This window comes from Leuciscus leuciscus (genome assembly GCF_965113295.1).
Source record: "Leuciscus leuciscus genome assembly, chromosome: 2".
Lineage (NCBI taxonomy): Eukaryota > Metazoa > Chordata > Actinopteri > Cypriniformes > Leuciscidae > Leuciscus > Leuciscus leuciscus.
Window position 1 is genome coordinate 14,595,721 of NC_138726.1, and position 61,529 is coordinate 14,657,249.

At 37.5% G+C, this 61,529-nt stretch overlaps 1 protein-coding gene across 1 annotated transcript; it reads left to right on the forward strand.

Annotated features, from left to right (window-relative positions):
• Window positions 1-7,014: 7,014 nt before the first annotated feature.
• Window positions 7,015-54,042, forward strand: arhgef40 (Rho guanine nucleotide exchange factor (GEF) 40; the record flags this gene model as incomplete). The annotated part of the gene is given in 30 exon segments (XM_082161942.1): window positions 7,015-7,053; window positions 9,786-9,845; window positions 10,712-10,792; window positions 11,332-11,439; window positions 14,844-15,129; window positions 15,333-15,400; window positions 15,402-15,830; window positions 15,833-16,060; window positions 16,062-16,603; window positions 16,777-17,003; window positions 18,389-18,538; window positions 18,608-18,722; window positions 18,980-19,073; window positions 19,171-19,257; window positions 19,879-19,995; window positions 20,695-20,793; window positions 20,949-21,100; window positions 21,254-21,392; window positions 23,551-23,670; window positions 23,827-24,018; window positions 26,223-26,720; window positions 27,864-28,228; window positions 31,363-31,612; window positions 34,500-34,589; window positions 37,148-37,351; window positions 44,488-44,667; window positions 48,231-48,411; window positions 52,814-52,924; window positions 53,782-53,891; window positions 53,985-54,042. Coding segments are annotated over 30 exon segments (5,349 nt in total). The 3' UTR covers window positions 54,012-54,042.
• Window positions 54,043-61,529: the final 7,487 nt, after the last annotated feature.

The window sequence follows — 61,529 nt, forward strand, 5'->3', positions numbered from 1 at the left end:
AATTCCGGCTCTCACAGACCTGTTCGTTTTTCTTTAAGAAGCCCTCCTGTTCTCCACTCATCACCTGTATTAACTGCATCTGTTTGAACTTGTTACCTGTATAAAAGACACCTGTCCACACACTCAATCAAACAGACTCCAACCTCTCCACAATGGCCAAGACCAGAGAGCTGTGTAAGGACATCAGGGATAAAATTGTAGACCTGCACAAGGCTGGATGGGCTACAGGACAATAGGCAAGCAGCTTGGTGAGAAGGCAACAACTGTTGGAGCAATTATTAGAAAATGGAAGAAGTTCAAGATGACGGTCAATCTCCCTCGGTCTGGGGCACCATGCAAGATCTCACCTCGTGGGGCATCAATGATCATGAGGAAGGTTAGGGATCAGCCCAGAACTACACGGCAGGACCTGGTCAATGACCTGAAGAGAGCTGGGACCACAATCTCAAAGAAAACTATTAGTAACACATTACGCCGTCATGGATTAAAATCCTGCAGCACACGCAAGGTCCCCCTGCTCAAGCCAGCGCATGTGGAAGGATGAGTTCAACCCCAAGAACACCATTCCATCCGTGAAGCATGGAGGTGGAAGCATCATTCTTTGGGGATGCTTTTCTGCAAAGGGGACAGGACGACTGCACCGTATTGAGGGGAGGATGGATGGGGCCATGTATCGCGAGATCTTGGCCAACAACCTCCTTCCCTCAGTAAGAGCATTGAAGATGGGTCGTGGCTGGGTCTTCCAGCATGACAACGACCCGAAACACACAGCCAGGGCAACTAAGGAGTGGGTCCGTAAGAAGCATCTCATGGTCCTGGAGTGGCCTAGCCAGTCTCCAGACCTGAACCCAATAGAAAATCTTTGGAGGCAGCTGAAAGTCCGTATTGCCCAGTGACAGCCCCGAAACCTGAAGGATCTGGAGAAGGTCTGTATGGAGGAGTGGGCCAAAATCCCTGCTGCAGTGTGTGCAAACCTGGTCAAGAACTACCGGAAACGTATGATCTCTGTAATTGCAAACAAAGGTTTCTGTACCAAATATTAAGTTCTGCTTTTCTGATGTATCAAATACTTATGTCATGCAATAAAATGCTAATTAATTACTTAAAAATCATACAATATGATTTTCTGGATTTTTGTTTTAGATTCCATCACTCACAGTTGAAGTAAACTGTGATATGAAGTAAACATATCAGTCTGTGATACAAATTACAGACCTCTACATGCTTTGTAAGTGGGAAAACCTGCAAAATCGGCAGTGTATCAAATACTTGTTCTCCCCACTGTACATTGCCATTTAGCCCAATAATACAGTTTTTTTGGGCTATAGCCTATTGCCCAACCCTATACCTTATGGCATGCTTTAAATGCAGAATTTTCCATTTTTAGCTCAGTGGTAATAATACATTATTATCACTGTTAAATGATTATATAACAATTAAACAATTAGCCTACATTCAGTCCTGCATTAATAATTCAGTTTGTTTGTGCTTTTTTTGCACCAGTCACCACTTAGGCCTATACTATAACTAAAGGTAAAAAAGTTAAATCATAATCAAGGACCCCTTTAGGTTACTTCTCTTCTCCATAATGTAATTTTTACTGTTGACCACCAGATGGAGACATTTGTAATGTTTTTATTAAATAACGGTATGTGTTTGTGCCATACAGAATTTATTTTAATTGATCTAAATCAGTGAATTTACAAGGAGATTCCACCGTGTCAAAATTTCACAAAATTATTAGTGGGCGCAAATTATCTGACACGAAATGACTTAAATGTGGCAGTTTTAAAATAGGCTAATAAATAATCATAACTAACGTTACATTTACTAAATGCATATTGATCAACTACAAAACTCGAGTAAGTCAGAATGGTCAGTGTTTCTTCAAGCAGATGATGGCAGTGGAGGACAGTGGAAAGAATGACTGCGACTCACTGTAGTTCTTGTTCAGCAGATGGGAGGGACTGACATGCCTCTCTCCCTCCCTCCACCATCAGACTCCCGCATTTCACAAAACTTCAGACTGAGAAACACCGAAGCGACGGTTTAATTCGAGCAAAGGGATCGTTTGTCTGATGTGGATGTTCAGAAACAGAATTAAGAGAGATGTAGTCAGTCCGGACGGTCGCGTGAAGTGATGGTGAGTCCAGCTGTCTTTCAGTAATGTTTACATTTTTAATTTATTAGCAATGTTTTTTATCCAAAACGAATTTAAAATAATAATAAAAAACACGATTAATCTTAACGAGGCTGTTACAAAAATGGTGTGATAGTTGATACAAAGTTACAAAATTGACCTGAATGTGGACTTTTTAGAGGAACTTTTACTTCGGTATGCTGGAATCGATTATTCGTCCATAATTTCGTTCAATATGCAATAACATCTTAATTCATAACTTACCTGTAACAGTTATTTAAAAGGAATCTGTCTCTTTTTGTTTGAAACGACAGTTGGAATACGTAATCCTCACAGAAATGTACCACATTGCTGGTCAAAATGTCTCTGCTAGCCTACTAACTTACAGTTTAATGTATGGGGTGGTCAAAATAAAATGACAGAAAAGGTCCTGAAAGCTTCTCACACTGAAGAGACCCCATATTATCGTACTACGGGTTTACAGTGCTGATAATATTGCAGTTAGGCTAGGTGGAAAGAAACCATGGATACTATGGTAAATAAGAATACAGTAGGAAAAACTGAAGTTGGGAATTCCCCCTCATCTCATCTGAACTTGTGAGGAAAAAACTGCAGGACACACCGATGTTTATCCGTGTCTTCTTGGTTTGTGGACTTTCTTTATGACCGTGTTTCATGTGAATAGAATAGAATCGAATATGAGTGTTAAAGTAAAACTAATATAGAGTAATTTAAACGAAATACTGGTTTAGTTAAACCAATAAAATATAACTATTTAAAAAATGAATTAGAAAAGTGAAGTTAAATGAATTCGAAAGGTAAAGTTTAATGAATAGAATAGAGTATCTGAATATAATTGAATAAGTCTGACTTGAAGCAAACATAGTATAAGTGCATTGACGAATAAGAGAATGTGGAACTAATAGAATAGAACAGCTGGATAAAATACAATTAATGAATGTAATCAAATTGCATAGTGAAATAAAACAAAATAGGAAATCTTTTATTGTTCAAAACAACATTAGTTTCCATGACTTTCACATAGTTTCATAGGAATAGACAAGATTATTAGTGAAATAAAACATAAAGAGTAGTACAAATAAAATAGTTAAATATAATAGAATTAAGGGAAGTTGAACTACTAGAATAGAGTAATTTGATAGCAGAATAGTTGAGAAAACGTATTAAGAGTAAAGTTCAACGAATGGAAGAAGTCTGTAGTGAAACAAAAATAATAATTGCTTAGCCGATTTGCGTTTTTTTTCTTTTAGAAAAGCCGTTAAAATGTGAGTTTCAAATATGATTCATCAGGCTTTTGAGGATTGTTTATTTGTACGTCTCTCAATCATCATTGCATTATATGAACATAATTGCATACTTAAAAAAAAGGATAGGAATAAACAGAACAAACAGAATGGTATGTTTTAAATATTGTAATTGGTTTCCATGACTTTCACACAGTGTGACTGAATGGCTCTGTGAGCTCATTACACACAGATAATACGTGATAATAGTGTTAATCAGCTGTAATGAGGTTGTGGTGTTCTGGACGTCCTGCATCAGTCCCAAACACTCACAGACGCTTGTTACTGTCCATCTGTTGGCATGTTTACAAATACAAACTGAGGCAGATGAGGGCCGAATGCTGATGTGACTTCAGCTGCTGCCAGTGTTTGGTGTGTGTGGGACAGGGTGGAGCAGTCTGGCTGGGATATATAGAGACAGAGAGAGGGAGACTGTTTTACTTTGAGAGAAATGAAAAGACGTGACGGTGGTTTGGGTGAAGTTGCATTTTCCACATAAGAGCTCAAATAGAGGCAGATGATTCATTTTCAGTTGGGAGAGGTGCGAGTACACGGAAAAATACATCAATACACACTTACAAACTCACACACTAATATAGCAGATGGTTTTATCCAAATTGATTTACAAATGAAGAACGTCACAAGCAATTCATAGTGCACAATGTCTAAGTTTAAAATATATAAATATAAATAATATTAGTACACAAGCTAGGGTAGAAGTGAAATGCACAACAAATAGGAGGACACACATGCACACACATTTTATCTTGTGCTTAAGCCATTATAATAAAATGTCATTGCATTAGATACTGTAACAAAACTTCAAACCAAAGGGTCCTTTACTTAAATGACGGCACAGGCAAAACCTTTCACAAAAAGAGAGTTTGTTGGCAATGGCAATGGTAAAACTATTGTGCCTCTTTGTGGTGATTAGTGGAACACGTTGATAGTTAAAGTGATGAACTACACTTGCAAGGACACCTGTATGAACTTGAGGACAACTGACTTAATACATCTTCTAAAAATAATAAAACACCAGCTGATTCAAAGACATTGAAGAAAAAATTATGAAAAAAAGCAAAGTCAGTGTCAAGAGGAGCTCTAGCATTGTTTGTTTGCAGTTGAACCCTTACTTTGTTTTTATTATGCAATGACATTCAGACATTTTAGTGTCCAAGGCAGGATTGAGTTTCAAAACTCGGGGCCACTGTAGATACACGCATACACAATTTTTATTGGACAGGACAGTTGTGCACCACAAACACAATGTAAAGGCCAGTAATGGTTGAAATATATTCAGCTCAAGTATGTGAAGCAGTTGTTTCTTAATTTACACATTGTTTTCAGACGGTAATATTGCAACTGTAATATTGCATATTGCAACAAAAGTAGCCGTACTCATTGCATTGCAAATACTGTGACTTTAGTCATCAGAGACTTGAACCATGATTTGTCATTTGCTAATTGGTTGCTCATTGGACAGAAATTGGTATGGTGCAGGATGAGTCATCAATATTTTGGTCTGTTTTTGTCGGATAGACGTGATTTTAAATGCATGTATATCTGTGTGGCAGTCCGATTTTTTTAATTAATTAAATTAATACTTTTATTCAGCAAGGACATTAAAATGATCAAAATTGACTGTAAAGACATTTATAATCTAACAAAATATTTCTATTTCAAATAAATGTTTGTATTTCAAACTTTATCTGTTCATCAGATAATCCTGATAAACGTGTCACAACAAAAATATGAAGCAGCACAACTGTTTTCAATATTGATTATCAAAAATGTTCAGTGGATTTCTAAAGGATCATGTGACATTGAAGACTGGTATAATGATGCTGAAAACACAACTTGTATATAACATTTGACAATATATTCACATAGAAAAAAGTTATTTTAAATTGTAACAGTATTTCACAATATTCCTGTTTTTACTGTATTTTTTTGATCAAATAAATGCAGCGTTGGTGAGCATTAGAGATAAAAAAATTATAATAATTTGTACCAATCCGAAACTTTTGAATATTAGTGTATTTGAATGCAACTTTTTGCACAGATGTCTATATAATATAACACACGAACATGGCCTAGATTAGAACTTCTTTCTGTATGAGATACGACTGCTAGTCACGTTTAAGTTCCTAATGTCTTCAAATAGAAACCGGTTGCAGACATCACTTACTTCATGATTTAAGATGAAAGAAACTGTTGGATCAGATGTGTCTGAGGGTGAAGTTCCTCTTAGAAAGAGGAAAGAGTTCTTACTGAATATTTTTTTCTATTTCTTCCTCAATTCACCCTCTCTTTTGTTCCCTCATTTGCCTGCATCTGGATTTTATCATTCTGTTCTTCAGCAGTGTCTGTCTTTCACTATCTCTCTCTTTCTGTATCTCTCGCTCTCGACTGACTCTTCCAGTAGGATCTGCTGAGAAAGAGAGGAAATTGAGTATGACACACACATGCACGCATGCTTTCAGATTTTTGATAAAACAGATCACAAACTTTTCAGTTGTATTAATACTTCATTAAACACCTCACAATCAATGAGAGATTCACACAACAATTTTCAGAAACACTTGAACTAAGGATGTTTAAAATAACAGATTTCCCAATATTGACTTGTGGGTTTGTCCCTTTGTCTTAAGGATGTCCTGAATTATCAGACACATTTCTTAGGGGGTGTCGACCCAGGATGTGTTTGAAAACAGCTAGCAGAGCTTAAATGATGGATTTTTAGTAGCGGTCGACCGATATTGTTTTTTTGATGGCCGATGCCGATATCTTAGAGAGCAGGATGGCCGATGGCCGATATAAAGCCGATATTTATATATATATATATATTTTAAATCAATATTTAATAAATTATAAATAAATTAGAAAACAAATCTTTAAAATAAACATGCTTTTATATTTTAGATGGCAACTTCTTGAATCTGCAATCCTATTACAGTATTTTTCACAAAGTAATTGTTTAGAAATATATGAATATGTGAATAAAAAGAAGGTAAACACTGTAACAGGGCACTCAGTAATCTGGTAATTTCGTGCTGGTAATCATATTTTTTCAAATAAAGACAAGGAAGGTAACGCTAATTTTACATACAGCACAGTGTAAACGATATGAATATGACACAGTTGGCAACTGGATATATCACAGATATGAATATGACACAGTTGGCAACTGGTTATCAGCATATTTTAAAATGAAGGATTTAAAGTTTTTCGATCGCGTCTCCTGTGAACCTGATCTTCTGTTCGCATTCACTCACTTCGCATGGACCGACCGTCACTTGCTGACAGTAATGCACACTTCACAAGATATCACAGCTGGATTCGATTAAATCTGCAAGGTTTGTGAAATTAAATGTTTATTAGATATTCAGAGATTTGTTTAAATGACGTAGATGCGCATTTGCTGAATGTTGACAGCAAATGAGAAAGTATTTTAGCCTGATTGTTTGCCTTTTCTGTTACAAATAATATAAAAGCAAACGCTTTGCTTTACTTACTTCGCATACCATTTACTTTCTTTGTTTATCAGTTCTGTCAAACTAAGTATTAGATATGACTGACAGAGATCGTAAATTAATGAAGACGGAGAATGTGAGTGAGCGCTGTATAATCTGAGGAGCCATAGACATAATAAATACATATAATAAATACATAATAAATACAAATACATAATAAATACATAAATACAGGGAATTATCACCCTACGTCACACGGCGTCACGCAGGTTCTACTGCGCATGTCGGGACCAAAAGTGGTCAAAAAAATACGTGGAGAACATTCCGAAAATTAAATATAAACTCAAATATATATAAAAAATGTTTTAAATCGAGCTATTAGCATTATTCTTATCCGTATCCGTGTAATGATCAGCTGTTAAACGGGTCTTTCTGCAACCACGATGCGCACGCATCCCGGATGTTTACAAACCTATAATTGGTCTATTGGCCGCTGGATCGTACGTCAACGGCGCCGCCATACTGCGGAGGGCAACTTTCCCATACCTCTCATAACGAGCCTATTATGGCTAAAATGCCTATTTCGTGTGCTGCTTGGGGCTTTACAAAACGCCACATAATTGAAAACAGGTCTCAGGGAATTACCTTTCACAAGCAAAACTGAAAATTTGTTTCTGGTTGTATTTCATTTACTATTTTTATAATTGAAATTGAAAAATTGAAAAATACTAACGTTACTGTTATTGTGTCACGAAATGTAGTTTTAAGAGTTTTTCAGTCGACAATGTAGTTGTTTAAAGCTCAAATCTGTGGTTTATTTATAAAGATAGCGCCTATTTAAAAATGTTATCTGACGGTTTCGGAGTTGTGAGATCCAGCGATCACCGGGCGCTCAGCGCTCATGTAACGTTACCCCGCCGAGAACAGCCTTACCTCGGCTAGTGCTTTTGACGTTCGCAGCTGGACCTGATGTCTGTAGTCTAACGTTAGTGGTTAAACATGAGAATAATTCGTCTTGTGTATCGGGCGATCTTTGGTCTCATTATCCTATAATTTGTTTCTTGGCAAATCGTTTTGGCTGAGGGCAAAGTGAAGTTTCATAACTTTATATATTTAGGCTATTTAACTTTAACGTTGTAACCTGCTGTATGTTTGACTGAATCGTTTACTTTATTTCTTGACTTGTATAGCTTCTTATACCTTTTAAAAACTGAAATTTAACAAAAAGAGACAGGGTTGCGTCATTTTATTTTATATAGCCTATGTAAGAATATTTTAAAATATATAGCCTAAATTTACATTATTTATTATTGTTATTGTAATAATATACCACTTGCAATTATCAATCTATTATAGTTATGCTGTTAAATTATTGTACTATTCATAGTAACTATTTAACTTATTATTTTTTATTGTCTATATTCTGTAATTGATATTTCATATTCTATTGCTATTATTATAGTATTATACATAAACCATATGCTATTATCAATATATTATTATTATTATATTATAGTACTTATGATATTATATAATTATACTTTTCATTACTATTTTATTTGCTGTATACTATTAGCCTACTTCTCACTTTATCTTATTTTTACTATTTGCATTGCACTGTAGTTGTACCATATCATATGTATTACCATAAAGGATCCATCAGTTATCTTTGTTATTGCTAAAATCGGGTCAATGACAGAATATGCTTTTTCCACAATAAGAAAACTTTATTTAATTTAATGTGAAAATTAAATTATATCTCAGTATGGGGGTGTTCACAATTCTTATCCAAGAATAAAAAGCAAAATACATGACAAGCCTTAGCTTTGGCCATTCCTTATTAAAAAATATTTTATAAGTCTATCGAGATTTTAAATAACTAGAGATGGAACTTTTTGTACACCACATACAAACCACTGAAATCGGTTGATAAATGTATTTTGTTTTTTGTTTTTATCCAGAAAAACCGCAGCTCACCTGTTTACTTGCATTTGATTACAGCACAGTCTTGCCCTCCGCAAAATGGCGGACGCGTTGCCGATATTTCAAAAATGCCAAATATCGGCCATGGCGATATATCAGCCTTGGCGATATATCGGTCGACCACTAATTTTTAGACCAAACATGTTGTTGTCTGGTCCCCCCCCATATCTAGTTTTTAGATATTTGGACTGGAAACAAGACAAAAATACTGAGTAAGAATTAAGAAAAGCATTTTTTGCAGTGAAGTACCATAAAAAAACATATATTCATATCTATGAATTAATTAATTATATTATGATTGGCATTAGATGACCGAAGCTAACCGAAAGAGAATACTATTGTTTTTTCTTACACTGGACAAGATGATTAGCTAGATTTCGAACATTTATACTGCCTGACTTAAGTATGTGCATTCATTTGTTGTTATCCTCATGTGACATGTTCACCTTCCCCCATTTTCATCCCAAAAAAATCATAGTTTCCCACCGTTTTGTCTTTAATTATGTTTCTCTTGCATTCTTTTTCATTTTACTTTCCTGCCATTTTCCTTCTCGGTTTGTTTTTCTTTCCTCACCCTCCCCACCACCCCTAACATGCTGGCCTTCCTGGCTGACTTTCCCGCTCTCTTTTCCCTCATCTTTTGTTTATTTCACTCACTGCTCACTGAGTGGGAGACTTTTGAGAGTGTTTGAGTGTTTGTGAAGACGCTTCGGCATAATTGTTGTCAGATGATACTTATAAGTAGTTCCTTAGAGAAGGAGAGAGTGAAGAAATAAATGAGAGGAAAGTGTACAGGGTTGCTATGACGACAGAACAGTAGTAAAATAAACATCAATGTTCATGTGCGTGTACTTGTGTGCTTATTGGTCATCCTGTGTTTCTCAGGGTGGCTTCGTGCTTGTGTCAGTGCACCTCATTCATAAAACACAAGCAGAACACATTTCTGTAAGAACGGAATTATGGACGGTTCAAACCAAATTTTTTCATGAATGAGACCCAAATCTTTTTCGTGCGTACAGGCCACACAAATTGTAACATAAAATGTCTGTTACCATCTCTGAAAACAACCACAAGTAAAAAATACTATAAAATATAAAACAGAGTATTTAAGACAAAATATAATATAATAATAATAATTATAAAACCTATGACATTCCAGGCAATCCCTACATCCAGAGATCGCTGTGATTTCTTAATCGCACTAAGCCAAATCGCAATTTCGGTTTAATTTCGGTTTAACTTTGGTTAATTGTGCAGCCAAAGATTAACCACACAACAAACTCTCACTTCACACAAGCAAAACTGTATAGCATGCGTGCTACTGTGGTACATTTATTCACCAAACAGATCGATTTTTTTTCATAGCACATGCATTATGTCGCACTGTACAGCCCTGACGTATGTGTCAGTGTTGGGGAAGCTGCTGTAGTATGCCCAATTTCAAATACTTCTGCACTATTTTATGCTATTTTGTTGTACGAGTAGACTATAAGACCTTAAGTCTTTCACCTGAGATGACACTATCTTTATAAAGTCCTATACTTTATGGCAGAGTACATAGTGTAAGTTCACAGTTTACAGTTGGCCAGCCTATATTATTTGGGATACAAGACATACAGTTTCTGAATTCATTTCTCTTGTTGAAAAAAAGGTCATGATGACCATTTGGTCCACAGGAACTTTTAGATGCTCTCTGGAACACAAAACAGGAAGTTGTGTTTTTGAGGAGGAAGAGCAGAACAAGCTGTCAGTTGTGATGACTAACATGTGAATCGCTTTGTCAGCTTCTGTTTATATAATCTCTGTTTCAGGGTTCAGAGGCCTGTGTGCAGGGGGCGCTATCCTCTCTCTATCCTCCTTTTGAAATCACAGCTCCTCCTCTCCTCTCTCAGGTAAAACCATCAATCTCTACTTTCTCACTTTATTGGGCTGTTGGTTTTCCTGGAGCTGACAAACAAAAATCCCCAATATCATATCTTTCATTGACAATTTCTGACAATTTCTTTTCAAGCAATGTCGACCAAACTCAGCACTGTCTTTTTCTTATGGTTTACCATGTAGTGAACACCCCCCCCCCCCCCCCCCCCCCCCCCCCCTCCTCCCCCCTCCCCTCCCCCCCTCCCCAAAAAAGTAGACTTTTACTTTATTGATATCCATTCGACATCATTAACAACTAGCAACTGCCTAGCAACCACATTTACCAGTGCAACCAAACCTAAAATCTCCTCAAACTCCCCAGGTTTGCAAACTACCCAAGACTCGTAACCAAGTTCAAACTCTTAATTTGTTCTCATTGCTTAATTGTTAAAACTACATAAAAGTCTTCATAAAGCCAACATTCATTCTGTCTTGACATTTTTTTTTACTAGTTTTAGTTTCCAGTCATACAATTGTTCTAAAATGACAGCGTATATTTGTTTGTGTCATGTAGGTGTTCTCCGTACTTGAGTCCACCTATCAGCATGACAGCTTGAGATATCTGCTGGATTTCTTCATTCCTGCCAAGCATCTTCTGCATAGATTACAACAGCATGCATGTGTAAGTGTTCTGCTAAAGGCAAGCTTCACTATTACTCATATTGATCATACTTAGACAGTATTAAACTTCAGTTTATTAAGGAAAGGCGTGCTATTTTATTTGTAAGGGATCAAACCAAAATCTTTTTGCCTAGTGGATATTAAAAATCCCATAGACTTAGTTCAGTTCAGTTCAGACTGCAGGTAAATGTGGCCAAAATCAGATTTTTTTGCTCACATGTGAATCTGTTTTTTTAATTACAGTGTGAACGGCACAAACCACATGGAATCAGATCTTTTCAATTATGATTTGGGCCACTTCCATATGTGGTCCTAAATCCGAAACAGGTCAGATGTTTTGCAATGCAGTCTGAACAGTCAAATCGGAATTCATGTTGTGACTTTTATGTCACTCTAAAGCAACATTCGTCACATTTCTGCGCTCATGAGAGTCACTTCAAAGATTTTACATACCTGAAGTAATCAAGATATTTGCAAAAGGTAATCTGTGGAAGGATAGTGATGTTTCAGAACTTATAAGTATTACAGTGATAGCTCTATAGACAAGCAAAACATGAGGGCTCGTATCATAAATGTAACTCGCATCCTCGTCTTTGTTTTTTATATTGCCTGCGGGTAAATTGGTAAATTCACATTCAAAACAACAATTTGAACAGCTATACAAATTTTTTTATTGGAACAATAAATCGGAACTGAGCACTCACGGTGTGAACGTAGCCTAAGATTGAATGAGGGACCTGAATCATATCAAGAGACCAGAATATCAGATGTGCTTTTTTTGGCTTGAGACAGTAAGCAAATTCCTACAAATCCCCCCACAAAACTCAAAAAATTACAACATCTACTGATCAATTGCAATTCCACACTTACTAATATCACTTAGTACTTTTTCCCCTACGCACACATGATAATTATTTATATGCAGCCAAACAGAAACAAGCTAAATGTTCACTATGAAACTCTCACAGTTGCATAAATACAAGACACACATGCATTCTCAGCCGACTCTGTTTTCATTGTCGCTATGAGAAGCTGCCAGGGACAAGAGCCTCAGTCTGAGTCATGACGGTAATTCTTACCATATGTGTATGTGAGAAAGAGAGAGAGACTAGAGCCTGAGAAAGGCTGGAGGAGTGTTTGGTTGAGAAATGGGGGAGGGATAAAACAGACCGAACACTGGGGCACATTGAGAAAAAGGGTAGGAAGGGAATATCAGAGTGAGAAAATTGTGGGCTGTTCACTGAAAGAAAAAGGAATACAACTTCACAATCATTCTTTAGATGGGATGAAGATATGACTATACAATGACTGTACATGTCTGACCATAAAGCAGAGGGGTGGGGTTTAATAGGAAAGGGAGGATGATATAGGAGGTGAGGGGCATGGATTCCTCAACATAATTTAATCATGATCCTGTGAGTGATCATGGATCAGGAGGGATTCATGTCACGGGATAATCGGCTCTATAGCCTGAAGAGAAAGCATTTGAATCTGTGTTTAGATTTTCAGTTGTGTGGTAATATATAACAGAATTTAATATTTAAAGATGCAGACAAAATTGAGGTAATGAGCAATGTTGCATTAGCCAAGCAGCAGCAGCCTCTTGGCAATTAAGGGTTAGATGCCCTAGATAGCAATGCCTATAATAAAATTTCATTGGTCTAAAATCCTGCTCCACATGACTATACATTAAACATCAAGGGCCAGATTTACTAACAGCTTGCACCAGTGCAAACTCTCATTTGGCGTTAAAAAAACTACTTTCAGGATTTACTAAAGACACGCAGTGAAAGATTTGTGCTGAAAAGGCCAGGTCAAGTCAAGTCACATTTATTTATATAGCGCTTTACAGCTTTACAGTGATAACAGGAAAATAATGCAACAAAGTTAGTGTCTGCTGTACAGCAGATCTAGAAGAAAATAGCGTCATTGTCCAGCTTAAGTAAGTTCAGTGCAGTTCTCCTCTGGCCAACGAACGAACACTGTATGATTATGATTCAGGCAGCATTACAGGTCAGAAGTCAGATTGGATCGGAACATTCAGAATATTCTAGGCACAGTTATTTTTGTGGCTGACCTGATTGCAAATGCTTTTGTAGGAGTTTCCCTTTCAGATGCAAAATTTATGGGAGGAGAGTATTTAAATGAATGACACAAGGTGATTTACTATGGTTCACGCTCGTCAATTTACTGGTATTTGCGCCATTATTTACCACCCAAAATAAGCATGTCTTAAAGGGATACTCCACTTTTTTTGTAAATAGGCTCATTTTACAACTCCCCCAGAGTTAAACAGTTGAGTTTTACCGTTTTCGAATCCATTCAGCCGATCTCCGGGTCTGGCGGTACCACTTTTAGCATAGCTTAGCATAGATCATTGAATCTGACAGGACCATTAGCATCTCTCTCCAAAAAATGACCAAAGAGTTTAGATATTTTTCCTATTTAAAACTTGACTCTTCTGTAGTTATACCGTGTACTAAGACCGACGGAAAATGTAAAGTTGCGATTTTCTATGCTGATATGGCTAGGCACTATACTCTCACTCCTGCGTAATAATCAAGAAACTTTGCTGCCTTACCATGGGTGCAGCAGGCGTAATGATATGACGCAGCGCCTGAAAATAGGCTAGGAGCTGGGGACTATTTTCAGGCGCTGCGTCATATCATTACGCCTGCTGCACCCATGCAAAGTTTCTTGATTATTACACTGGAATGAGAGTACTGTTTAACTCTGGGGGAGTTGCAAAATGAGCCTATTTCCAAAAAAAAGTGGAGTATCCCTTTAAAACAGACTCTAATTTGCGCTGCTCTAAGTTGATTGCGTTGGCCATTATGGAAATGACCCGGCTGTGTCTGTGTTCCTTAATGTGTGCATCGTCAGTAGATCACTCGCAGAACTTTCCACTCCCATCTGCGTTTTTTTGGAATTGCGCTCTCATGCTAATTTGCTCTGTTTAGTAAATCTGGCCCCAAATGTGTACTGATTGGCTGTGATTGTGTGGCATCATTTTGCTGGAAATAAGGTTGTTACGATGCTACAATATAAGTTGGCTCTAGAATTTCACAATTTTTGATAACTATTTTGAAACCGCTACGAAAACTAATACTAGCCTAACTAATTTAAATACTACCCTTGTAAGCTTATTGAAGACAAGTAACAGTCAGTAATGAAGTAAAATTCTGTGTGCACAGAAGATTGTCTCTCAGAATGCCTGTACCAAATTGAGACCTTTTTTGCATCTTATTGTGTTTGAATGGTTTAAAGATGTGTGAAAAAAGGTGTGTGTTTTAAGGTTTTGAAAAAAAAAAAAAAAAAAAAAAAAGGATACATTTTAATGCAACTGTTTTAGTCTATTATGACATTAAACAGGCTTAGTAATAAATATTTCTCTCTTCCTTTCAGTCTCAGTATCTAGGCTGTCTCTTCTTGCACTCTGGTTGGCCACTATGTTTGGGAGAGAAGGTAGTAGTACAACTCTCTACTTTGGACTGGAGACTCCTGCGTAGTACTGACTTCTACCTACAGGTGGTCCCCTTCTCGACACGTTGTCCTCGCCTTGCTCTTAAGTGCCTTGCACCTGGTGGGCGGAATGTACAGGAGGTCTTAGTGCTGGAGTCACAGCACCCGCTGGTGTTTACTTCTGAGTGGCTACATTGCATCAACAAGGAGCGTGGCTGCAAGAGAGAAGGTAAGACAAAAATTAAAGAATAAGGAGACCAGTGGTTAGGGTAGATAGTGGTGAAATGGGAGACCAGTGGTAAAAAAAAGGTTCAGCACATAGGACATTTTTAGTTTGTCTAAAAAATGTCTTAAGCTTTTGTTTCCCTTTTTAAAATGATACATAGGGCGGAGCCTCTTTCTCAGTTCTTCTCAAACTTTCTTGCCATGTAGGTGGAGGATGTTTGGACACCTGTCTGGTGAGTACATGTGACGGAGTGGTCCGTATTCCATGGGAAGAGGGTGGTCTATCCTAAACTCCTGCACAATCCATCCGATCCTCTCCAAGACAATCCTGACCCAACTGACTTGTCATCAGGGGGTTTGGTCCTGGGTTGGGGTGGATCTTCAGAAGAGCATGATTCCTGGTCTTGGGATGAAGAGGATGACTTGCCTCCTGATGGGAATGAGGCAGAGATTGAGGCCACATTAGAATGTCTGCGCAGAAGCAGTGATGACCACCTTGTAGGTGATGGTGCTGGAGATTATGTTGAGTTGCTAGAGCCCCGAGGAGGACCAGATGGTGGTGCTGATCCTAAACAGCGCTATCTGGAGATGCATGGGATATGTAAGACCAAAACATTACCCCTGTGTCGGAGGGGTAAAGCAATACGACTACGAAAGGGGAAGGGGAGATGGTATGGGAGGACTGAACCTGGTGCTAGGGCTGGAGAAGTCTGGTACGAAGGGATAGCAACAACAATGCTAAGGATGGTGTAGTTTCCTGCAGTGACTTGGCTACCTCACGGCCCTTGCCACGTGTCATTGAATTAGGTCGCCAAAGGAGGTCATATTCCCCTTCGTTTCAGGACTCTGATGAAGGTGCTAAAGACACAGTAGGTCTCGAATTCAGATCCAGTTGTATGGACAATCCGGCCAAAGAGAGGAAGCCAGGGGTAGGAAAAAGAGAGAGATGGGACTGGAGGTACTCTGCCCTGGGTAGAGAGTCAGAGAAAAAGAGGTTCAAGCAGGCGACATTCCATAGATGCAAATGATGTGGCAAAAAACAACGCAGAGAGTCTTGGAGAAGGACAACAGGACCACAGTCAAAGATCACACTGTGGCTGTGATGATAACATATTGGACAGCACTTTAAACAGTAGACATGAGCTTGCAACAATAACAAATCCCTCCGATGCTGTAGATAATGGCACTATCCCATTGGCTGTTTATGAGGAAACAGAAGGCATAAACAAGCAATCTGGACAATCTAGGACAAGTACAACATCCCTCCGAGATTCTTTCCTGAACAATGCATCGGATTTATCAGGTTGTGCGCAAAGCAGAACCAGACATTCAGACAATACCAGTGATGAGAAAACAGATAAAATTCTGCCACCATCAGGTACTATGAGTACCATGGGAGAAAAGCGTGCTGGAAAGTCAGATAACTTTGTTTGTCCCAGAGGAAAAGAAGTAAAAACGGGTGGATTCAGAGCACCCAGGTATGGTCATGTAGACATTTATAGTCCCAAATATGAAATTCCAGTAATGCTTCAAATATTTGTGTTTGCACCATTTTGCTGTGCTCAGCACTACCTGTACAAGCGATACCATACCACTATAACCATACAGAATCTGTTGAATCACTAAAACACATACATTTGCTTTCCTACAGGAGGAAAAGGAAAGCCAAAGGAGGCAAAGGGAAGGCCAAATCCAATGGCCGTGTCCAACATAAAGGCAAGGGTGACCAAGTCATCTCAAAGACCCAGAGCAAAACCATTCACCCAATCAGCCATTCTAGCCAATCAGAGGATGCTCCTCAGCTATCCAAAGATTGCAAAGTCTGTGTACCAGCCACTGATGCAGAAACAGATGCAAAGTCAAAGGCCAAAGATAGAGGTATGTTCTGATCAGCACAGGTAATGCTTATCAGTGGCCTCACACTGAGCAAGTAAATCATTGCTTACTCCAGTGATTTCCAGACTGGGGGGCACAACCCCTAGGGGTTATTAAAATGGGGCTTGGCAAGGCTAAGGGAAAGTGTACAGTCAGCATATTGTTATGCAAAAGAAACCTCTTCAGGGTGATACAAGACCCCACTGCATAATTATCCAACTTATTATGGAGCTACTTGCCACATAAGTAAATAATTAAACACAAAATATTAATTTGACAGTTTAAACAGTGTTATCGTTGTATAACGTACAGTAACAGACCACTAGATGGCACGATTGAAGAATCAGAATTGAGTATTGCAGGGAGCCATGTAAAAATATGATAAATGATGCTTGGTTATAATTATGCACTAAGCATGGACAAGTTTGTGAAAGGACTGCTAGCGTCAGATAAATGTAAATCAGATGATGAATTTACTTCATATTCACAAATACCAAACAATGTGTCTAGAACCCATTATAATCAGTGATGCTGTCTACTGGATGCGACTGACACGACACAACAAATCCCAGACAGTGAACTGATGTCCCGTTCTATTTCTGACGTAATCCATCGCTCCTACACAAAAGACAAATGGAACTATGAGAAAATATGATGGGGCATATCTCGCCCTCGGATTCACTAGTACAATGGTGGGTAATGAAGAGATACCACTGTGTTGCGTGCCTCAAAATATTATCTTCTGACAATATGAAGTTGTACAAGTTAAGACACCACTTAGAGACTACACATCACGGACACAAAGAGAAACCCGTTGATGTTGAGAAGCTGTAGTACTGTTTTAATTATGTTTTAAATAAATCCTTTAGAATTTTGCAATCAAGGTTATGTCTGAGAGTGTCTTTATGTGGGTGCATCTATATTCATCAAATAATCCTGAAAAAAGTTTCCTCAAAAACATGAAGCAGCACAACTGTTTTCAACATTGATAATAATCAGAAATGTTTCTAAAAGCAGATAATCAGCATATTAGAATGATTTCTGAAGGATCATGTGACACCGAAGACTGGAGTAATGATGCTGAAAGTCCAGCTTTGCCACCACATGAATAAATTATATGTGAAAACATATTATATATATATATATATATATATATATATACATTATAATATTTCACAATATTAAGTTTAATGTATTTTTAATATATAAAAGCAGCCTTGGTGAGCATAAGAGACTTTCAAAAACAACACATTTTACATCATGAACACAAAGGGGGTGGTGGGGGCTTGAAAATGTTTTTCTCTACAAAAAGGGGGCGTGGCAGAAAAAGTTTGGGAACCACTGGCTTACTCCATACTCAATCTGTTTAAATTCAACATGTATTGCAGAAAGCCAGTCTGGCACATCCTTTCCTGACCATTCCCAAAAAGAGATGGGATTATCTGAATCTGCTGCTCACTTGGAGTCCAAATCTCCCCCTCCTCATCTTAGAGACTTAGATTTCAATCTTCTGCAGTCAGGAAAGCTAAAATTAACAGGTAAATGTTCTTGCTTAGTGGTTACAAAATATTTGCTTTTCCCTTAACATTAAGTGATTTCTTATGTAGGTACTATGGATCGACTGGGACGAGCATTGGTTTTCACAGAAAGTCACCTCCCAGAGGATGGCTGGAACACAGATGAAATTATCAAAGTGTTGTCCTGCTATTACACCATCACCAGGTCTGTTATTTAACCCATTTGACAGAGACCATCACAACTGTCATGACACCTACACACATATTACATGCATTGGTTTCTTTTGAAAAACATTCATATTGAGTGAGCTAAAGTTAGAGTTAGAGTTGGCCAGGGTTTTGGTAAATCCCCAGTGCTTCACTGAATTTTAGACTGGAGGGCACTATCTCATGACCTTTTACTGTGCTTGGCAGCCTTGGCTAATGTGCGTACTAAGCTGTGCTTTTTTTTTTAAATAACAGACCTATGGCCAAAGAGAAGGGTCTTACCGTGATAGTGGACAGCAGAAAGTCTGCCCCGTCTGAACTCTGTCTCTCTGCACTGAAGCTCTTCAAGGTGAGTCAGTGCACTGACTGTTTGTGATCCAGCTGGCACTTTATATTGATCCTAAATCTGTTTTTTCTGAGTGTTTGTGTCGGCTTGTGTTTAACAGGAACAGACAGCAACAGGCCTTGACTCGATTCTTATCCTAACAGAGGAACAAGAAGAATTGACCCAACTGGGTCTGGATGGAATAGAGGTTCATGTTTATACACTGAGTTAAATTTGTATCAATCAATTTGGGCTAACACAAAATAGGGAATGGTAGGGAAGGATCTTTCTAATCACTTTTTGTGATCAACAACTATGTGACAAACATAAGACAGATTGAGGAGCAAGTATGAGCAGCTATTGGTAGCTAAAACCCCCTACAAGGAAGAAAATGAAGAAGGGCTAGTTATAAAAAAGTAATTTGTGATGTGGAACTGATATTAACAGTCTCTCTTAGTTACTGTTGCAAATTCTGCTTAACTTTCCTATTAGTGCTTGTTTGGATTGTATCTGGATTATCAGTGCATTTATATCTGGCAAAAATATCTATTTGCTAAAATGCTGTGTCATGGAAGGCTACATCCAAAATGTGAAATCCATCAGCACCTCAAACATAAGATTATATTATATTTGTGTCACAGAGACCATCTCAGACATAGAAAGCAAAGATTTTGTAGTTACAACAGTTGGCAGCACTTTTTTTTTCTTCTTTCAGCTCCTCCACATCCCCAGGGAGTTTGTTCAGTTCCTGTGCGAAAAATTTATGTTCAGTCTAGCGCTCAAGCATTTGACTAGATAATAAAACTCATTATCTATTTTACTCTCTCAGGTGCATTCAGTACGAGGTACGGGCATCCTTCAGCAGTTTGTGGACAAGCAGCAGTTGCCCAGAGAAATGGGTGGAGACTTTAACCACTCACATGATGACTGGCTCACTTTCAGACTGGTAAGAAATTACTTGGCAAGTCAGTTACCTGACAAACTTTGACAAATCCAGTGTTAGTTCTTCTCAAAAGTGCTTACTGTATCAACCTGGTGTCTTGTAAATACTACTTTGTTTCTAATGTTTATAAATACTAGTACGGACTGCTACACATGACTGATGGAAATTGCATAGAACGCCTTATAACCCTTTCAAGACTATCAGATCTGAAGTCATAGTTTATATAATGAATGTGATATACTTCATTTAAAAAAATACTACTGCACTACTAACCATAATCCTGCGGCAAGATTCACCACCGGAAAAGTTACATGGAAATAGGAATCACATAAATCTTTTAGCGACTTTTTCAAGCTAGGAGAAACTAGCTAGGTAACATTAGAGTTTAGAGTTTGTGGTCCAACACACAAAGAAATGAATGGTAAAAATTATCCCAGAGCAAATATGCAGAAAAAATAGAGACCGTAACTAATGCAATTTTATGTAACCAGTCCATTACAATATATATATATATTTTTTAAATGGATATCTTTGTGTGTGTGTGTAAACTTAGCACTTCGGATAAATATATTTTGAATCTTTAAGTTAAGTTATACTCTTAAAAAGCACCAATAAACGTAAATCTAAATGTTTTAATAATTACCACAAGTCTGACCCAGCATCTGCAGTAGATTAACATGCTCTTCCTAATGCTCTACACAGAGTTTGGAGCAGTTGACTGAGTGCTGTGAGTGCGCCCTCACCCTGCTGGGAGACGCACTGCAGTCTATGGACACAGAACCACTACCTGACAGTATTAAGGTTAAGCAGCATTTGATGGCAATATTATTTGCTGTCTACTTAAAGTGTATTTCAATACTTAATTGTTTGTGTAATATTTGTTATGCAACAATTATGCAGACACGGACAGATTAGTTATTAGACTGTTTCTAATAACTAATTCTATTCACCTTTAGAATGTTCCCTGCAGCGCCGACAAACACAAACAGTTAATGACAAGTATTCTCACTGACCAGCGGCTGACAGAGCTGCAGCAGAGGGGTGGGGCTTGGCTGGCAGGTCTGGCCAATTGGACGTCAGGGTTGGCACATAAATCACCAGACTGCAAGTATGTGTAGAATAGAGAAAGAATAAATAATAATACTGTAAAATTAGTTCACATTTAACTTAGTTTCACTTAAATTTAATCTGTAGTGGACATTTAAAGTTGTTTGTTTAAAATCTGGGATGTTGCTGACGTAAGTCTGCTCTTTGCTTTTAGGGCTGCTTTTGCAGTGACCTCTAACCTATATGACAGTGTGGATGATGCGCTTCACCGGCTGGTGCGTGTGTCCAATCAGAGGGGCCGTGACCTCGAAGCACTGGGGAGACTGGCTACACTTGTGGATAAACTGGACAAGGTACTGTATGTGTGAGGAAAAAGAGAAGATTTGTCAACTGAATATTAATCGGGTAGTAGTTAGGAATTATTTTAGATAGACCATCAGATAGAAAGACATATATTACACCTGTTTCTATTTTTCAAGTAATCCCGAAGACCTTTAATAGCTTGTTAAAATGATGAAGTGAGATCCAGGCAGATGAGCAATGATTTTGTCAGAGATCAAATTTGAATAAGGCATAACATATTTTATTAATTAAAATGTAAAAAAAAAAGTGATTTAAGTCAATATTAAACTTTTAATAGCTAATAAGTTTCAAGATAAGATAGAAAAATGTATCTAAGCATTAATATCCAAAGTATTGTCTCTAACAGATGAAGTTTGTGAAGATCAGAGAAAAGAAAAGCCCAAAATAAGTAAGATATTTGCAGAATGCAAGGAGAGGAAGAAGAAGGAAAAGAAGAAGCCCAGAGTCTTCTGAAACTAAACATTTTGTATGCTATGACTACATAACAGGAAGGGAAAGTACCTACTGAAGTTCTTTCTTTGTACTTATCTTGCAACCATTTAATGATGCAGGTCTTATTAGGTCCAGCATGGTCCTTGTAAGGCACAGGGAATAATGTAATAAGCAATTGTGGTTTTAACACCTTTAAGACCTTTAAGGGAATATTGCAGATCTTGCATTATCTCATGTCTGCAGAGATGGAAACAGACATATTTTGATACCAAGGTACATCACATAATCAATTTTGATGGAAAACATACCCCGGTCAACAGGATGAACCCCTCAATCTTACAGCACAGAAGAGACACAAAAGACTTACATTTGAGAATAATCAAACATCAGAGTACATGGTAGAATATATGTAAATGGTTACAGACATCAATAACATGTAAAAGAATAATCATATAACATAAGGAATATAATAATTAATGATGATTAGATGAATACATTGCTACCAATGGTTAGAATTCATGAAGAAAAGATAATTAATAAAACTTTTTTTATTTTTTATTAATAAATTCAAATATAAAAGATTTTGCATACACAATAAACTGTGTTTGAGTATTGTAACTCAACTCTCAAGGCCCAGAGTTGAATTATTTTGCAGTGTAGACATTTGCTGATTATAATGGGAACGTTCGAGAGAGTCCAGAACAATGAACTAACGCTGATCTGTGGAAACAAACAGTCACGTGAAACTGTGGAAACTTGCAGCTTTGTTGATTATAATGGGAGCTTTCCAGTTTTGACACATCGTGTCACTCACTTGCTTTGAATAACTGTTTTGTATTTTTAAGCTTTTAGTAGAACCAAGCTGACCATTTAGGTAGTGTGTTTTGAATGACTAATGCAATACCTTGTATAACAGCAGTGAAGTCATTCAGAAACGGCTTGTTTTGGATGTGTTCATAAAGAAAATTATAAGATTATAAGAAAAGAATAAATTATAGGAAGGAAAAGTTGACATGAAAATGAAAAGCACCATAAAAGTTTCATGCACTATATTTTTTATGCACAGTCTGAACATGGCGGTTGTTGTTTTTTTCACTGAAAACATCCTCTCACCCTCTTGAATGAGCTTTTATTTATACATTCAGTTATCATTTTTGCTTTAAAGTTTTTGTAATTTATATTTTTTTCATTTAGATACAATTCATTTTTTAGATGTATTAATTTTAGTACTTCTACTTCAACTTTTTTATTTCAGTTAGTTGCCAAGGCAATGCAAGTTTGCAGTTTTTCATGCAATATTTATATTAATTTTAATATTAATATGAATATTTCAGTTAACATTTAAAAAAATTTTTTTTATAGTTAACAATAACAACACTGCAACCAGTAAATTTCTCATTTTGTGTTTAATGGAACAGTGAAAGTAATGCAACAAGAGGGTATGAGGACATTAGGATAAATGATGACAAATAATTGTGAACTATTCCTTTCTTAATGGAAAAAACAACAATTACAAGTTTTCTCATAATTGTGCAGTCCTAATACATGTATTTCATTACAAATGATATTGACTGATTTCTTTCTCTCTCTCTCTCTCTCTCTCTCTGTGTGTGTGTGTGTGTGTGTGTGTGTGTGTGTGTGTGTGTGTGTGTGTGTGTGTGTGTGTGTGTGTGTGTGTGTGTGTGTGTGTGTGTGTGTGTGTGTGTGTTCCTCCAGTGTGAGAGAGACATAGAGCACATACAGGAGCAGCTAGAGGACTATAAACACCCTCCTCTGTCTCTCAGCAGACTGTCACTCAAACAGCACAAGTTTAAGAGCTTCAGAGACACTGCTATGGTCAGTGTGTTTGACAACTACAACTGAAATAGACTTTCATATATGATCTGAGATGCTTCTCATTTTCACACATTTGTTATTTGATCTAGCCATAATCCGCTCATGTGCAGCTTAAAAAAAACGATCAGCTAGGTTTGCATTTGTGTGTGTTTATAGGAGCTTCACAGTGAGACTCTGGTGTTGCTGGCAGAGGTGGAGAGCTGGTCTGAGCTGGATTGGTCTGGTCTCAGAACCGTGCTGGACAAACTCCGTCCAATAAGGGAAAGAGTGCGAGACATGTCTCACCTTCTGTCAGACTGCTGGACACAGCTGGACAACACACAACGACTGCTGTCTACACTTACTGAGGTAAAGCACAAACTAATACACACACACAGGGATCTCATATTAATCTAAACAGGAAACAATATTAAACTATTAACTGTTGTAAACTTGGAGTTAATCCTTTTCCGCGTTATTATTTGATTCACGGAACCGGACACCAGTTATCTTGCTTTATTCGTCAGCATAGGAGAGAAACTTGAGAAGATGTTGTATTTGTGCCAGGTCTATGTGTTCCCGATGTTTCTCTGCCGTAGTACAGTAAGATTGAGCTTATATACACCACTGAGCAACCTTCAACTTCCTTGTAAGGTAGAAAAACACGTTGCTTATGTTTAAAAATGGAACTTATACCTCATGCTTACACACGGTACAATCCACTTTCCATATTAAAAAACTATCTCTCAGTGTATAATAGGGCTGTCAATTTTTCTCTAATAATATTCGAATTCCATTCCTTATTTTATTTAATATTTGAATAATATTCGAATATTAAATGCTCAAATTCATCCTATTATTAATATTTACGACATTACACAGGATCGCCAATGCCAATGCGTAATGTTGATCGGTCTCATATCTTAACTGATAAACTGTGTCAGTTTGTCTGTTATCGCCTTTTGGCGGACAGCTGGTAAGCCCCGTGATGAAGAGAGAGGCAGAAAAGAAGTAATTCTTGCCTGTTTTAGCGGCGGTTCCTCGGACAGATCGCCTAGCTTGTCAGGGTGTAACGTTGTCATAAAAAATAACGTATATTTTTCTCTCCGTTTTGGCCTTCCGTCCACACTGAGACGGCGTTTTTATTAATGAAAACGAAGCTTTTTTGAAAACGCACTCCAAAGTGGATACATTTGAAAACGCCGTTTTCACGTTGTAATGTGGACTGTGAATCAAATTGTCAGGAGTGGCTCCCCTCCTTGTGTCCGTTTCCGTGGAGACATTGCTCTCCGCGATTTTTGTCGACAGTATTGTTATGATGCGTGGATAACGTGCACAATTGTGTTACGATTCAAAAACTTTATTGTTCATCAGACGAAACAAAAGCATTTAATTTTCACATGCGTAAGCCAAGGCGGCGAGAAAGGCAAGATTGCATAATAAAAAAAAATATATATATACATAAAAAAGCAATATTCGAATAGGAACTTCAGCATTCGAATAGTATTGATTTTTATAATATTCGAATTATATTCGAATTTCGGAATTCGTTCCAACAGCCCTAGTGTATACATTTGTGGTACATTTGCATCAGTTGAAAAAACATTCCTTTCCTTGTAAAGAACATGCCAATTGTACACATTTAATGTATCATCATCGTCATTGGAACATCTCTGCTCAGTGAACGTTGCATTGCACACATACCTCTTAGCAATATATATAACTCTCCCAGCTCCCCTCCTTGTGTCTAAAATATGATCCTCAAACACGTGTCCATGCAATCTATAGTCTTAATTCATGCATTTTAAACTTCATAAGATAATACAACTGATTATGAATACTAATAAAGAATAATAATACAGATACATAATATTAAATAATGAAATTATATTAAAATATGAATTTTTAGTCTTCACTGTTTGCCAATGGGGTAAGAGAAATAAACTCACTGTTGGCAATGAAAATAAATAAATAAATGATTGCATGTTCCAGCTCTTCTTATATGCAATTCATCTACTCAACTTTAATCTTTAACCAAAATGTCATAACTGGCTCTTTTTTGCTATGCAATTCCACATAATTAGTTTCTTTAATTGCAGTTGAACCAATTAATTAAGTAATTTAGACGCTTGCAATTTCTGCTTCATGCTAACTTAAATTCAAGTCTTAAAACAGTTATCTCACAGTAAATTATGTTAGTTAATCAGTAAAAATACTGATTAAAGGTGTGCGGTCACATTTATCATTGCTCTATGAATTTACGTGGGCAAAATCCAGGTATTTCAATAGGAATCTGCGCAATCAGCGTTTCGAGTGAGGGTGAAACATTATTCACAATGGACCTTTTTTGGCCGCAAAATATCACCTAAATTTCGTTAGTGTGACTGCACCTTAAGGAAATTATTGTTTTTTTTTGCAGTGTAGAAGCATTTACTTAGGTGCTCTCAATTGTTTGGATCCCACTGTATACCATTACTGCAATATATAATACATTTTTGGTTTCCTACATTCCGTTCCTACATACACACACTTTTGCCAGTAATCATGACTACATCTCCATTCCTCCCCTGCAGGCATCTCAGTGGTGTGATGTGGTGTCGTCCTCCTCTCCTTCCTCTTCCTCGTCCTCTCCTCTCTCCTCTCTTCCTCCTATCCCTCCATCACGTTTCCAGGACGCTCGTGCTCTTGCACTGGAATTGGGTGGAGGGGCTTTGTTGGACCTCTGGTCTCAGACTCTGGAGCGCTATCAAAAAACACTGGCTCAGTTTAAGAGCCGAATCCTGCAGGCGGAAAGAGGTTCGTCTTCAGCCCAGGGTCAGGAACAGGACTCCGGGGGACGAGGGAGGACTCCTGCCCCCAGCACCTCCAGCTTGGGGGATTTAGAGGGCGAAATCGAGCCGGACTGGTGCCCTGGAGGAGAGGGGGGCATTCAGTCCTGGGGTTCACTGGCGTCTCTCTTCCGCCCACAAAACTGCTCAACACTCAAGATTGGAGAGGAGAAGAAGAAAGATGGGGTGAATCCAGGAGGGGGAAAGTTTCTGCAAAATCTGCTGCACCCAGCCAAAAAAAATGTTAGTGTTTTAGAATGACAGAGTTGCAGTCATGTTCAACATCCAAAATAAACGTTTTTGCTACTCTTGTCAATGAAAGGTGAACTGAGAAAACCATCAAGAAAAACACCAAGCAACACCCTAACAGCTATCTAGAAACTCCCTAGCAACTACATAGCAACACCCTGGGAACCATCCATAATGCTCTAACAACCTCCAGCAACACTATATCAACCATCAGGACCCCTAACAACTGCATACCAACACCCTAGCAACTGGATACCAATGCCCTGGGATTCACCAGGACCCAGGACCCAGAACACCCTAGCAACCATCAGAAATACCCTAGCCGCTGCATAGAAACTCTCTGCAAACTGCACAGCAACGCTTTAGCAGCCGTATATAAACACCCTAGCAACTATCAAGCAGCTCCATAGTAACCACCAAGAATACACTAGAAACTGCCTAGCAACACCCTAGAAACTGCAAAGCAATGGCCTAGTACCTATTTAGCAACTCTGTGAAACCATCCAGAGCACCCTAACACCCACCTAGCAGCACCCTAGAAACCATCCAGAACACCCGAGCAATTGGGAACACCTTGCATAGGAACACCTTAACAATCACATACCAGTGGACTGGGAAAACACTCTAGAAACTGCTCAGAAACACAATAGAAGCTGCATAGCAATGTCCTAGCAACCTGATAGCAACACCCTAGGAATCAAGAACACCTTTACAAAAAAATAGCAACGACCTAGCTAGTACCCAAAACAAACTGCATACCAATACCTTGTTAGCAATAACTTTCCCTTGGAAACTCCCACAGCACCCTAGCAACCATCTAGAAACTGCTTAGCAACACCCTATAAACTGCATAGCTACTCCCTTGCAACTACATAACTAAACCTGGGAACCATCCAGAAAACCATAACAACCATATAGCACCACCCTAGCAACCATATAGAAACATTCTGGGAACCATTTAGAACACAGTAAAAATCATATACCAATACTCTTGCAAACACCTAGAACACCCTAACAACTTCATAGCAATACCCAAGCAACTGTACACCAATGCTCTGGGATTTTTTTGTGTGTTTTTTTTAGGTAAATTAGATTTTATGTTAAAACAAATAATTACATGCAATTGTCCTGCTGTAGCCCACAGATGGACCACTCCCTCCAAAACCCCCTCGCAAGCGCCATCCCAGTTTTGACCTTCAGGCTCTGCTGGCCCCGCGCCGTTCAGCCGCCATGTCTAAACCTGCTGAGTCCACATCGGGTCAGTCTTCTCCGCTATCCTGGCTGGGCCGTCGGGTTCTGACAGATCCCATCCTTACGGCGGGAGTGACAGCAGCGGTTCCAGGATGGAGGGATCCTACTGGAGGTGGAGGAGTGCTCATAAGAGGAGTGGAGGTCAGCAGTAAAGAAGTGGCGGATCATACTGGCTTCACACGCCAACATGTGCTTCTCAGCCGCACTGAAAGAGAGACAGGGGTGGAGAGAGCAGGAGCAACCGCACAAAGGTGTGTTCGTGGCAGGTTTCTCTTCAGAAATGTTTTCCCAAGCAACCACATAACAATGCCCTTGGATCTACACAGAGCAATCTAGCAGCTATTTAAAATTCCCAAGCAATCTCCCCTAGGAACCATCTAGAATTACCCTGGGGACCTCCCAGAGCACCCTAGCAGCCATCAGGTTCTCCCTGCAAACTGCATAGTAATGCACTAGAAAATGCATGCCAGCACTCTAGTAACTCCCTAGCAACCACTAAGAACACTCTAGAACCTGCCTAGCTTCACACTGGCAACTGTATAGCAATGCATTAGCAACCCCAAAAACAGTTGTGGTCCGAATTAATGGCACCCCTGGGTAAATATGATCAAAAATGGCTGTAAAAAATACTCTTTTGATCTTTCATTTTAAAAAATCGCAAAAATATAACCTTTCATTGAAGTAAAATAATTGAAAGTGGGGGGTAAATCACATTATAAAATATATAGTTTTCTCCAAAAGACGCTGGCCATAATTATTGGCTCCCTGTTATTAAATACTTTTTGCAACCTCCTTTTGCCAAGATAACAGATCTGAGTTTTCTTCTATAATGCCTGATGAGTTTGGAGAATAACTGACAAGAGATCAGAGACCATTCCTCCATACATAATCTCTCCAGATCCTTCAGATTCCCAGATCCATGTTGGTGCTTCTTCTCTTCAGTTCACCCCACTCATTTTCTATAGGGTTCAGTTTAGGGGACGGTCATGGCAGAAGCTTCTTTTTGTGCTCAGTTACCCATTTTTGTGTTGATTTTGATCTTTGCTTTGGACCGTTGTCCTGATGGAAGATCCAACCATGGCCCATTATAAGATTTCTAGCAGAGGCAGTCAGGTTTTGATTTTTGATCTGTTGGTATTTGCTAGAATCCATGATACCATGTATCTGAACAAGATGTCCAGGACCTCCAGCAAAAAAATAGGCCCACAACATATAAGATCCAGCAGTATATTTAACCTTAGGCATGGGGTACTTTTTATCCCTGTTAGCACCAAACACATCTGGTGGGTTTGCTGCCAAAAAGCCCTTTTTTTGTTTCATCTGACCTAAGAATCCGGTCCCTTTTGACGTTCCAGTCATGTCTGACAACTGAATATGCTGGAGTTTATTTTTGGAGGAGCGAGGAGGATTTTTCTTGAAACCCTCCCAAACAACATGTGGTGATGTAGGGGTTGTTTGAAACAATTTTAGGCTTTCTGACCCCCAAGACTCTCTGCAATTCTCCATCTGTGATCCTTGGAGTGTCTTTGGCCGTGCAAACTTTCCTCCTCACCGTGCATTAACACAATATAGACACACGTCCTCTTCCTGGCAGATTCGTAACTTCTTTAGTTGATTGGAACTTCTTAATTATTGCCCTGATTGTCAAAATGGGGATTTTCAATTCTTTAGCTATTTTCTTATAGCCACTTTCTATTTTGTGATGCTCAACAATCTTTTGCTGCACATCAGAACTATATTCTATGGTTTTACTCATTGTGATGGATGTTTAAGGGAATTTGGCCTTTGTGTTTCCTCATATTTAAACTCCTGTGAAACAAGAAGTCATAGCTAGACAATTTAATTTTCCTAGTCACCCTGGTGTGCTAAATAAAGGTAAATATTAATGGGACTATACTTCAGAGATATTTTACTCGTAAAAAATTCTAGGGGTGGCAATAATTGTGGCCAACCTGTTTTGGAGAAAAACATTTATTTCATAATGTGATTTCCTCCCCACTTTCAATTCTTTTACTTCAATGAAAGGTTAGATTTGAATGAAAAATCAAAAGGATAAACAATGCAGATTTATTTTTTACAGCCATTTTTGATCATATTTACCAGGGGTGCCATTCATTCTGACCACCACTTTATGAGTTTCTCTTCAAAATTCACCTGACCAAACTACTTTATCAGAATTTTCCTTAAGGAGCTAAATAACATCTTAATAATAATAATATTAATCTCGAATAGATAAAGAAACTGCAAATTTGTATTATTATTATTATTATAATAAATAACATCTTAATTCCAAGGCTGTCAGTTTAATGCCGTCACTTTGTGTTATTATTTTATGTTATTGCCCCTAAGGCCACAGACCTCACCAGACATCATGGTAACGTCCTAAATAATGTACCCTCCTATTGCGTTTGATTTTTCAGGCTGTTTAAACTAGTTATTTCTTTTTGAATTTTTGTGACTTTGTCATTTAGGGTCATGAATGTGCATGCAAAGTCTTGACACATAGATGTGTTTTGGAAAGGCTATATAATATATATTTTGGTTACATGGAGTCAAAATAACCCCCAATAAACCAAAAAAAAACTTTATTGTAACTCGTCAAACACTAAAATATGAAATACATGAGGACTTATGAATTTTAAGACTCAAAGTTTACTTGAAATTGTGACTTGTCTTCTGAATCATCCTTAGAAAATTTGCAGTTTCTTTATCTATTCAAGTTTCACAAAAAAAAGAAAAAAAAAAAAAGGAAAGGAAAGGATACTTTTGGTGTGAGAAACCCATTTTACCCTCACAAAGGTTTGAGAACCAGGCATAAAAAGGCAGAGGCAAATTACACCAAGTACAATATAGAAATAGATGGAAATTATAAAGTTTCTGCATTTAATTTTTTCATCTCTGACAAGCTGCAATCAAGGTTTTTCTTTTTTACATTGATCTTTAGTGTAAATGTTAAGATATGAATATGAGTAGGGGTGGATTTGTATGCATAGATTGTATATGTACATATGGGAATATTATTGTTTTATATTTTTATGTATATTATGTTGTGTTGGTGTCCTTGTGTGTGGTGTATAGTGAAGCCAAAGACAAATTTCCACTTGTGGACAATAAAGAAACTAAACTAAACTAAACTAAAACTAAACATTTAATAGTGTAAATATTTGGCAAATTGCATGGAAACTAATTGTCAATTTGACTGCAACACAAAGGGAGTACCCATATTTTTAAAACAACAGGGGGATAAGATCAATGACAAATAAGGCATTCCAAGATCAGTTTTCATACTAGATTTTCAAGAAGAAATCTCTTTTAAACCATTTTTGTGAGTAAGCTATTCTTTTAATGACATCTTTTCCTCACTTTTTATCTCTCTCTATCACAGCAAGCTCTATTTACAGTGGTGTCGGCTGGTCAGCACAGAGAGACAGTATGTCGCTGTTCTTAAAGGTGTGGAGGAAAACTACTTGCCTCTTCTAGAGTCTTCAGATGTCCCATCTACACTGAGAGGAAAGACAGAGTCAATCTTCAGTAACTGGAAGAGCCTCTCTGCCTTCCATTCGCAGTTACTCCTCCCAGCCATGGAGGGCGCACTCTCCCAGACACTACAGCAGACCGATTGTTTTAGTAAATATGTGAGTAACAACTTATATTAGTGTGTACAGCGTCTGTATCCAAAATCGCATACTTTCCTTCTATATAGTTGTGGGAAAACAAAATAGTATGACAAGAGTAGTATGTACTAAATTAGTAAGTAGTATCAGAGAATGTCTAATATAAAGAGAATTGGCACTCTCTGCTTACTTCCGGGTTCTGGACTGGTTGCAGTAACACGTCTCTATCCATGCGGGGGCGCTCGCGGGCGAGTGCAGAATGAATGGAGGTCTATGGCGAAATACCCCTCAAAACCCACTTTTCTCAGGATATAATTTTTTTTCTAGTAATTTAAATGTTGTATTCGAAAGGGGGGGCTAAGATGATACACTTAGCTGAAAATTGCATTTTTAAGTTCACTTATCTGCTCTAAAAAAGCGTTAAAAAATGTGATGACGTCACATATTTTCACACTGCCAGAGGGTCATTAGCAGAATGCTAGCTTGTTCCGGCCAACAACGGCCCAACCTGTAAGAAATCGAAAGGACATTTACATTTACATTTACATTTATTCATTTAGCTGACGCTTTTATCCGAAGCGACTTACAATTGCTATATATGTCAGAGGTCGCACGCCTCTGGAGCAACTAGGGGTTAAGTGTCTTGCTCAGGGACACATTGGTGTCTCACAGTGGATTCGAACCCGGGTCTCTCACACCAAAGGCATGTGTCTTATCCACTGCGCCACCACCACCACCACCACCCCCCCACCGGACATAAGTACTGGTTCATTCAACTTTCGACCTATAACCTATGTTGAACTTGCAAAACCTACAATAAAATCTGAGATTTCTCAACAGCAATCGGGTGAAAGAGACACATTTAGCCGTCTAGCCCCATTGACTCCCATTCAATCTGCACTCGCCCGCGATCACCCCCAGTGGAATTCTAATGGTACTGCAACCAAAATCAATACAATGGGGCTAAATAGGGAGTGCCAAGGCTCTCCGTAGACGGGCTCTGGTAGTATTAAATTACCCGGATGACTTACTACTTGCGGCAGGATTCTGAATTGTGCATACGATAGACACTTTACTATCCCATGAGGCCACGGGAGAGGATTTGTAATTGACAGAAAAGCGACGGAACTGCTGGTAGGTCACATATGATAGTGACAACAAGGTGAATGTAGTATGTCCGGATTACATACTACATCATACTACACACATTCATACTATATAGAACATATAGAACGTTTTTTCCCAAATCAGTTAAGCGCAAACCCCACCCACAGCTGATTCTAAAGATTCCATTGGTCATGTTAATCAGTGTAAACTGTGTACTAATCACTAAACCACTATCCCTAGCCTACACCCTCACCTTAATCTTAATATAGCATTGGTAGCACATCCTGATACATAGCATTACATTATTTTAAGACTTGCATAATTTGGCAAAACAATAAAGTAATACAAAGACGACATGGAACAATGAACTGAGGAAACTGAGGAACTAAAGGCCCACTGCAGTGCCTTGGAACGCGCAGCTTTTTATGATGCGTTGACGTAATTTGAAGTTGACGTAAAATGAAGCTAAGGCGGGACATATTGAATGGCTCCTCCCCCTTTACAAATAGCCAATAGCATTTCGTTTACCTCACTGACTGCAAGTCGTACTTGACAGCACCATGGAAGCCAATCCTAGCGCTGATGAAAAGTTGGATTCAATAATAGAGGTGTGAATAAATTCTAGCCATTTCATTCTTAACCAACGTACAGTTGGAAAACGGAATAATACTTGAGCGTTTTTAGCAACCGGACACACATCTCCAACCCATATGGCTCCGTGACGTGTCAACGGTCGCTTTGGTCAGATGGTATTTATAGCATAGGGGGCGGGAGTCGGGACGCATTATATTCGGTGATGAGAAGCTGAAGTCCGCAATGATGTCATAAAAATCCGTGATCCATTTTAGCGGAAGTGAGAGACTGTACGTTTTGAATGCTTATATCTCCTAAATGGAATTTTGTCATTGTTTTGGAGCACACTAGCTTATTCATAAAAACTAAAAGCTAAAAAACGTACATTTTGATTTCAGGGGGCATTTAAATACAGATGGAGTGTTAATGAACTGAACAGAAACAGGTGCGCAATTAATTCGGAACTATGGAAGGGAACACAGGCAGGCAAACAGGAAAACCAAAACACCATGACAATAAAACAGAACTACACAGGACATTACAAATAGGCAATGGGGTCCACATTTTTAAGTAAAAAACAACAACATAAAGGTAGTGTAAAAATAATACAATTAACCCCAGTGGTTTAATCCAAGTGTTCTGAGGCAAGATGGTCAGTTTTTCACAGTATTTATTTCCTTCACATGTCTGATTTTTCATCTCATCACTGACACTTTTGTTTTATTAGTAACTAAATACACTATCTTTAGTTAACCTTATTAGTCACATTTGTTGTTGTAAATGACACAACTGAGGAACAGTCGTTATTTGTGCAATAATTGATATCATTTGTACATAAATGAATGCTAATGATGTATGATTATTATGAAATACTGGATTTTCATATTTTAAAATTATAACGGCTTAAAATATTAAGAAGGCTAAAGAAAATCAACCTGTACATAAAAAGGCATTTAAAAGGTAGCAAAAATAAATGAAGGAATGGGAAGTTATTTGAAAAACTAAAAAGCGAAGGGGGAAAAGCAAGTTTTAATGTGGCCTCCATATAACAAGAAGTTTAATTTAAAAAAGAAAAACAGACCCTGGGCAATAAAAGTTGAAGAAACACCCCAATACAAGGTTAACTGTCCTCTGAGATAGTCACAAGAATGTTATGAATAATGAAATGTTGGTATGTATTCATATGAAGACTTAGACTCTCATGCTGGACACTCTTTCTGCTCCACAGAAGGATCAGTTCTTTCTATATTCCCACTACATCCGTATGAGACCTGAGCCGGATGCTCTGCTCATCAGTCAGGCTGCTGACTTCTTCAGGGTGAGAAACCAACAACGATATAACATACTTTAATTGATTAATATGCCAAGACATGCAGCAGAGGTTTAGTTATGTCCAAATGGCACGTTCCACCAATATTATATAAAATAGGGCCTGAATGTTTTCTACAATACCTTCTTTTTGTGCTATGTTTTTTTTCCTACAAAAACATGATATTTGTGCCTCTAGTGCTTTAAAAAAGTAATGGGATGCCAGTTTATGCCCTGCCCTTGTGAAACAGAAGTATACTTTATCATACGTACTTATCTCTTCATCAAAAAGAGTACTTATGGGAAAACTTACTTTAAAAGAATATATACTTTAGTGTGAACAATGTAATGTTTTCAGGCACTTAAATGCATGTTAATTGCAATTATAATTCAATTTATATTAACCCTTAATCACTGTTAAAAAAGGACAACACTTAAGGTGTTTGGGGTCATTTTGACCCCAAACTTTTAAAGAGCAATTGCATAAGGAAATATAATTTTTTATATGGAAAACTATATATCTTTTTTTTTATTTACTTCTAAACTATCCATTTATGCTGTGTTTTTGTGGAAATGTTGAAGTTTTTTACCTATTTACTGCACAAATACATAACTAGGCCATAAATTGGCTCATGAAAAATGATTTTTAAAAGAAAAAATCACTTAAATGATGATCATAATTAAATATAAATAGTTTCTGGACATTGCTCTATGTGTTAGGGATAGAACACTGCCATCTAAAGGTTAGTTGAAAAACTTTATTTCTTATAGGAAAGGAATTAAAGTGCAATGGCCAAAGATATCCCATAGAGGGCCATAGAGAATCATTCATTCAACAAGCTTGTTCCATGTTGCATATGTGACATGTGTGTGTTTGTGTGTGTTTGTGTGTGTGTGTGTATGAGATAGAAAGTTCGTTCCACTTTGGGTTTATGCTCTAGGACCAGACCTTGATTTAAATGTAATTTTTTTTTTGATTTATGCCAGTTTTGTTTATTTTATTTGCCAATTTCTAAAAAAATACTCTCTGTTGCAGTGACATATATGTGTGTGTTTGTGTGTGTTTGTGTGTGTTTGTGTGTGTGTGTGTATGAGATAGAAAGTTCGTTCCACTTTGGGTTTATGCTCTAGGACCAGACCTTGATTTAAATGTAAATTTTTTTAGATTTATGCCAGTTTTGTTTATTTTATTTGCCAATTTCTATAAAAATACTCTCTGTTGCAGTGACATACATGTGTGTGTTTGTGTGTGTTTGTGTGTGTGTGTGTATGAGATAGAAAGTTCGTTCCACTTTGGGTTTATGCTCTAGGACCAGACCTTGATTTAAATGTAAATTTCTTTTACATTTATGCCAGTTTTGTTTATTTTATTTGCCAATTTCTATAAAAATACTCTCTGTTGCAGTGACATACATGTGTGTGTTTGTGTGTGTTTGTGTGTGTGTGTGTATGAGATAGAAAGTTCGTTCCACTTTGGGTTTATGCTCTAGGACCAGACCTTGATTTAGATGTAATTTTTTTTAGATTTATGCCAGTTTTGTTTATTTTATTTGCCAATTTCTATAAAAATACTCTCTGTTGCAGTGACATACATGTGTGTGTTTGTGTGTGTTTGTGTGTGTTTGTGTGTGTTTGTGTGTGTGTGTGTATGAGATAGAAAGTTCGTTCCACTTTGGGTTTATGCTCTAGGACCAGACCTTGATTTAAATGTAATTTCTTTTAGATTTATGCCAGTTTTGTTTATTTTATTTGCCAATTTCTGTAAAAATGCTCTCTGTTGCAAACACATAACATTTGTGTGTTTGTTTATGTGTTTGTGTGTGTGTGTGTGTGTGTGTGTATGAGATAGAAAGTTCGCTCTACTTTTTATTTATGCTCTAGGACCAGACCTTGGTTTCTATGTAGAAATTTTCAGATTTATAATGGATTTACTTTTATTTTTTTGACAAATAAAATAAAAAAAAGTCATTTTTTTCATTTTCCCATTCATTTTCAATGTGGGGTCATTTTGACCCCAAACACCTTAAAAGGTAAAATTTTTTTTACCCACCTTTAGAACAACCAAATCAAGCCCAGTTTTTTTGTGCATGTTTAGATAGATTATTTAGGAAAAGTTCCAGAGTTTCATGCCCCTGAGATGAAGTTAACACTTTTAAAAAATGAAGGAAAAATCCATTGGGGTCTGTGTGACCCCAAACACTGATTAAAGGTTAAATGCAGTTAGCTGAACTTTAGAGTGCTTTTTGACCCACTTAAGTAGGACTTAAGCACATGTAATTTCATAATTACTTCTATTATATTTTGAAATATTGTTAAAGCATACTGCTTAATGTACTGGGTGACTAGTCGAACATCATAAGTCTGACCTATCCATACTTGGCTCAACATACTGTAGAATAGTTCATGTTGCACTACTGTCTTTGCCCACAGAGTGGCAAAAGTGTTTTTGATGTCTGTGACATAAAAATAAAACATTGTTAAATTAATCAACCGGATCTCTCTCTCTCTCTCTCTCTCTCTCTCTCTCTCTCTCTCTCTCTCTCTCTCTCTCTCTCTCTCTCTCCCCAGTCAAAGCTGTCTTCCTCTCTTGTTCCTGCTCCTCCATTTCCTCAGTGTCTCTCCACTCCCATTCAGAGACTGGAGCAGTACTGCCAGACACTGGAGGAACTGGGCGGTCTAAATCCCACTTCAGACTCCGCCCTCTCCATCCTAAAACACGCCCAGCGGCACGGAGCAGATCTGCGAGCCAGTGATCTCATCACGGGGTGTCTAGTAAGAGAATAAAACATTCATTCATGTCTGAGTCCACAGTATGTCTTTGTGAAGTCACAGTGAGCATTTCCACTGCAGTGCTGCCTCCTGGTGGTCAAAAGAGAGCAGCTTGATGCAGTTTAAAGCACAACAGATCACATCAACATAATGTTATAACTTATACATGCTAACATATTAACATTTTAAAGTGCCCCTATTATGCTATTTTAAAGGTTCCTAATTTTGTTTTGGAGGTCTCCTACAACAGGTTTACATGCATCAAAGATCAAGAAACACTTACATTTTCTCATAATATACATTGCACATCACCACATTTTTCAGTGATTCTCAAACGACTCGTCGGATGAATCAGTCCCTCTAAAGTCTCTCCCCCTTTCTGAGAGCCTACTCTGCTCTGATTGGCCAGATGGCCCAGTCTGTTACGATTGGTTTACCAAGTCCTCAGCGATTGTACACACTGTAAAGACAGTAACGATGACATCGATTTTCACCCCGAACCTCCATTATGAGATGTTTCAGCTGTAATTCCTCACCATCAGCATCAGCATTAACAAGTGAATGTCCATCAACAAACTGATGTGTATATTTCTAATTTATTGCGGTGTACATGCTGGAACTTTATTAAAGGACAAGTTCGGTATTTTCGGTATTCGGTACACTTTAAAGCAGATCGTTTCTGATGAAATAGAACGGTTAAGATTAAAATTTGGACACATGCTACTGTCCCGAGAATTTTAGGTTTCTTTCGCTTTCCCCCCCACCTCCAGAATGGCTGCATATGTGCACTGGAACAATCCTTCCTAAAACGCATTAAACTTTTGTTTACAAATACGTGAAACTCACCGAGTGGTCAGGGGTGTTCACTAATATGCTCACACAAAAATCGCTGCAAAAGATGCTTTCCAAGATGCTATTTTTCCAAACGCCTTACACCCGTACATTATTCCGTTGAGAGCTTGAATAATAGACACTCCAGCCCAGTTTCCGGCTGCGGAGTAATACCGTACCTCACAGCACATCCAATACAAGTCAATGGAGTTGTACAAAAACTACGATAAAACCTGTTGGAAAGCATCTTTTGCAGCGATTTTTGTGTGAGCATATCAGTGAATACCCCTTACCACTCGGTGAGTTTCACATCTTTGTAAACGAAAGTTTCATGCATTTTAGGAAGGATTGTTCCAGTGCACATATGCAGCCATTCTGGAGGTGGGGGTGGGGGGAAGCGAAAGAAACCTAAAATTCTCGGGACAGGAGCATGTGTCCAAAATTTTATCTTAACCGTTCTATTTCATCAGAAACGATCTGTAAACAGGGCTTTAAGTGTAAAATACCGAACTTGTCCTTTAACTATTAACCCTCTGAGGTCTGAGCTGTTTTCTGGCCCTGGAGGTGTTCTGACATGCTCTGACATTTGTGCTTATTTCTGTTACTTGTGACATTGTCATGGCTAAAGTCTTATTACACTGTATTTAGCACAAACTCTGCTACAATAATATATCAGCAGCATGTATGTAAAAGTTTGTAGTTTTGAGATAATGACATTTATGCGTGGTTTGTGATAATACCAAAAAAAATTGTCACTGAAATAAGGCCATGAAACCCATACTGATTATTTTTCACAAGACTTTTGAAAATTGTATCACGTAGCCTAGAATATTTGCTCCAAAACTATGTGAAAATCACCCTGACTGCTCATTCAGATAAGACAATATATTGATTTAAAATTCCTAAGACGTGTTTTGTGTGAGAAAGCCATATGCGAAGAGGCGTGATCATCTCATGAATATGTAAGCCTTCAACACCTGAGAAAGACAAAGACACTCCCCTAACTGCCCTATTAGGAGCGATCAGGCCCTGTCATTCAGAGCAACCTTGCACAAAGAATGAGGAGATTTAAAAAAAGAATGTCTTTTAGATTGTTTGGATTTATTTACAACACAACACAATCCAAAAATACAAATGACAAAAGAGCACATTGAAAACAACGATCCAAAGACAGAGACCTTTGTGCCATTCCTAAAAACATTGTACATACCTTTCATTTCCAAGGTGTTTGATTTTCACTTCACCATGTTCATGTACAGAGACTCATGTGAATGTTGAAGTCAGCAGGACTCAGTTGCATCTGGTCCCTGAAAGAAAAGAAAAAAAGTGAACATACTGGTATCAAGAGAAACTAGGCCTGCACGATTTTGGGAATACATTTGAGATTTTTCTGGTTAAAATTGCTTTTTAAAATTCACAGAATACACACACACACACACAAATGTTTCCAACAATATATAATATAATGAACACCATGTTTGTTGTGCCTTGTAGGCATACGCTATGTGCAGTACTGTATAAAATAATTATAACAATAACAATAACCTATAGCAGCCTATAAATCTTCCAAAAGATTTCAGTAACAATGCTATAGAAAAATATATTGATTATCATATGTTACTTCAAATGTTTCCATTCGTTATGATGATATGAAATGAGATAATAGTAAAAACATAAAGCCTAATGTTTGGTGCATTTTTCCTTTCAAACGCGATCGCCCCAAAATATGATACATTCAAACCCACAGCGCGCTCCAAAATATGATACATTCAAACCCACAGTGCGCTCCAAAATATGATACATTCAAATGCACAGCGCGCTCCAAAATATGATACATTCAAACCCACAGCGCGCTCCAAAATATGATACATTCAAACGCCATCGCGCTCCAAAATATTAAACATTATGGTTATACATATCTATGTTTGAGCAGATATCCACAAACAGTATTTAACAGTAAACACGGGTCTAAATAGTATAATATTCACCATATATCTAGCAACAGTTCAACTGCAATGTGAAGTTTATGCAACAATACCATAAACTAATAAGTAAGAATTTCTTACCTTACATCTTTCTTGTCTTCAAATCGCGTTCTTCTTCTTCTGGGGGTAAATCCAATGTAAGCTCACAGCGCGTCTTCCAAACTCGACGAAAAGCAGAGACTTGTGAAGTGTTTTGGTGTTTTGTGTTTGAGGTAACGAGGGCGTTCGCGTCCCATGTGGACGATTTGCATGTGAATCACTTTTGCGCGAGTGGGCGTGGTCGAATTAAAAGTAATTAGCAAGCGTTTGAGATACTGGACATCCTGTTGGTTTTATACAAATTACTTAAACAGAGAATATTTGTTTTCAGTTTGAATCCGATCATTTAAAAGTACACACTTAAATGTTTATAAAGGTATATGGCTCATAAATGTGTGACAAGTATTTGCTGAGTTTTGTTTCAGTTTATAGACGTGCTCAAGAAAAAAAAGTTCACCGCGACGGAGAGGCGCGTACATGAGTACATGACAGCACACCCTGTTTATTTTCTTTATTTTACAAAAGCACAATGTTTTGATTTGATTGTAAGTGGACACATACAAAAGTAGAAATATCACAGATTCTTTTTTTATATTTCTTTTTTCTGTATAACCATAAATGACGGAGTAATTTAAGTTTATTGTACTACAATGTGAAGAAAATCCAGCAAAACGCGGGGGCGCGTTTGCCGACCTCAGAGGGTTAATAACTGTTAGCCGAACACTAACGGTAATGACTGATGTAACATTAAAGTTTGCAAAGAAAATCTTGCTCCATCCTTTATCTTTACTCAAAGTAGTAAGAACGAAAGACATGCATTAATAGACACAGTTTTAGGTAAAAGTGGCCCACAGCTGCTTAGCAGAACTATTTCAGTAAGACAGTAATAACGTGAGTTCCCTTATCAGTCGGTCACTCTCAACGTACGCCGTGACCGACGGATAAGAATCTCGCTAGAGAGGCCAATCTACTTCAAGTGAAACTAAACGAGCCAACGCACATTGGCATGCAATCATTTGCATCAGCTGCTCAGCCATGCAGCACGGTATATAATGAGTAGAAGGTGCGATTGTACTTTAGTCTTTTGCTTCGTAGCCAAGCACTTCGATGCTTTCTACAACTCTTCAGAAGAAGATTTTGAAACCTGAGCGAGCTTTCTTTTGCGGACCTCTCCATACTGGCGCGAGTGACACAGCACAACAGCGCGAGTGGTCTTTTTTTCTCTCTCTCTCTCTTTCTTTCCTTTTTGTTTTTGTTGTTCTGAGCAAACAAAATCTGTTCTAACAGCTGGTAAGGTGCGCATGAGAGCGCTCAAAGACCGTTTTCACGGCTGGTAAGACCGGCGAGGAAAGAGACAGCGCACAGACAAGTGCTCATTCCTTTCTGTGTTTGCAGTGACCGCTCCACTGCGTGCTTCAGCACTAGCGAGAGCAGTCCCTAAAAGAGCTTACACAGATAGAACGCGCGTCTTTATAAAGATGACATTCTATCTGTGTGTTTCCGGATGCGGTCGTTAGCTGGGATCACGATGGTCACGATCGCTGCCTCGTGTGTCTGGGCCTCGAACACGCTGAGGCAGCTTTCGTGGATGAGTCATGTACCCATTGTGGGAAGATGACCATCTCGGAGCTGCGTTCGAGACTCTCGTTCCTGCAAAGGGGCGGAGTCCTCGTGCCTGCTCCTCGATCTAACCCTCCTCAGAGGGTTGCTTCGTGCACTGACACGGGAGACCTGAGAATCATGGTGAGCGCGCTTCCTTTGTGGAACCAATCTCCTAGGAACCCTCATCCCTCTCACGCACCGCAGCCAGCAGAGCCGCCATCGGAACGCGCTGGACCATCCTCGAGGTGTGTACCAGTCGTTTCCCTCAGTGCATCCGTCCTTCGGATGAGACGTTAAACCGAGGTCCTGACTCTCTGTGGTCATTAAAAATCCCAGGATGTCTTTCGAAAGAGTAGGGGTGTAACCCCGGCATCCTGGCCAAATTTGCCCAGTGGCCTCTGTCCATCATGGCCTCCTAATCATCCTCATATACTGATTGGGTTCATCACTGTCTCCTCTCCACCAGTAAGCTGGTGTGTGGTGGGCGTTCTGGCGCAATATGGCTGCCGTCGCATCATCCAAGTGGATGCTGCACATTGGTGGTGGTTGAGGAGATTCCCCCTTCTATGTAAAGCGCTTTGAGTGCCGAGAAAAGCGCTATATAAATGTAATGAATTATTATTATTATTATTAGTGCTCCCCGCGATGAACAGATTTTTATCTTAACCGTTGTATTTCATCAGATACGATCTGTAAACAGGGCTTTAAGTGTAAAATACCGAACTTGTCCTTTAAGGTCGCATGCTTGGCCATAATCAATGTAGCGTGTGCACAACACGCATAGGCTACACTTTGCTTATCTCATCTACACACAGACACAGCAGTTCTCATTTTTAGAAAACCATACATTATTACAAGGAACAATATTAACACACCAGGTAAATCATTGTTGTGTCCATGAAGATGTGAAAAAATAGGCATAAATCTAGCTTACACATTTACCCAAATTATTATACACCTGTTTAATCGAAGCTAATTTGGGTGGGTTTCTCCCATCCCCATACAATGTCACTTCTCGTTTTTTTATGGCCCTGACGAGAACGTCGGTCTCCTCGGCTGTGAACCGCTCCTGGTGTGCGCCTGGCAAATCCGCCATTATAATAGCAAGCCGCCATGGAACAAGCGCGCCTGCTCTTAAAGGGAATGTGAGATGTCGCTCTGATTGGTTTATTTCACGTTACGCCCAAACCACACCTATGAATAATGAAGCTACTTCAGACCAACCCATTTTAGATTTGCGTCGGGCGCAAGAGTAATTTATCCCGCCGGTATAATAGCAACAGCACCCAAGATCCGCCCTCAAAGTTACTTGCGTTTCAGATCGTTAAAATAGGGCCCATTATAGTATCAATTTTATATTACTTTTAGGCCTAAAATATACTTTTAAAGATTTTATTCAACCCATAGCCCTGCTGAGGGCTATGGGTTGAGTAATGCCAGAGTTATGCTTCAGGTTTTAAACAATGAATAAAAATCACATTCATTTTTAACACACTGAATTTGTTGTCTTGTGCATACTATAAATCCATTGCATTAATATAATATCTGTGTAAAACTGTTCAAAATAGAACTGTAAAGAAGATTGAAAACTGATTTGCACATGACACCTCTTGTATTAGACTACAGAAAATTATAGTTATAAATAAATTATAATTATAAATACATTCATATTTAAGACATCTTTGTTGTATTGAAATTGATTGTCTTGTGCATACTACAAATCTATTGCACTAATATAACAATATTCTTTGTAAAAACATTCAACAACTTATCATTCATTAAGAAATCACTGAATGGTCACTCTCAAAAGGCTGACACAATGGGCAGCTACTCTTCATGACTGTCACAGTCAACATCGTTCGTCTGTGACTGAGAGAGTGCATTATCATAGAAGGCACATCGGCACTCACACAAATTTCAGAGAGCAAGTTCAGCACATCCTTCCTTTTTGCTTCTTTCACTGTGCTTTCATTGGGAAGTTGACTTGGCTTGAAGTTTGCCCACTTTTTTCCTCTCTTGCGTCATGTGAGAACAAGCATCAGCCGATATTTTTCCTCCTCTCGAGTGCCTCATCTTCTTAATCTCCTCACGTAAATGATTCGATTTCGATGCCTTATGTTTCTTATCCACCACAGAAACCACCACAGGTTCATCAATGCTGTAAAAATTATATATTTTTTTTGTGTGTGTTGATCGAAAAGTACAAAGTAGATAAGAAAAAAAAAAGAAGAGAAGGGAGACTGACGTTTGTCGCGATTTGGAAAGAAAGGGAGAAAACATGACAGAATAACACGGCGGATATCGCATTTTATGTAAAATTAAAAATGTACTTTTCAATACCAACCAGATACAATACTGATTTTTGCAGGAACTCATTTATTTTATTTTTTTTTAATGACGTTTATCGCGTTTTGGAACCAAACTCTCCATATATAACTTCAATATTGATGCATCCTCCATAGCATTCATATCATATCAAATCGCACAACAACAAGAAGATGATGCTCTGCTGTGCTTATAAATCATACCAAGTGATATTTTTTGAAAATGTAAAAATGAAGCAAGTTTTCTGTGATGTTTATGGTTAGGGGATAGAATATACAGTTTGTACAGAATAAAAATCATTACATCTATGGAATGTCCCCATAAAACATGAAAACCCAACGCGTGTGTGTGTTTCAGATACCCGTGGCGGAGCGTGGAGAGCTGGTGCGTCAGGGTGAGCTGTGTGTGTGCGGTGGAGGCAGACGGAAAAAGACGGGAATCAGAAACGTCTTCCTCTATCAGAACTACGTCATCTTCACCAAACACAAAACACCCAATCCGGGATGCAGTGTGTACAGTTTCAAACACAGCATTAAGGTACACACACACAGGCTGTGGGGGGGATACTAATGTACTGCACAGGATAGTGCCTGCAATTTTCTAAAAAATGACAACAGTATGAGACGATAAATTTCACACAACCTCATTGTACTTAAAGAGAGTACACTTTCATTACTATATTTCTTAACCCACTTTGTAAAATGCAATTTGTAATAATGTACTTTCACAGTAAAACTTTAAATTTGACATTTTAAATCAAGTTTTTATAATATTTTATTTTGCTTTAAAGAAGTACACTTAATCTGATATGTTGACTAACATGCTACGGCATATGTATAAGTATTGATTATATTTTTAACTGTAGTGTGTTCTTTGATATTACATTTAAAATTATATTTTAAATATACTAAATTGCAACTTCATTATTACAAATGTGTAATTACTAATATGTTAGAATTAGGGGTGTAACGGTTCACAAAATTCACGGTTCGGTTCGATACGATACACTTGTGTCACGGTTCGGTACGGTTCGGTTCGGTACGTTTTCCATAGGCAACAGCAAAAATAAATTGAGAAATTTTGAGAAATTTCCTTGAATAAATTTTTTTATTATTATTATTTTATTTAATGAAACTAACATCATAAAGTATGATTTTTTTATTAAATTTTTTTTGTGCTTTTTTTACTGAGCAATAATGGAGCTATACTTGACTCTTCTTATGAGCATATAAAACAAAACAGCTCCTTGGACAAAATGAAATGTAATATTGTTGTAGTAGGCTAGTTATAAACAAAGGTTCATTTTAGTTCAGATTAATATTTGAGGGCAGCAATTGTATTCATAATGTCAAAATAAAACAGTGTTAGTGTTACTACAGCAAATCCATTCCACGGTGAATGTTGCTGATCTGTGGACACTGGATAGTTCATTCATGGCACGATGTTTCTTCCTGGTTTCCACGTCAGCGCTGTTTGATCCGTTAATAACAGAGAAATGTGCATGTTTCTCACTAGATCTCGCAGCGATGTTATTACTTCAGTGGCGAATTCAAAAAGCATTGGAAATTCAAATGCTTTCTTTACTGGTCTGGATCTCTTAGCGCTGTGTGGTGTTGCTTGATCAGGCTCGCGCATAGGGCTCACGAGTCCCGCTTCACAGGTCAAAACTGATAAACGGTCCACACAAACACAATAAGAGTAGCTCAGTTTCGTTCCTTACATTGCATTTGCCAGTTGATGTTGTGGTCGCACCAGCCTCTATGAGCGCGCTTGCCACCCGCGACGCGCCTTCATTTGAAATAACGAAATTTTGTTCGGTACGTAACCGTTCGGTACGTAATGCGTACCGAAAACCGAACCGAAAGCCTCGTACCGAACGGTTCGATACGAATACGCGTATCGTTACACCCCTAGTTAGAATACATGGCATTCAAGTTTCAATAGAAATTACATTAAAATGCATTTTAGTTCAACATAAATGCTTGTCAGTGCATTCAGCAGTAAACCATTTTTATAATTATGAAATTACACAGAAAGATGTACTTAAGTCCTACTTAACGGGGCTTGGCTCCTCAACGGGGCTTAAGTCCTACTTAAGTGGGTCAAAAGGCAATCTAGAGTTCAGCTAATTGCATTTAACATGCAATTAAGTCTCCGAAAACATTACATTAATTTAACACTTAAAGGGTTAGTTCACCCAAAAATGAAAATTAGCCCATGATTTACTCACCCTGAAGCTGTCCTTGGTGTATATGACATTCTTCTTTCCGACGAATACAATCAGAGTTATATTAAAAAATGTCCTGGTTCTTCCAAGCTTTACAATAGGAGTGAATGGCTGGAGAAAATTTGAAGCCCAAGTGCATCCATCCATGATAAATATACTCCACACGGCTCCGGTGGGTTAATAAAGGCCATCTTAAGCGAAGCCATAGGTTTTTGTTAGAAAAATACCCATATTTATCATTTAAAATGTAAAATAACTAGCTTCCGGCAGACGACCGTACGCACACTACGCAAGTCGACTTGCGCCAAAAGAGCATCCCGTGGCGCATGTATGACGTAGGATGTAGGAGTATCGTAAGCTTAGACGCCTCTCGCGGTTTAAACAAATAGGGCTGTGCAACAAACCGAAGCTCCTCTTCTATTATATAGAAATCCTATGAAATTTCTCTTCACAATAGCTAATTCACGACCAGTGTTTTGTTTTGCTCTTTCCTCTGAGCTTCCGCGTTCGTCATTGCGCTTCGCGTTGTGTCAGGGGTTAGTCTTCCACCGTAAAACGATGCGTACGGCCGTCTGTTGGAAGCTAGTGATTATAGTTTGTAAAGTTTTAAATATGGGTATTTTACACAAACGATTGACTTCACTTCAGAAGGCCTTTATTAACCTCCTGGAGCCATATGGATTACTTTTATAATGGATGGATGAACTTTTTTGGTCTTCAAATTTATTATAAAGCTTGGATGAGACAGGACATTTTTTTATATAACTCCTAGTGATGGGTCAGTCATGAACGATTCGTTCATTTTGAACGAATCTTTATTATGACTCGGGACTACCGAGTTGTCTCAGAGAGTGATTCGTTCATTTTGTCTTGACCGCGCCTGCGCAACATCCTATGGATTCTGTACTGGAAACAGAAATGATTAGTTCATCTTTTGAGTCTTCAGGTTCGGGTCCAAGTCTTTCGTTCTTCCCATCAGTCCCATAGGCTATGCTGTCAGTACCGGAAAGAGAAATGATTAGTTCACCTCTTGAGTCTTCAGGTCTGATTCTTCTGAGTCTTTCGTTCTTTTGTCATGTGATGAACGAATGACTGGAACCCGAAGACTCAAAAGATAAATTAATCAATTCTGTATCCGGTATCGACTGCATAGCTCAGCCTATATGGGGCTGTCACGTGATGAACGAATGACTCGAACCCGAAGTCGATAGACTCGAAACGTCAACTAATCAATTCTGTATCCGGTACTACAGACTGCATAGCTCAGTTTATGAGGATGTCACAGAATGAACGGACGTTCTTAGATCGGGAGGTGAGGTAAACTAACAGACTGCATAGCCTGAAGACCAAGATAAATAGTTTTTGTTTCTCATAATTTGGCCTTTTCCTTGCATTGCAATTTCTTTCTTATTCTAAATGTGATTAACATTTGATGTGTTTGGGGAATTTGGCTAACATATAACATTTTAAATACATTCTGCTGAAATGAACGAAATGACTCGGAAAAAAATGCCTCATTTTGATGAACGAGATTCAAAGATCCGAGTCAGTAAAATTATCCGAACTTCCCACTACTAATAACTCCGATTGTATTCGTCTGAAAGAAGAATGTCATACACCTTGGATGGCTTCATGGTGAGTAAATCATGGGCTAATTTTCATTTTTGGGTGAACTATCCTTTAAGGATATTCTTTTAAAGTATATTAGCATATTGGCATCTTTTTTAGTGTGTACAAATATTCCTAATGTTGGTAGTCTGATCAGTAAAACTCACTTCTTATATACTTATATTAATGACCTGATATTTCTTCAGGTCATTGCACATTCACACACATTTGATCTTAGAACGTCACACTAACTGTGTTTCCTCAGACGGGTGAGATGGGCCTCACTCAGAGCGTCGGGGATGACGGACTGAGATTTGAAGTGTGGGTGAGACAGGTGTCACGCACCAGGGACTGTCTCACTCTCCAGGCTGCCAGCGCACAGGAAAGAGGAACCTGGACCCACGATATCGCACAGCTGCTCTGGACTCATGCCATCCATAACACAGGTCAGGAACTAACCTTTGACCTCTCACCTTTACATCACCAGTCTCCTCTCATCTCTGATGTCTTTTACGTATTACTCTGTTCCTTTTCCTGTTGATAATTTTCTTTTGATGCAGTATTGAATAAAATATGACTATATTTATGGTTGACATTTCACAACATTCCCCTTATGAAAAAGAGTACACTTTAGCATACATTTAAAAAGATTACTTATTACAGAAATAATATACTTTCAAAGAATATACTTAAGTGTCAACTGAATGTAATGTTTTGAGACATGCAATTAAATTAAATGTTTTATATATAGTTATATAGTTTAAATTTATATTAAATACAATTAGCTTAACTTTAGAGTGTTGTTTGACCCACTTAAGTAGGACTTAAGTACATCTTTATATTTCAATTCATAATTATGATATTTAAATATGGTTAAATACTGTCTAATGTACTGACAAGCACTTATGGTAAACTAAAATATACTTTAATGTCATTTGTATTGAAACTTGTATGGCAAGTATTTTAATATTTAATCATGTATCTTAATCATGCATTTGTAATGATGAAGTTGTAATTTTGTACATTTAAAATATAAACTTTAAATGTAATATTGAATATTATAATCAGTACTTGTCTGTAGTCTGTTAGTCAACACATCAAAAAAGTGAACTTCTTTAAAATAATTCTTTAATAAATTGTATTAAATCATAATGATTTAAAATGTTCGAAATTAACTTTAGTTTGGAATAATTACAAAGTGCACTTTTTAAAAGTGCTGTTCATCATATAAAGTGATCGTGTCTCTTCAGAAAATTTGGACTAAACCACTCAATTCATATGGATTAGTTTTACGATCTCTTTATTAACTTTTTGAAGCGTCAAAGTGGTAGTTGCCTAGCTATCAGTGGAAGGACAAATCTCTCAGATTTCATTAAAAATATCTTCCATTTGTGTTCTGAAGATGTACGAAAGTCTTATGAGTTTGGAACAACATTAGGGTGAGTATATGATGACAGATTTTTTTTTTTTTTTTGGGTGAACTAACCCTTTAACGAACATTAACAAAGCATAATTAGTTATTATACGGCTCTGTGGAATACTTGATTCTGATTGGTCAATCGCACCATCCTGTGGTGTGTTATTCCCCGATAACAGCTGATTAAAAACTGATAACAAGTTAGTTATCAGTTTTGTTTTGCATTTGGTGAGCTAATAAAATATTTAAACTCAAATAAATATTTTGTGTACAGTTATTTAATTATGTCATCAGGTATGGCGGACTCGCTCTTTTGTTTCATACAAACGCTGCTGCTGCCATTTTGCAACGATTGTTTTGTAAACTGTAATGGATTATAAGATAACAAAAAGGCAAGATTTTAAAACAGTTTCATCTCACATCAGTATTTGAGTTATATAGTTTGAACTTGCCGATTGTTAGCAACTGCTTTCTTCGAGGAAGCTTTGCGTTTAAAGACCTAATAAAATATTTCAACTCAAGTCAATGTTCAGTGTCTAATTATTTACTTATGTGGCAAGTAGCCATTTAGTAGTAGTAGTAGTAGCCTTTATTGTCACTTAGTCACAAGTCCAACAGTTTGTTATCACAGAATAAACCCCTTCAGTGTGATGCAATGATCACCTGATCATCCTGTCAGGGTTTATTCTGCTATAACAACCAGCTGGATGTGCATTAACTAACGTTAACTTAATAGGACCTTATTGTAAAGTGTAACCTATTGTTCTTTATAGTTCTTTTGCACTGTAATCTGTTGGAAACATTTGTTTACTTTAAAAACAATTTGTGTATTGTGTATTTGTGTAAAAAAATGTTTATTTATTTAAATGTTCAGAGTTCTTTTTGTTAAACCTGTTAGGAGGACAACACTGTTTTGAACTTGAATGAATTTGAACTTAATTCAATACCTTGATAATAGCTTCAGCAATTATCGTTAAATAAAAATTGTATACGTCATTTAAGCCCGTCTAAATCGGTCCAATGGCGGTTTCCTATAGAACAGATGAAGGTCTACTGTCTTTCCGTGTGGCAAAGTAATTTAGTTCCTATTAAACTTTTATCTGACTCCATTTTATCACAATAATTTAGGTTAGAATGCCAATTGGTTATTTGTCATTTCTATAATAGTTTAGCAGCACATTTGATTATTCTTTTCAACTCTTTACTTATATTTTACCCGTTCATATTAGGAATCTATGTCGCTTTGAGGTCCTCGCGCCTTTCTGTTTAATGTGGGTCTCACGATCACAAACTCGTCAGTTTTCGGTCACTAAACAGAGGTAATTGGCTATATACCTGAGATGGTCACATTCACGCTTACACAATCACAGATACTTTTGTACAGCCCCCGTGGTTTTTGTATACACTTGAATTTAAAATAACTTCAGGCAGAGGTATGGCCACTACCACAAATATAAGTCGACCAACATTACTTCTCTTATAATAGCTTTGGATTGGCCATGCCGTGGTTTCCCACGTACACTTATCTTAAGTAACATTAAATTAAAACAGAGGTAAGACACACCCAAATTTAGGTTGATCAAGCAGCATTTTGCTGTCCTAAACGGAAATTAACTTCTTGTCTTTACAAGACCACGTACACTTGAATTAGTGCCAAATATTAGTCGTGACTAATCTGACACAGATTTTGCGGTAACATACGAATCCGTTTAATCTTCTTTAAAAATAATTTCAGAGTAAGTCAGAATAAAATTAAATGTTTACAATTTTATTATGTCAGGTAAATGTATCATGCCAATTTCATAATCAGTTCAAAGATAGTAAATACAAAACATCAAATGCTGTGGAATAAAGAGAAAAGATGTGAACCTGACATTATAAAATACACACTCCGCACAGTCTTGCCCACACTCCGCATCACGGGCTAATTTGAGCTACAAATCGCCCTGAGCCTCTCGCTGCATTTCTTTAAGTACTCAGACCGAGACAGAAACTTATTTAACATGGAAACATATGCTAACAATGGGAATTTGCATTCAGAGTTTACACCTTTTGGGAGCAGGATGCCATTTGCCTGGAAGACACACCCTCCTCTGTGTGCAAGTCATCTCTAAACTCTTAAAAACTTCATTACCTTTTGGTTTACTTTTTGGGGAATGAGACCTTTGTATCAGTTACACTGAGACATTTCAAATGATACCAAACATGTATAATACTGTATGATAATTATTCACATTAAACCATATAGGTTTTTTGGGTGAATATCTGGTGATCTCAGCGTGAGAGAGAGACAACATGGCGAAGGTGATTGACTCGGGGATGCTAGTTTCTCAAGAGAGAGTCAGATGTTAATTTCGAGAAAGGTCCTTTGTCTTCTCGGGGAGTGGTCGTTCCTCAACCAGACTGCCCATAATTTTCTAATTCCTTAATTCTTACAGTTTACTTGCCTACTCAGAGATGACGATTGCGACAAAATTAAATCACCACACTAGCCTGGTGTTTGTCAAAAAACAAAGTTATTAAAAAGTTATTTATAAAAGTTATTCTGCCAAAATATTTTCTCTGCGGTGGTGAGAGAAAAACACTGACATTTGCGATTCAGACTGGACCACTACCTCCTGTGAATTCTAAAATTACCAAACGTCACCATGTAAAATGTCAGAATAGGTCTTATGATGCTTGCAGGTGATGTCTTAGTAGGCAGCGTACTAGGATTTTGAACAGTTTTTGATTTATTTTTACTTTAGATTTTACCATCAAAAATCCATTAGTTAAATACCACAAAGTTCTGCTTAATTAACTAAGTGCCCATTTTCCCTAATTAATGAGCTCTTAAAAAGGAATACTTTGCAGTTATTGACCTAGTTATTTATGTATAATTAAGACAACATTAAAAGACAGTTTAATTAGATGTCTTCTGTCCATGTAGGTTTTTTTTTTTTTTTTTTTTTGCAGGATCTTGTCTAGGGGCAGTTTTTGGAAAACACCAATTTGTGATTAATGATTAATTAATTATGGGAATTGGAGCCATGTCAGTCATTAAGGCATTTTTTTTTTTGCATTTGCACTTTTGTCTTTTCTTTATGCAAATGAGACTTAAATTATACTTTACTCCACATTGTATTCTGTTTTGTTCATTAACCATCATGTTTAATGGTGTTTTCTATACTTTGGACTCTTAAAAAATGGACTTGTATACTGAAGTCACACAGACATATTTTATTGTAAAGAATGCCTCATCCATTTTCATGCACATATTTGACAAAAAGGTGTGTGTGTGTGTGTGTGTGTGTGTGTGTGTGTGTGTGTGTGTGTGTGTGTGTGTGTGTGTGTGTGTGTGTGTGTGTGTGTGTGTGTGTGTGTGTGTGTGTGTGTGTGTGTGTGTGTGTGTGTGTGTGTGTGTGTGTGTGTGTGTGTATGTGTGTGTGTAGAGTTGTGTCTGAAGGAGTCTCTGTGTATGGGAGTTTCCAGTAAGCTGCTACTGGATGTGACAGGAGCTCAAGTTTCAGAACTGGACTCCAGCTTCAGCCTGAACGACAGAGGTACAAACACACACACACAAATCTAAATGCATAGACTTGCATTACATGCATACAGCTAGTCATACATACAATAACCTAACCCTAAAAGAAACCTTTCTGCATTTTTACAATAAAAACAAAACAATTGAAGACTTCCCCAAAATAAGGTTTTGTCAGGATCAGCTACAAATTTGTCCCCAAAATATGGTTAGGTAGGCCCAAACACACGCACACATTTATCGGCTGCATCCAAAATCACATACGTCCCTACAATATAGTAGATGAAAAACAGTATGTGACAAAAGAAGAAATGTGCATACTGAATTGTGCATACAATGAACATTTTACAATCCCATGAGGCCACGGGAGAGGATTTGTGAATGACAGTGGAGCGACGTAACTCATGCTGGTAGGTCACATGATAATGACAACATGGTGAATGTACATACCAACATACGAACATTCATACTACACACATTCATAATATATAGAACATGCTTTTTAGCGGTCGTGAAGTAATTACTTATTCAAAAAAAGTACCTACTCAAGAGAGTATGCGATTTTGGACGTGGCCATCCTCATGTTCCTTCACTGCATGCAATACTCCTTGTTTTCCAACAGATGTCACTTTATCTCTCATCACATTAAAACAGTATTTTTAAAACTACGCTTAAAACTTGGCTTAAGACAAATAAATGATGTGATCACTGATCTGGACTTTTTACATGGAATACATATGTGATGTAAGTTGTTTTTGTACCACTAATATAAATGGTTCTAAAAAGGCTAACAATTTTGGTAAACACAATTATGAACTCAGAGCCACCCTAGACTATTTTTGAACAAGTTTTTATTATTTTTCTCATTCTCTCTTTCAGTTCAGAGCAGTTGTTCAGATTCATCTTCTGTGGGCAGCATGAAAGGGGGCGACTCACCCGCCTCTGCAAGAGATTCAAAGAGAAACAGCGAGCAAACAGGACACACTCAGGTGAGTCACACATTCACATACACATACACATACACACACGTGCAGTGAGTAAAGATGATGATGATGATGATGATATGTAATTGTGTTTTATAGAGCACTTCACCCTCCACCTCTGTGTGAATCAACTCACAATGGAAGTCTTAAAATTCATGTAAGTATTTTAAATGTGTTATTTTGTGTGTGTTTTTTCTTCTTCTAAATATGTTTTGTACACATTATATGTTATGTATTTATTCAGAATATGTGGATACAAATGTGGGGGGAAATGCTTTTTAGAAGCAGAGTGTGCAGTTGCAGAATTTACCAGCAGGGGCTCATTCAACAAAACATTAATATACTATTAAATGCACATTTAACCCTACAATTACTGTATCATATTTGATATGTAAATATTCTAAAGCCTCTAAATGATGAGCATGATCAACTTGGCTGAAAACTACATCTACTACATACCATCTGCTGTCTGATTTAAAAAAATAAATAAATTTCAGCAACTAAAAGGCCTTTTAGTATAATTGTTAAAATGCCCACCTTCAGGTCAAGGTTCACGTGTCTTTTTACTGTGAAATTTTTATAAAGTAAATGTAAGAATAACTTATATACTGTTAGTAATATTTCCAAATGAACTCTTACTGCCTGAAGCAACTTTGGTTTACTTGATTATCCATACATATATATATATATATTTTTAATCATGTTCAAATGTATGATATGATCCATCAGGCTTTTGAGGAACATTTATTTGTTCATCAGTGCATTACATTGCATTATATGTTGTAAAACTGCAGAGCTTTGATTATAAAACGAATCATTTTAATAACATCTTACTAAGATATATTAGTGGAAGATATTAAGTGACAACTAATATTTATATGCATTTTTATGCAAGTAGTCTCATTGATTTAGATTACAAGCAAAAAAATCAATATCTGCAACAAACTGCATTTATTTGCTGAGTTTGAGCCTTTCAATAAAATTGAGGTGTTTTTGTTTTTCATATGGAATATGATCTCCATATTCTCAGTATATCATACTATATGAGCCGATGTATCAGTTATGATACACACATACAGTATGTATGCATAATAGCATATTTTTTGTCTGCTCCCCAGACAAAATGGGTGCTGTTTCTTTCATCAACACATATATTTACAACTGGGACAACTGGGCACAAACTGGATCATGAGACGCACACAGCCATGTGAACACAGTATTACAGAAGACTGGAGGTCATGTGTCAGCAGCCGTCTCGCTTCTTATCATTTCAGTTACTCTTTTTAATTGACTTTCAGTCTCAGGCCCATCACACACATTAGCAACTAAAAAAGATGACATTCAAGTCAACATGAAATCAAATTGTACATTCTTAATACACTTTACTGGTGTGCACGATTCATCTGTATACATTAATATCAAAAGAAAAAGTGTTTATCTTCATAATCTTTTATCTAAATGTAATAACTTTCCATTCTGACTGAAAATAATATAAAGATAGGGCAATAATTGAGAAACATGGAAATGTTCTGGAAAGTGAACTTGACCTGTCATGTTGACTTTAAGGTGGATATCTGTGTTTAAGTGCACTTGAATGATGAAAAGATTGAAATGTACGACAAAACGATGCGAGATTTAGCTGTGTTATTCACCAAATTCTACAGAAGTCACATGGAGCTTCATACATCATTGTAAAAGTTTTGTTTTGTAATCTGTGATGTAAATGTGCATCAAATCTGAACCAAACACACGTATTTTGCAAGATTTTCCAAACGTCAACTCTCGAAATATTGCTGTCGAAAGATTCTGCTAATACAGCAAGTTGCACTTTGTGATATCAAACCAAAATAGACTGTTGGCTGAGGACACATCTGGTATTTCGGCCCATCTCCATCTCAGAGTATTGAAGAAAGAGGGAACGTTTTATTCTCCGTTCTCTGAGTTTAGTTAAGTACCAGCTGTCTTTTATTGCCATGGCCAATCCAAGAGCCAAATCCAGACCTGCATTTCAAAAGAGAGCTGCTATGGATGATGTGTTTTGCTTTATGAGTTATGTAATTATTTAACTCCGCCCTCAGCTTTTCCATTAGTAAGATTCTGCACAGTCTTAAGCAGTATTAGATGCTGGAACGCTAATCTACTCAAAGGTTCAACCGCGTAAAAACTGACTCTGACTCGAGCAACTGTAATCCACTTTTGAATTTATGAAGTCTGACTCTGGAAAATTATCCTTTATAAGCTCTATTTGTACTTCAAGTCATCTGTCTTGTTGCATATTTTAGATGGTGGAAACTGTTAGCTTCTGAGCATTTATTTTACTGATAAAACAACAGCTAGAGTTTTTGTTTGCCTTGTGCTAAAGAGTTTTTATTTCAAGTTGTTTATTGAGCTTGATGTGCCAATACACCTGTATGAAAGCAAATTCCCAAATAGGTTATTTTTAAATGAAAAAGTTCAATCGACTGCATTTGTGGCATAATGTTCGATTACCACAAAAATATATTTTGACTCAAGAATCAAACTTCTGGTTTGGCTCTTACTAGTGAATGGGGCCAATATTTAAAAGCACAAGTTGTAATTTTATTGAAGTACCTAAATTAATGTTTCTATTAAAACATGTATTATTTGAGATGTAAATTTGTTTAAATCATAACTTTTTACAGGTATTTTAGGGCTACTAACATTGCAACAAAATTGTAACATTTTATGTAACTTTTGCTGCTTTCACGCCATGTCATAATTACCGTAGTTGCGATATGACAACATGTAAAGTACTATTCTGAACACGCATATTGTTTATCATTTGACTATAATATTGAAACCACGATTATTTTAACATTTACATTTACAAATTGGCCCCATTTACTTCCATTGTACTGTAAGTCCCTTGTGAGAAAGAAGGGAAATATATATATATATATATATTTTTTTTTTTTTACTACTGTACTTTGAAGTACATTTTTAACCATTGGCCTGGTTTCACAGACAGGGTTTAGATTAAGCCAGGATTAGGCCTTAGTTAAATTAGGACATTTAAGTAGCTTTTATAAATAAATAAAATCATTACTGATGTGGATCTTGAGACAAAACAATGGCACTGACATATTTTAAGATATATCAGTGCAAGTTGTTTTCAGTTAAGACTGCTCAAACATGCATTTTAGTCTTTCATTATAGTAACACTTAAGTATATTCTTTTAAAAATATGCTAGAGTACTTTTTCCACAAGGTAGTCCAAGAGAAGTTGAAATACCAACATTATGCCACAAATGCTGTCAATTAAGCTTAACTTGAATATAAATGTAATAGTAGCTGAAAGATTAAATGGAGAAGAAATTATTATTATCCTTAATTAATTATTATCCTCCTAAAAAAAAAAAAAAAAAAAATGTTCAGAAGACATCTCAATATCGTCTCAGATTGTGCCGAGACAAAAGTCTGCAGTCAAAGAACTGAAGGAATTTTAGGAGAATCATCTTAGACAATGTTGATTCTGAAATAAAAACAAAACTGAGAATTTTGGAAGAGCAACCTCTGAGCAATAACAATTTGCAATGCTAGTAAAAATAAATGATTTGATAATTTAGGCAGTTCAGAGTAGGAATCCAATTTCTGAGAAAGACAGATTGCTTGGAGAAGAGTGAAGGACTGAAATGCGACCGATCCCAAACCTGTGCAACTGTGGGAGGAATGTACTGTATCCACAGCACTAAACCCACATTCAGGCCAAAAATACTCTCCGCAGCGGGGCGTGTGTGCGATCCAACTCTCCCAAAACCATAAATACCTTGGCGTGATTCATAGTTTTGATTGTAAACAGGAACGTGTGCCAGAGAAACAATCTGTCTTTATAAGCCTCTCATGAACTCATCATGTATTAATGTTTACATTTTTGAATGCTTTAAATTGCATGCTCCTTTTTGACTTTGTAACTGTTCAATTGTCTTTGTGGGATTATTAAATGAACACAACCAAATTGTTCCCTTTTTTTCCCCCCGCAGCCATTTTAGAGCCTGATGACATTTGGTGCATATGAGAGCATTATGCGGGATACGCACTTGACAACATTACTGACACGCTGAAAATGGCAGCCACTCAGTGACCAGCAGAAGGGATCACATTTTTGAAAGGGGAAAAAAAGAGATGAAAAGAGCGCGCAGAGAGAGAGAGGCCAAAGACAGTAGATGGTATGATGGGAAATGAAGGAGGGACAGACGAAGAGGCACAGAGAGGGGAGAGATGGAGAACAAGAGCGAAAGAATGAGGCAGACGAGTGAGTGAGCGGGGGGCGCAGCAGACGCAGCGAGTGTGAGAAAGGTATGGCTGAGGGCAGAGAAGTTTTTGTCTTGATAGAAATGTGAAGAGAGCGAGAGAATGGGTTTAAATGGGGAGGGGGGGTGGAAAAGAAGAAAGTGAGAGAGAAAGAGAGAGAGAGAGAGGGGGGACGAGGCAGAGAGACTCGGGCGAACAAAGAGAACGTGGAGAGAATGAGTTGGGTGAAACATCAAAGGGATTTTTCGGCCGTGTTACCGGGACAACAGACATTTGCATGCGATTAGCTTTTTACATCATATTAAGGAGGGATGGGGCGAGTGAGGGGAAGCACACATCATAAAGAGAGAGAGAGAGAGAGAGAGAGAGAGAGAGAGAGCAATGCCGGTCACTCACACTGACTTATGTGCTGACAAGCAGCCATTTGTCTTGAAGATCACGCATGTGGCGAGGATGATTTTACAACACGTTATACGAGGTAGATGTGCTATCTGAAAACATGCCTTCATTGCAATTAACAGCAATAATAGGCTCATTTGTCAAGGAGCAGTGGGAAATGATCATGACCCTAAAAGAGCTGTTGTGATCACAGACGCAGGTTCGAATCTGGCCCGCGCCATGCTCCTTTCTTCACTTTTCTGCACTGCCAGATAATGTACATTTTTATACCTTTAAAGCAAATAACAATTTTACATTTTAGGAGTAGCCTACATATAAGAACTTGGGGCTGGTAAGAGTTTTTTATGTGTTCAAAAGAACGCTTGTTTCTGCCACAGAATAAAAAAAAACAATTAAAAAGGGTAATTGCAACTTTTTATCTCACAATTCTGAAAAAATAGAAAAAAAGAAAAGAAAAACAATATACCTCAGAATTGCAAGATATTAATTTCCAATTCTAAGATGAAACTCAGAATTGTGAGATATGAACTTGCAGTTGTGAGGAGGGAAAAAAGTCAGTATTGTGAGATAAAAAGTCACAGTTACCTTCTTTTTTATTTAATGGAAGAAAAAAAAAACTGATTGTGAGATGTAAACTCAGAAAAAAAGTCAGAATTGCTAAATGTAAAAGTTTAAAAAGTCAGAATTGTGAAATGTAAAAGTGTAAACTAAAAAAGTCAGAATTGTTAGATAAAAAGGCATTTTTTTTATTATTATTCTGTGGCGGCAAAAAGCTTACGCTCAGCAAAGCTGCATTTATTTTATAATAAAATACAATAATATTGTGAAATATTAAAATAACTGTTTTCCATATGTATATATTATATATTTGAGATACAATATGAGAGTTTACAATTAAGAGTTATTTTGGTTACATTACTATAAGAAATAGTAAGTCATAATTGAGAAAAGGTTAAAATCATGGCACAGTTGAAATTATGAAATAAAGTTATAATTGTGACAGTCAAAATTATGAGATAAAAGTTATAATTGACAAATAATATGACATAATATAATGTAATAATATATAATTTGACATAAGGTCACAAGTTATGACACTGTCATAGTAATGAGATAAAAATCTAAATTATAAAAAATTATAAATGAGATAATATCCATAATTATGACATAAAAGGTTGGAATTATGAAATAAAAAGTCAAAGTTATGAGACTGTCATAATAATGAGAATAATGACATAAGAAGTGACAATTATGACAGTCAAAATTATGAGATAAAAATCTGACTCTTTTGTCATCTCATTAATTATTTTATTATTTTACTTATTTATCTTCAATTGAAATTTGTATCATAATTATGAACTTTTTATGTCATAATTATGATTTTATATGAGCATTTATTTCCTTATGTGGTGGAAATGGGCTTCCATAGAAACACGTTTTTTTTGCCATAAGATGCCAGGGTAACTGGGTTAAATATATTGTTATAAATGGTCATTACATTTATGGCATTTTGTGGGAACAATCATAGTCTGTGAAAAGGGTCCATTCTCGTTATTTATTTTGAATGTTTTACTTTATATGCTACACTAGTCTTAATCTTTACTTTTTTCAGATACTGATATGCGATCAACTGCAAGTAATTCAAATGTTATGAAATTGATGAAATTTGTATCGATTTACACTTTTTTTTTCTTTCTTTTTTACACATATTATCAGCAGAACAATTTAAGTTAAAAATTTAAACTGAATTGAAAAAAATGCATTTTTCTAATTTGTTCCCTTTTTGCATTAATGACAACTGACATGAACTCCTAGAGTTTGTGCAAATCCTGATGATCATGTTCTTCAGGCTGAGTTGACGTTCCCAAGAGCATCTTGAGCTTCACATACCAGCAGAACCTTAAATACTTGTATTCACTTTCACAATGTTGCCCTTTTTTAAACATCCTATTTCCCCCCCAAGTTCAGACTTTTGGATATATAGTGTATATACCATATATGTAGTATTTTGGCCTACAGTGATTAAATATATCTTTTTTTTTGTTTGTTTTGTTTTTTACTCCACAGTCCAGTAGATCTTGTGTCCAAAGACACTTGGAGATTTTGGGCTTCTATAATGGTTACATATACATTCATGAGAGCAGCAGACATGCACCTGCCAACCTCCCCCCGTCTGTCTCTCTGTTTCTCTCTGGCCTGTAATGCCTCACTGCCCTCAGTACTGCTGCTGCATTGTGCTGCCAGGCGTCGTCATGGCCGTCGCCACGGTGCTATTGTCATGGCGATATTACAGTATCAATACCCTGACACTGCGACAAAGAGACAGCAGCCAATGCCACATCACTCCACCCCTTTAACCCCTCTACTCTCATTCTCTCTCTCTCCCTCTCTCTCTATCCTCACCCAATCGATCCCTCTATCTCTGACTAAATATGTACGTATTGATTCTCCATCGGTCCCCTGCTCTCTTCTTCCATCCCTCTTTCTTTCTTCCTTTCTTTCCTTCTCTCTAAAATCTATCAGATTTCATCTCCCCCTCAGACCACCTCATGTGTCTCTCTTTTCCTCTTCATCTGTCATTTCATTGCCCTTCTTTCACTCCTTCCTGTTCTCCATGGCATCCCCCCCCCCCCCCCCACCTCTGCATGTTTTTTTCTTCCTTTCTATTTTTTTTTTTGTCTCCGTCTCACTCACTCTCTGCATATTAATTGGTGCATATGAGCTGCGGCGTACAAGACAATCAAAGCGTTGGGGGCGGGTGATGATGTGACTGTATCAGACACAATATACAATACACAAATACACACATTCACTCGCTTACTGACGAGACACAGATACACTCGCATGTGCTGACAGTCGGAGGTGTTCGTGAGTTAATACAAAGTCCCCTCTCCAAAACCATCCTCACCATACAAACCCCACAAAACAAGGCCTCCGATCCAGACAAAAACACCTGCAGGCATCCAATAGCAG